Source organism: Bombyx mori, chromosome 14 (assembly GCF_030269925.1).
Source record: "Bombyx mori chromosome 14, ASM3026992v2".
Taxonomy (NCBI): domain Eukaryota; kingdom Metazoa; phylum Arthropoda; class Insecta; order Lepidoptera; family Bombycidae; genus Bombyx; species Bombyx mori.
The window spans coordinates 4,404,396-4,476,484 of NC_085120.1; the positions used below are offsets into that span (position 1 = coordinate 4,404,396).

The 72,089-nt window shown below is 36.2% G+C and overlaps 5 protein-coding genes and 1 non-coding gene across 13 annotated transcripts; 3 read left to right on the forward strand and 3 right to left on the reverse strand.

The window, feature by feature from the left end:
* Positions 1–2,132: 2,132 nt before the first annotated feature.
* On the forward strand, positions 2,133–10,358 carry LOC101744755 (torso-like protein). 2 transcript variants are annotated; one of them, XM_038015208.2, is made up of 5 exons: positions 2,133–2,628; positions 5,694–5,909; positions 6,334–6,628; positions 8,102–8,236; positions 9,940–10,358. In XM_038015208.2, exons 1-5 carry the CDS (start codon positions 2,525–2,527, stop codon positions 10,198–10,200), a joined length of 1,011 nt encoding a protein of 336 aa, XP_037871136.1. In that variant the 5' UTR covers positions 2,133–2,524; the 3' UTR covers positions 10,201–10,358. The 2 variants fall into 2 exon arrangements, with proteins under 2 accessions (XP_037871136.1, XP_062528010.1); XM_062672026.1 differs by lacking the exon at positions 2,133–2,628 and adding an exon at positions 5,458–5,617.
* Positions 10,359–11,407: 1,049 nt separating this feature from the next.
* On the reverse strand, positions 11,408–20,412 carry LOC101744898 (tetratricopeptide repeat protein 5). The gene is made up of 8 exons (XM_004927245.5): positions 20,183–20,412; positions 19,058–19,190; positions 18,333–18,553; positions 17,910–18,209; positions 16,411–16,596; positions 16,095–16,273; positions 14,670–14,814; positions 11,408–14,401 (listed from the first exon to the last, which is right to left on the reverse strand). The coding sequence occupies exons 1-8, from the start codon at positions 20,246–20,248 to the stop codon at positions 14,282–14,284; spliced, it is 1,350 nt and encodes a 449-aa protein (XP_004927302.1). The 5' UTR covers positions 20,249–20,412; the 3' UTR covers positions 11,408–14,281.
* Positions 20,413–22,751: 2,339 nt separating this feature from the next.
* LOC105841802 (uncharacterized) lies at positions 22,752–29,270 on the reverse strand. The gene is made up of 7 exons (XM_021348733.3): positions 28,987–29,270; positions 27,652–27,856; positions 26,969–27,171; positions 26,620–26,713; positions 25,818–25,946; positions 25,470–25,693; positions 22,752–24,931 (listed from the first exon to the last, which is right to left on the reverse strand). Exons 1-7 carry the CDS (start codon positions 29,157–29,159, stop codon positions 24,679–24,681), a joined length of 1,281 nt encoding a protein of 426 aa, XP_021204408.1. The 5' UTR covers positions 29,160–29,270; the 3' UTR covers positions 22,752–24,678.
* An 830-nt stretch (positions 29,271–30,100) lies between these two features.
* LOC110385415 (pickpocket protein 28) lies at positions 30,101–47,129 on the reverse strand. Of its 2 annotated transcripts, none has more exons than XM_062672020.1 (8): positions 46,889–47,129; positions 35,912–36,066; positions 34,995–35,220; positions 34,062–34,329; positions 33,273–33,338; positions 32,251–32,434; positions 30,627–30,718; positions 30,101–30,460 (listed from the first exon to the last, which is right to left on the reverse strand). In XM_062672020.1, the coding sequence occupies exons 1-8, from the start codon at positions 46,994–46,996 to the stop codon at positions 30,330–30,332; spliced, it is 1,230 nt and encodes a 409-aa protein (XP_062528004.1). In that variant the 5' UTR covers positions 46,997–47,129; the 3' UTR covers positions 30,101–30,329. The 2 variants fall into 2 exon arrangements, with proteins under 2 accessions (XP_062528004.1, XP_037871378.1); XM_038015450.2 differs by lacking the exon at positions 46,889–47,129 and adding an exon at positions 39,678–39,978.
* Mir3248 (microRNA mir-3248) lies at positions 37,558–37,671 on the forward strand. Its single transcript, NR_107533.1, is given in 1 exon segment — positions 37,558–37,671. It is a non-coding gene; the product is annotated as a microRNA mir-3248 (primary transcript).
* A 13,561-nt stretch (positions 47,130–60,690) lies between the features above and the next one.
* On the forward strand, positions 60,691–65,605 carry LOC101744084 (uncharacterized). Of its 6 annotated transcripts, none has more exons than XM_012691331.4 (4): positions 60,691–60,871; positions 61,798–61,863; positions 63,795–63,965; positions 65,328–65,605. In XM_012691331.4, exons 2-4 carry the CDS (start codon positions 61,803–61,805, stop codon positions 65,540–65,542), a joined length of 447 nt encoding a protein of 148 aa, XP_012546785.1. In that variant the 5' UTR covers positions 60,691–60,871; positions 61,798–61,802; the 3' UTR covers positions 65,543–65,605. The 6 variants fall into 6 exon arrangements, with proteins under 6 accessions (XP_012546785.1, XP_062528013.1, XP_021204413.1 ...); XM_062672029.1 differs by having other exon boundaries at positions 60,710–60,902; XM_021348738.3 differs by having other exon boundaries at positions 60,788–61,012.
* Positions 65,606–72,089: the final 6,484 nt, after the last annotated feature.

Consider the following 72,089-nt stretch of genomic DNA (forward strand, 5'->3'; position numbering starts at 1 on the left):
TCAACAGAGAAAATATTATTAATTATTTTATAAGCGGATTACCTACCTTCCTATAGTGATATTTAATTATTTATTTTGTAGAAGTTTCTTAAAACCCCTATTTAATTTTGTCAACACAGTACTGTGTAACGTATTTATTCTGCACCATATAGATTTTATCCTCTTTATCGTCAAGTATTTTTTTCCTCAATCTAATTCTTGTTAGCCTAATGGGTTATTCCAGTTACTCACGGTTTTGGTAGATGATCTCACGGAGTTCAACGTGAAAGTTTGCTAGTATTCGCTTTAGCAAGAGTCGTGTTTACTGAATCTACCACCAGATCGGAATCGCGACCCACTGAGAAGATCTGGAGATAAAATCTGTGGATTTTTTTTGGGATTAAGTTGCATGTCGAACCCTTCATCCCAATCGACGAGTTCGACGAGAAAATTGCATTCAATTGCCACAATGAATACATATAAACATTAATGTGCCCTCTCATTGCATAATTTGCATATTGCCACAATATATTTCGAAAACTCAATATTCTTACAATTAAAACTATTTTACGATTCAGTGGTGTGTTTATTATGTTAATTTTAGTTATTTTTACGTAATATATTAGAAAATTTAACGGTAGTTAGTGAAATATTCAAATGTCAACGAATAAGAGCTTAGTCGTGAGTGAGCAAGAAAACTGCTCACCATTCGAAAAGTTAAAAATAACAAAATGAAAATGAATAAAAGTATAAATCGAGTAACATTTACAAAATTACTCTGGTTTTTTTTTTATATCTGAGGTATCAAAGGTTAACCATTTTTTTTCTGTTTGAAAATCATGTCCATTGTTTTCAATTTTCAACGAGTATTTTAAAATTTGATTTGTAATTACGGTTAATCAAATACAAGCTATCAATATTATTGATGCTAAATAAAATAATGCGCAACATTATACTGACTCGTTTATGATATACAATTTTGAACATTACAACCTATATTACTTTCGACAACATAGAGTTGTTATTTGTCTCTCTCTCTGTCTCTCTCTCTCTCTCACACACACACACGATCCTATCGTTTACAGTAGTTTACACGATAGGATCGTGTGTGTGTGAGAGAGAGAGAGAGACAGAAGTATTAGATATTGAATATAATAATATGACGTGTGTTATTTGTAGGATTGTGCATGTGTGTGAGAGAGAGAGAAGTATTAGATATTGAATATAATAATATGACGTAGGTGTGTTCGAATCAAACTAAAATTTCGACATTTAAGAAGTATCTACAATTATGTATGTATGTAAATTTTTAATTATTACGATAGCCTGGATCTCGAGCACGGTCAAATATATATTGAGGTTAGAGAATCTTAAATGATGATAGTTTGATCGACGGGTATGCGACCTCTAGGACCTCCGAACTACTAATACTATAATTAACAATCAATCTGGGACGCCGCGATTAAAACTCAATTATAATTTGATATGTCATGGAAACGACAAAAGGATGGTCTTCCTTCGATTTTTTTTCTCGGCATACTGAACACACATTAAAAAAAAAAACGATTCATTAACGGTGCTTTTAGGTACCACAAGCACCGGCCACCGTCCTCGTCGAACCCGTCTCGAGCTCGCAGAGCGAATTAACCCATAAACCAGCCCACTGAGTTTCTTGCCGGATCTTCTCAGTGGGTCGCTTTTCCGATCCGGTGATAGCTTCTGCGAAGCACTGCTCTTGCTAGGGTCAGTGTACTAGTTAAGGCTACGCTGAAATAGCCTGTATTCAAAATTATCTTCAAAATGACGTTAAAACCTTTTGTCAAGTAGAGCGTGAGTTCATTGATCTGTCAACTTACGCTTCAAAAATAACAAAGCAAACAGTTTCCTCTACAGATTCTTCGTTTTTTTTTACTTTCTTATAGGAGTTTTATATCTGCACGCTAATAATCGTAAAAAGATGCCATTTTCAATACGATTTCGATTGCTAAAAATTTCAATATAAAAACGAAAATTATTAACGCATACACCGATCTTGAACCGGCCAGTGCAATAATTTAGCACGCGCTTATTTTAAAAAGCAAAACGCATAGATAACGTAATAACATCAACGCTTATTGCTATCACTAACACGTGGAACTGGTGTTAATTACATCACAAATGTTGTTTTAAACATTCAACAAAGAGCCCGTTTGCTTACGCGTTTTTTTTAATTTATTAAATAGGTAGGTACCTAATATTTCGTAACTATTAAGCATCATTCGTTTTCACGAATATAAAATATGGTATCCATGAGAATACTTTGATAATTAATTCTAAAGTAAGACTCCAAACATTTTACATAGTTTTTTGTGTACTACAAGATTGTTTACGGATAATTTTGTAGTAAAATATAATATAAGAAGCACGAAACATGATAAAACTAATCTTGTACGGGTCAAGTTCAATTGATATATTGTGTTCTATCTAGCGAAATGTTCATAAAAAATCCGTTCAGTTGCAGTGACGCGATCCATCCGAACTATCGTGATAAAATGTAGTTTACATTATGATTTTATTGTTGTTGGTTTTGTCGTTTTGTACCGCTCTGTGCATTGAAGACGACATCGGCTACGGATTGAACATTGGGAATGCCATTGATTTGTTCGCGAAGTGAGTTTTTCACATACAATATTTTCATATAAAGAGTTTTTTTGTTTTAAATCGTAATGAATACAAATTCGGTGTGAGTTTCGCTGTAGGTAAATCAGAGTTTTTTTTTTTAAAATGGTTCACGTATTTTAAATTAGTTTTTTTTTACATATTAAACAAAGATAAGAGACGATGTAGCTTGAATAGGTAAAGCGGTTAAAAGTTTGATAGCGTTGTAATTTTAATGTCGACGCTACGATTTTTTTTTATGACTATTCAATGGTAGGCTTCGGTCTATTCTAGCTACGCTTTGACTGGTAGGTGTGCGTACAGGACTCAACCTGAAAGAGTTTGCTAACACTGGCCCTAGTAAGAGCGTTGCTTCGTAGAATATACTATAGGTTTGGAATCGCTACCCACTGAGAAGTTCCGGCGGGAAAGTCAGTGTGCCGCGTCGCCGGAATTTTAAGATTTCAGGATGTTATTGAAAACTATTACTGGTGTTAGGAACTCTTGTGAGTCCGCGCGGGTAGGTACCACCGCCCTGCCTATTTCTGCCGTGAACCAGTAATGCGTTACGGTTTGAAGGGTAGGGTAGCCGTTGTAACTATACTGAGATCTTAGAACTTAAATCTCAAGGTTGGTGGCGCATTTACGTTGTAAATGTCTATGGGCTCCAGTAACCACTTAACACCAGGTGGGCTGTGAGCTCGTCCACCCAACTAAGCAATAATAAAAAAAAAACCTCATTTTAGAGATCTAAATAACCTCCACAGGCCGTAAACAACGTTGGGCACTGTCCTTGATTTTGTATGTATGTAGTTACACAATATTTAAATTCGCAATGAAATAAACTAAAAAATCATAAATTCAATATTATAATTATTATATTGGTTGGTTCCTGTTTCGTGAATCACTTTTGTTATGTAAATGAAAATATATAAAACTTTAGTAAATAACAAATGTAAAAGCATAACAAAATATTCAGTATCGTTAAAATAATTTCTTTCACTAGTAATGAGGTTGAGTAATGAGGTTGAATATCAGTATGTAACATAAATAAATAGCTAAATAGAAAATCAATAAAGGGCCATTTCTTCTATAGAAATCCAAAATTCGGTTTTAATTATTTTTCTCATTACAAGAAAAAAAGGTAATGATAAAATTAATCTAAATTGTCGAATGTCAGAAATTGAAATGTGTAAATGCGCATTAACTTTGTTTGCACTCGCTGTAAACTTATAGCCTATGATTATGAGAACCAGAGACTAATAGGTATACGTACTTACATTTTCTAAAAATGAGGCCGTTAGCGCAAAAGTGGCCTAAGCTTACCATAGTTAGGTATTATGGAGCATTGAGGTTTAAATTTTCATGAATTTAAATTTGAGTAGGCAAAAACATACAATACGGCAATAAAATATGCGCAAAAATAATTGTCTACAAAGCCATCTGTTATCTATGGGTGAAACTATGGATAGGTCGGTTTTCATCAAAATTTATTATATTTTAAGTAAATTGCAATATACATAATTATAAACATGATTATGAAAAATTGTGCGTTAGGCCAGTTTTGCGCTGACGACCTCTTAATTACGTATATAGATATGAAACCCTTAGAAAAGACTAAACAAACCTGTTCGTCACGCGAATGTTTGCCTGAAGTGGAAATCAAACCCAAGGCGGTCCTGATTATTTAAGTCAGCGTCGATTCCGAGTCATTGCGTTTTCAAATTTCATTAGATGCTGGCAGCGATAGTTAGTGTTTTCTTCCTGCCTATTCGCTGGTAGCTATTCCAGATACTCTCGGCCGGGTAATTAATGTAAACAACATTTACAACAGGCAATTTCAAAACAGCAATCATTTCTATTGACCGTCTAGACATCTGCCGGCCGTCTGGTGTAGTGGTAAGTGACATGGTCACTACACAAGGGGGTCGCGGGTTCGAATCCCGCCAAAGGAAGATATTTGTATGATAAATATAAATGTCTTTTCCAGGGTTATGGATGTATATTAAATATATGTATGTGTATAATAAAAATGTTACATTTATATCCGTTATCTGGTACTTGTAACACAAGTTCTTTACGAACTTATCACGAGACCAGTTAACGTGGCGTGGTTGTTAGTAAATATTTATTTATTTATTTATTTAATATTTATCTGAAGTAAAATGTGCTTTAAAATAGAAACGATTTCCGGTATCGACAAACTAAAAAAATGTATGTAGTGTTTTCATTTGCTGACCTAAATCCATTTGTATCAAATTAATTCTGACTATCTAACCCTAAAGTGGCGGACCTTCGATCAATAATAGTATGTATTATTGATCAAAGTGGCAGACGCTTAAAATTGTTGACGGTTTAAATGCAAAAACTCAACTCAACTTCATGTTAACTAACAAACAATGATCATACCTTCACCCACTCAAGACACTCAGTCCAGTGTGCTTAGTGCGAGTTTTTTAACGTTCTCGATAGCGTAAAAGTTAACGCAAATTTGTATGGAGTTGGAACGTTTTCCTACGTTTGCCGCTGGGGGCGCTGTTCCGTCTGCATACAAATTATAGTTAACTTTTACGCTATCGAGAACGTTAAAAAACTCGCACTAAGCATACTGCTCGATAATTGAATTTGGTTAATCTGAACATGTGTAGGAAGATCTGTACGCAGATTCCTCTGAAGGAGATTTAGGCAACCACTTGTAAGTCCATTTCTCGAAAAATACTCTGTGTTTTCTCTTTAAAATTATGTAAACAAAGTGGCGAAATGGAAATCGTAAATTCTAAAATATTAATAATACTTCATGACTTCACATGAACAAAATAATTAAAACAACATCACTGTTGAGACTGGAGCAATATTTATTTTTACAATTTCACGCGCGCTTTAGATTATAAGTTTCTTGATCTGTAACTAGTACTATTGTATTGTACGTATTTTTAGTATTTGTAAGGACAGGCGAAGACTGTGTTTTCGTTGTGAATATACATTTTGAAATTAAACAAAGGTGAGAATGTGTGGCGTTTATCTAGTTTATAATAATGAGATCATTCGAGTCGTAATCAGAATTTCAAAATCTACAGCTATGGCGATCTGTCGCAAGTCACTCAAGTCGTCTCGGCGGACTATGAAATGGAAGATGAACCCATTATCCCCTTCAGCGAGAAGAACATTCGCGTCTTCGCGAATGTGTCCAGTAGAATCGTAATGGGCGACAGCATCACCAACATAGACGTCCTGCTCTGCGAAAACTTTGAAGATCTACTCAATGTGTATTTTCAGAATTTCAAAATTGAGGGGTATGTTTTTTTTTGTCTGACTTATGCCGCTTTACAAAGACCAGATAAATTTAATCGTCGATGGACATGAATATATTTTTTTTTATTGCGAAGATGTGTGAATGAGCTCACAGTCCATCTGGTGTTAAGTGGTTACTGGAGCCCATAGACATATATTACGTAAATGCACCACCCACCTTGAGATATAAGTTCTAAGGTCTCGAGTATAGTTACAACGGCTGCCCCACCCTTCAAACCGAAACGCATTACTGCTTCACGGCAGAAATAGGCAGGGTGGTGGTACCTACCCGTGCGGACTCACAAGAGGTCCTACCACCAGTAATAAATAGTATGCAATCTAAATAGTATGTGCACTCAGCAAATCCATTTGAATGTTCATAGCTTTGGCTATTGAAAATTGAGGGATACGACCGTGTATTTACAGCACGAGCAAACCTTGGAAGGCATTCCTCGGCGATTGGATTCACGACGAGATAATGAGGACTTTCGGCATTGAATACGACATGAAATCGGACAACTGCTGCTACGTGCTGGTGAAGCTGACCAAGAAGCATCGTACCGTAGAGCTTGAAGACCTGGAAGGTATCCGGGTCAGGGCGTACATACAGAGAGCTATCGACAAGCTAGACATCAACGATCCGGCAGAAATAAGACGATTTATGAAGAGCTACGGCACCCACTATATTGAATCTTTTGTGACAGGCAATTTTATTTATCAGGTTAGTGGATATATTAATTAAATTTTCTGACCTAGTGGACTGTGTTTAATTGGTTTTTGATTGACTATGACACAAAAAAAGGGTGCATGTACTTATGTACGCGCGTAAGAAGTTATACTTTATTTTTATTAAATTTATTTCTTTTTTTTTATTTAAATTTTAATCAATTTGAAGAAAAAAAAACGATTAAACAACATCCTTAAATACGCATATTGGACATCCCTTTTCTTCACATCGCATAAATTCGAAAATTCTCGGTACCTACGGTTCGGAAAGTTCACCTGCGGCTATATTCAGACTCGCCAAGTTCCGTCGGTCGTATTTTAATGAGCGATTTAGTAGGGCAACTTCATTCTGTTAATTTTGTGTCACGGTGCACGCGCATCGTAAAATTTCACTCTCATCAATTTTTCATAATGCGCCTAAAGAAGTATAACTTCAAAAATGGTCGCTGCCGTCACAGAATATATTAAGGCATATTTTCGTCCACTGAGGCTATAGCTATTTCATAGTGCACGATAACTTATTTAAATTAATACTAATGTCTCCTATTATTAACAATATAAGGTAGTATTCGCCCAACGATCGAAATTGGACCATAAAGACGGAAAACTCAATACATTTCATTTTGTATTTTATTAGGAGGGAAACGGTAATAAAAAAAATAAAAAAATAAAACGGCGACGCGTAGACCAAATTAAAACTGCCCCTACGGCTTAATTCATAACATTATTTCAGACGTTTCGAATACTTAGAAGTTAAAGTCACTGATCAGAAGCCCACCTAATGGAAAAAAAAACGCCAAATTTAAAAGTAAAATTAATTTGTTTAAACTTAATTTCGTCTGTTTTGTAACATTTTGAAGAGAAAAAAAACAGTATTTGCATAACAATTTTATCGTTAAAATAAAGTCGTTAATCATCATCTAATTATCTGAAAACTGTATATAACTGTTTTCCTTTGCCTATTTACGTAATTTACCATAGATTTATAAAAAAAGAAGGATTCCCGTTGATATTTGTTAAGTTGATGACTTTTTGGCGGGAACGCGAGGAGTGAAGTTGTGTGATTTGTTTTATTTTGTCTATTTAGTGTTTTTTCAGGTTTGAATGTGCAATAACGGTGGTTTATTAACTGTTTAGTATCTGTAAAAGTGCACAAATGTAGGAAAATGAAACAAAGCCGCTGAACGTAAATTCACGGGATCCTCCAAAAAATCCACTGAAAAGGTCTCAGTAAATGGTGTTCATTTACTGAGATTATATTTCATCCCATATCATCTATCTATCATCTCATTTCATGCCAATTGATTAAGTTTCCATCGTTATTTTATTATTCATAAACTATAAATAATTAAAACGGCGAATTATAAAAACCTTCTTACTTGGCGCTGGCTAATGCACTAACCATGCCGCAGCCAAAAAATAAAATGAAAAAACGAAGAAGCTAAAGCTGATTTAAATTTTATTTCAGGTATTCAAATACAAACGGTCAGGCTACAACAGACTGAGGTCGTACATTAGAATAAGAAACAGTCGCCCCACTCTACCTGATAACCTCAGGTTTTATTTCTCGTCTTATTACTTGAAGCACGTCGGCGACATCAAAGTAAGTAGAACAAAACAAGGACGCATAAAACATAAACTATAGTTCTAAACAAAACTTGAAACTCTATTCACCAAATGAAAAAATTTTTTTTTTATTGCTTTTTATTGCTTAGATGGGTGGACGAGCTCATAGCCCAACTGCCCCACCCTTCAAACTGAAACGCATTACTGCTTCACAGCAGAAATAGGCAGGGTGGTGGTACCTACCCGCGCGGACTCATAAGAGGTCCTATCACTAGTAATTACGCAAATTATAATTTTGCGGGTTTTGATTATTATTACACGATGTTATTCCTTCACCGTGGAAGTCAATCGTGAACGTTTGTTGAGTACGTATTTCATTAGAAAAATTGGTACCCGCCTGAGATTCGAACACCGGTGCATCGCTCAACACGAATGCACCGGACGTCTTATCCTTTAGGCCACGACGACTTCAACTTACTTACAGTAATCCCCCCTGCAACACAGTAGAATTGTTCCGCGTTATAGGAATACGCGTTGTAAGAGTATTCTCGTAATAACGTAACGTAACAACGTAACGCAATATATAAATTCGTTATAAGAGTACAGTGTTATAGGGAGATTACTGTAAACTGATTACACGCTCACGATCGCGTAACAAATATACAAGGTATGAAGGAATAACACCCGAAACAGATACGATTAAATGGTGTTATTACCTAAACCGGAAAATATTTGGCAACATATACCTAAATAATATACACAATGAGCCTATGTGATTTGTTTCTAATTGTTTAACTGTAAGAATGGTTTGATCTTTCGTGAGACAACAAATTTCACGTCCTTGCGAATCAATCAAGTCCAATAACACTTGAATTCAGAACCTACATATACATAGGTTTAAGAAAGCTATTAAAGAACATCTGTGCAATAAAGCTTACCATAAAGTCAATTAATAGCTAGAAGATTGCACAAAGTGGGAATGAGTTGCTCGCTCCGGGCATTTCAATATTGCTATAATTGTTACGTTATAATACTCTTTGTAAAAATATTTTAAAAAAAATCGAATATTTAAAAAATATATACCTAAAAAAGAAAAAGACATGCCCGCTGAGTTTCTTGCCAGTTCTTCTCAGGACGGAGGCTAGTTTTTGTGAATTGGCGGTAGTTCTTCTTGACGTTCAACAAGTATGTACTTTCATTTATGTTGATTTTTTTTTTATTTGAGTTGATTTGAATTAGACGCCTTTAGCTCTAACGCTAGGAAGTAGGAGTAGGCTTAGGGACCCCGGTAACCGTACTCGTCGAACTCGGCAAAGAGTTCGACGTGCAATCTAACCTAAACATCAGCCCGCTGAGTTTCTCGCCGTATCTTATATAGCCTCTTAGGCTACCAGTGAATAAATAGGGGAAAAATGTATTCTAATATTATAAGATACTAGCTGAACCCGTCTGCTTCGCTGGCCATTTAAGACTTACATTATTATTTCTCACCCCCACAAAGATTCTCATCATTAACGCCCCCGCAACTGGTGTAGGGAGTCCAACGCTCATATAAATATTAGCCTATCCATTAAGTACATGTATTTTCTACATGGATACCAAGTTTCAAGTTAATCGGATGCATGGTTCAGTAGTTATAACGGAACATCCTTAAAAATCACTGTAGATTTATATATTAGTATAGATTGTTTATAATTGAGTGCACTCTAGATTTCTCTAATGTCTAATTCAATGTTCAAGGTGGCGAGCGGTAATAAAACAGTGGAGTTTTGGGCGCGGCGTAATCTCAGAGACAGCCAGTATCTGTATTCACGTCCCAGTCTACTTCGTCTGTATTACAACACGAATCTTCTTTACCAACTCAATGACATGCTAGACCACGGCGCTCTGATTGGTCTTAAACTCAAAACTTTAAGACCCATGTTCGAAGACAGTGCAATGGCCGAAAAATTCGCGGAAATCGTTGAAAACGACCTGCAGTTATGGGAAATTAATGCTTAGTGCCATAAACTTAGAATGGTTAACGCTTTGAAAGCATTATATTAGTGACGGACCAGTAGCTGCATTAAATCGTGGGTAGAATTACTGTAATATTATTTTGTTAATAAACGAATTGTTATTATGAAATGAACCCTTAAATAAAATACATAAACATGGAACTATTGTTTTGTAGCATGCGATTATACGATTACTTATACGATTATACTTATATTACTATTACATTATTATATATTATATTACATATCGACGCTTGAAAGGCAAACGTGACTAAGCGACAATAACTGCTTTGTATATAAATGATAGGCAATAACCATATTCGATGAGCAAAAAAAATATATTTCTAGGTCTATTAAAATCATTTCAATCCTACAACTACTAGCTAGATTCTACTATAGCTAGATTCGTTAAAATAAATTTTGTTTTCAGGTATTTCAACTTTAAATTAGTCTACAATTAGAAATCACGACTCAAAATATTAAAAAAATTTAATTATAACGATACAAAATATAATTTTCAACAATTATTGATTTTAAATACTAAGGACAAAATGTGGGTAACTAAGTTGACACGTGAATGTACAACGTCCGTCTATCCCTGGTGCTGAGATCAGAAAGAGGCCGTGAACGAGGCAATATGTTAGTGGTGTCCTCAACTCCCCTCTTCAACTCCGACCAGTCTGAAGTCGCTGCTGTATTACGTCAGCAGGCCACGCCCACTTCCTAGGTCTTCTTTCCTTAGACTACTGTAAAGTTCACGCATTGTCGCTTAGTCACGTTTGCCTTTCAAACGTCGATATGTATATATTATACATTATATATAATATATATAATGTATAATATATACATTATATATATTACTATTACATACGATTACTCAGAGAGTAATTGAATTTTTTGTAAGTTTATTATTATTATTATTATTTTTCCTACCTGTGCTGATAGCCTTGAGAGGCTATTTCAGCGTAACCTTAAGCAGGTGAACTCACGGGGCGCTCAAACCTGACTATTTATGTAGTTAACTGGTTGTATTACGTAAATATTTTTATATTTGGCCAACCATTAATAAAATAGGTATACGAGAATACGCACGTTTTGCGTATTTTACCGCAAAATCATATCGAAAAATCTTCAAAGTTCCATAGTGTTACAATAATATATAGATTCAAACCAATAATTTTATTTAAACGTGAAATGAAACAAACATACAATGGTTTTTATTATTTTATTATCTACGACTTACAGTTGTCATGTAAATTCTTTAATGAGCGATTTAATCGCTAATTTTCATTACAAATTCGTTATTTTAATTACAAATAGGTACTTCAGTATTCATGAAACATTCAAAGGTTTTTTTTTTATAATTTTACTATTCTTAATCACATTTAATTCAATGTGTTTTAATTATTATTAATAAAAAAACTTACACAGAGTACGTGAAATTCACGGTTTACGGAATATTTATATCGCATTGCTTTGCTTGGATGCAACCAGATCGAGTTTAAATGGTTGGAATTCGAAAAAGAGAAATTTCAATTCTATTATTGTTTAAAAGTATATTAACAGAGTTATTACATATATTTTTAAATAGCATTAATACTAATTGATTAAAAATAATTATCGTATAGGAATTAATCGGTTTTTTTTAAAGTGTTTCAATCGTGTAAATAATAATTTCACATTTTAAGCATTTGTATTATTTAGTTCACTTTCAAACGAACCAAAAATTTTATACATCACATGTCCTACTCATTAAAATAAATAGGAAAATACGGTAACACCGAATGCCTTTAGGGCGGGAATAATATTTTCAAACTTTTATAAAATATGCGATTTGGCAACATTATTGTTTAATTTTAATTTTGGAAACACTCTCTCAAAAAATATTTAAATAATATATTTAATACATGAATTACGTTTAAATATAACATCAATTATAATTAAAAGCACACGTTCACACTTTATTTCAGTCTTCGCTTAGTAACCGTACGATAGCATATCGATAACACCATATATCGATTCGATTGTATCGATTTTTCTAAACGTTCTTTTTTTTTCTCTACCAAATTCAACATAGAATTCTTTTCCGTGGTAAGGTTACCAGAACTCATACAAGTACATAGACCTCGAACGATTAACATCTTTAACAAAGATACACACTCTGGTAGGGGGTCTAACCCGGACCCCAGGGTACTGTAGCCACGGACCATTCCCACCAGGCCGAGGGCACGATCAAACCAAAGTTATAATATATTGTACAGAAGCTCAATATTCTTAGACACCAAGTGCACTTATTATCTACAAGAGGCGCCCCGCAGGTTCGCCTTAGTGAAATTTCTAAGTTAGGGAGAATGACACACGAAGCATTTTCCCGGGATACAAAGAGTTGTGTCACTCTCGGATCCATAAATAAATATCTGTATTTACAGACAGAGACAGAAAACTACAAAGTTGAAATCAGCCGACTGTCTCTTTCCAAAGGTGCGATGTGCAATATTTATCGCCGGGTACTGTACAGTCTTTGACGTTTATTTATATTATTATATATATTAACTAATCTTTTTTGCGGATAGCTAAATCTTTACTGCACAATTCGTGCTATATATTCGCTGAATTAATTAAGCATTAGAACGTTAGAACATCAATAGATCGACACCTTTATTGTTACGTCGTCCGTTCCTCGAAGGGTCATTACCAGTGGTCGGAGTAGGTAGATTGATTTTATATACTTGCGTCAACATATTACAATACGGACATGCCATTTTATTCAAAATGATAATTTTTTTAAATTGAAAAAAATTTATATTTTTAATCCTCATCGGATACAATTTCTATATTTATGAGATAATGTAACTACGTTTGAGGTCAAAGACCTTAAATCAATATACTCCGACCTCTAAGTCATTACAAGAACGGAGGGTAAAAGTAAAAAGTGTCCGCTAAGCTAATTAAGATGGCGCCACAGTAGCAAGTGGAAAGACTTAAATAACAGCACCGTAAAATATCACACCTCACTCCGTTTAAAACTGCTACATTCATATAATTTCCACTTTCTACACTAGCGCTATTTCGGCGATACTTCCAATAATAATTCACTATTCACAAGCGGACGCTTTTTCAACTTGTCCCGTGTACAAGATGGCGCTCCTTACCTCTTATAATTACAAGTTAAATAAACATTACTTTTACGTTTTGTGTCAAAGTTTATAGGACTTATATTATAGAAAAAAGTGAACGGGGAAACCATATCGAGGGGTGAAAGGCGGTTTGCTTTAAGCGACATTTATCTTTGTATTTAAAAGTGTTTTTTATTTAGTATTAAGCATACTTTCATTGTGTTTTGGTAATCAACAAAGTGTACTTACTAGTGATGCCCCGGTAGTCAAAATTCGACTATTATTTATTGAAATTATAACTTTGAACATTATTATGGTTCTATTGTCAAAGACTATTAGTTACTTCCTATAATCACAGATGTCGCCAAGACTACTCTTTAGACAAATAATAATTATGACAAACAATATTAAAGTATTCTCAATTTGACCACAGACTTTAAACAATAACAAAAGTTTGACATTAAACGAAGAGTATATATGCGTGAGTGTGTGTGTGTTTGTGTGTCAAATACACGGTAGTGTGTCATGTTTCTTTTATTGATTTAATGTATTTTTAAGCTCAAGTTAAAAAAAATATTAGCATTCTGCACTCCCTCTCTATATTCTCTAGAAGTGTGAGAAATTTCATACGCAATTTTCGTAAAAGGGCTACAATGTTTTTGCTTCACGTATTAATATATAGATTCTCTCTCTCCCCCCTCTCTCTCTAAATGGCTCTCTTATGAAATTGCAAAAATGTCGCTTAAATTAAATAGCCATTTGCCCGTCGATATAGATTCTCTCTTTCTCCCTCTATCTCCCTTTCTCTTCTCTTGTGAAATTGCCAAAAAATGTCGCTTATAATCCAACTACCCTCTCAGCTGTGGACGCTATCCTCGTATCGTATTGTTGAGTGGGAGCGGTGCGTGGTAGTGGAGGCGGCGCGGCGGACTAGAGCAGGGGGCGTCCGCCGCCGGCCGCGTGCAGCCGTCAGTGCAGCTCGTAGGTGCTGGTGACGCGCGTGCTCGCGTACTGCTCGCGGCCGACGCGCCTGCCGTTCACCAGCAGCAGCGTCGGGTTGTTGACGCGGATCGACTTGAACTCGTAGCTCTGCGAATTTCATTTATTAACCTTTTGACTGCCGTTTAGGTCACCGCTGCCCTACGCGGCGCACTGATGTAATTATGTCGATATTAAGGCGCCGGATTCTCTAGTAAGCTATGGGAAAGACGAATCCGAAGATGCTGAGATTAAATCTATTTCTAAGAGAACTAAAAGTCACTAAAAGTCAGTTCACGTTGTCATGTCTATGAGGTCCAGTAGTTACTCCGGAGCTCTCGTCTGAGCCTTTGTAAAAAAAAAAGTACTAAACACTCACGGCCAATTCGGATGCGTGTTTGTGTACGGTCAGTAGTGGTTCCGGTATAGTCACGCAGTCTCCAATGATGGCTCCCCGACCCGAGGCCCAGTTGTAGACGGTGACGCAGGCGCACTGCATGCCCTGACCAACGATTGCGAACGAACTGCGGAGGAATTACAATATCCTTAAAAAATATTTCCCCTACCTATGCTGATAGCCTTGAGAGCTATATCAGCGTTACCCTAGCGCGTAGGTGAGCTCACGGGGCTCAAGCCGGAGTGTTGCCAACACTGACCCTAGCAAGAACAGTACTTGGCAGAATCTACCACCGGTTTTTTTGTGGAAAACTTTGTTTTCCTACCTACGCGATAGCCTTGAGAGGCTATATCAGCGTAACCTTAACAATTAGGTGAGCTCACGGGGCTCAAACCGGAGTGTTGCTAACACTGGCCCTAGCAAGAGCAGTGCTTCGCAGAATCTATTACCGGTTCGGAAAGGCAACCCACTGAGAAGATCCGGCGAGAAATTCAGTGGGCTGTGTCTATGGATTAGTTTACTTGTCGAGCCCTTCGTCGCAAGCGACGGGTTCGGCGAGGCCGGTGACCGGTGCTTGAGGTATCTAAAGCACCGTTAATGGATCGGGAGGATCTGTGATGACGTGTTCATGGCGAATCGTTAGATAACCTCGAATCATGAAATAGTATCGATTATTTGGCACCTCTGGGTCTACGGAGGGACTTCGGTTCTCTATGTATTTTGTACTGTATGTTCCATGAAGACTACTATCAGGAACTATTTGAGATTATCCCCTCATCTCCTTTTTATCATCATACCGCCCGCTAGCTGAGCAGAATCCAAGTGCATTACTTAGAACCACTGCATTCTCTTCCTCCTCATTCCACGGTGTTTCCCGAGCGCTATGATCTGTCCTTGTTCAAACGAGGCTTGCGGAGAATACTTTTTTTTGCCTAGATGGGTGGACGAGCTTACAGCCCATCGGGTGTAAACTTGTTACTGGAGCCCATAGACATCTACAACGTAAATGCCGCCACCCACCTTGAGACATGAGTTCTAAGGTCTCAGTATAGTTATAACGGCTACCCCACCCTTCAAACCGAAACGCATTACTACCTTACAGCAGAAATAGGCAGGTTGGTGATACCTACCCGCGCGGACTCACAAGAGGTCCTACTACCAGTAATAAAATATTCTTTTGTTTATTGTTAAAGTCTGTGGTCAAATTCAGAATAGAAACAATATTAATCTATAGTGTATGTAGCCTTGGCGAAATCTGTTGTTATAGAGGTCTATGGTAGTTTTTGACCATAGACCCTTAATAATGTTCAAACTTACAATTTAAATTAATTATGGTCGAATTTCGACTACCAGGTGACTATGAGTAATAACTATTATATATTCTGCTGTTGAAGTGTATTTCCTTACAAAGGCACAGCATTTTCATTGTGAATGGAGCCAACGACTCTTCCTAATATGACTTTTCCTTCATTGAGTCCCTCGTGCAAATCTTCCAACCGACACAGCTCTAGGGTCACGTTGCGACGACCACCGAATGTGTGCAAACCTTCTGGGCTGTATATTCCTAGCATCTTCTCGTCTATCGACTGAAAATTAAAAAAAAAATAAAATTCTAAGGTAGGGTCAGCAGAAAAAATAATGTTTAATTTCCGAAAAAATGCCCATGTCCAGAAGTGGACGTCTGTGGGCTGATAGAATGGAATAAAAAAATACAAACACTAACCTGTACCATCTGTGTCAGTTTCTTAACTTTAATCTTTCCTTTAGTTCGTACTAATTCATTTGTTTCGTTTAAATATTGTTTTAACTTTTGGAGTTCCAACTGCGGTGGTTCCCACGGGGGATCCAAACGACACGCATATTCAAAGTTTTCTAATGCTTCATCGTATATTTCGTCATATTTCAAGGCCTGTAAAAATCAATGTTGAACTAATGGATTACAATAATAAAATACCGAACGAGAAATTTGAGCAGCTCTTGGTAGTTTTCCAATTACAGCACAAGAGCGCATTATGCGGCATAATGCTCAACGTTGAATGTTCCAACTACAGCAACGCTTCGCACAATCGAGCACTCTCAAAAGTACTGCTCTCGCGCGATACTCGCAATCGATACCGACTCAGTGACAGAAAATTGACAAGTGTTTTTTCTTTAAGTTGGCATTGATCGAAATTTTGTTTATATTATCGTTAGTAATATTATTTAATGTTGAAAAAAATTGTAAGGCTTTCGTTTCGTCGTAGTTTCTTAGAAATAATCAATGTTAATTAGAACTGTGCTAACTTAGCGCACTCTGCTGATGTATTTGAAAACTAATTCACGTTCCAATTAAGCTTCAGCATAATTCGGCATTGTGCGTCACTGAGTCGCATTATGCTCTGTATTGGAAAAGTAACTTGCTTAGCTTAATTTTAAAGTACCTGTATTTGTGTATCATTTTGCTAAACTTAAACAATTTGAATCGCGAAGACTTATGTGTCATGTGTCCACTGACATTTGTGTTTGTTCAAAATTACAAAATTTTGTAACTTTGAAGACTACTGCAGTATGCGTCCATGAACATTTTTACTTGCTAATTCATTTCAGGTCAAACTGTTTGTTATATTATTTAACAAATCGTCGCTGTCAAACCAAAATCTGCTATGTGCAAAAACTCTATTTTGAATTAACGAGTAAAAACCATTTTCGTATAAAATTTTATATGAAAGGGAATTTTTAAGAACTAAATATATCAAATGAAAGCTATAGATAAATAATAAAGCTATAGACACATAACCGTTTTTTTGGTACCGTAGATGGGGCTGTGAACTATACGAAAAGGTCAAAAAGTTCACTTTTTTTTTATAGCTTAGATGGTTGGACGAGCTCACAGCCCACCTGGTATTAAGTGGTTACTTGAACCCATAGACATCTACAACGTAAACGCGCCACCCACCTTGAGATATAAGTTCTAAGGTCTCAGTATAGTTACAACGGCTGCCCCACCCTTCAAACCGAAACGCATTACTGCTTTACGGCAGAAATGGGCAGGGTGGTGGTACCTACCCGAGCGGACTCACAAGAGGTCCTACCACCAGTAAACATAGCAGATTTTGGTTTGACAACGACGAAATGTCTCACCTTCCAAACAGGAATACTCGAAAAGCAGTCACAGCAGAAATAGACAGATTGGTAGTACCTATCCATCCATTATAATATATTTATGAAGAGAAGAGAACTCACAATAGCCTTATTGTAGTATAAATCCGGCTGCCCCTTAGCAACAGGATCAGCCCAGGCTTGCCTATATGCTGTCATGCATAATTTCAGAATTGCTGGATCTTGGGAGACCATAAAGAACTGGCATAATAAAGCATTCCCTAATACTGTCCATGAGATACCGTCTTTTGTGTCCTGAGATACAGCCTCTTTTGCAAGTTCAACACTTGTGCCAATCGCATTGGTGGAATCAGGACGTTTTCTGTCACCACCTTCTTGTCTCAAAATGATTGACAGACAACGTAGTGAGAGTCGATTCCTTTCCTGTAAAATGTATTTTTATATTTTACAAACTCATTACATTGTGTGTACCTTATTGTATATATAATTGGCTGGAACTCTCTTGCCTAAAATTCAATTAAAATCTGTAGCACATTATCTACTCACATGTTTCAAAGCAGCTTCGAAGCTGGCTTTAGCCTCTTTAACATTCATATTCTTCCAATAACATTCGCCAAGTTCATTCCAAGCATCCACCATGTGAGGATTCCACTTTACTGCTTTGCTGAGACAATGTGTAGCTCTTGCATCATATGTTGGACTAATATTATAGCAACGTCCTTTAAGGTACAAGAACTGGGCTCTCGATGCTGATGGTATTTGTGCATCTGATAAAAATAGGAAAACGTATTATCAAGAAAGCAGTATTTTTGGAGTGCTGACAGTCATATGTTAATATTCATAGAAATAATCTGTAATTGTGTTCTTACATGGCCACCTGACCATGGATAATCTGTATAAAATGAGGATCAATACTTTCAACATCTGTTTCACATTGGTCAATTGTCTTTTCCTGGTCAAATGTTGTCATTTGCTACTACTACTTCACTCTACTGAAGTGTACAATGTAGCTCTGATACTGAACGCCTATTGAAATATTAATAAAAGCTTATTGGTGGTAGGTGTATTCCGGGTCATAGAACAGACTGGGTATATAGCAATGTCCTGCCATTTCTGCAGATTCAAAAAACGATATAGCTAATACATTGTTTCAAATTGTTTGACATTTGCTTATATTATGATGTCCATGGACTCCATTTCAGGATATTACTGTTATGCATGATTACTTATACCAATAAATTAATTTAAGATATACTATTTGAAATACAAACCATCTATGGATTCAAACTTTTCTAGGAGTAGATTTTTCTTTTCCTCAACTTGCTTATTTTTTTCTGCAGCCATACTAATTGGTTGATTTTCAAAAAACAAGTTTCGAAACCTATACAATTCTTCTAGTTCTTTCTGGAAGATAAATTATTAACGTATATATTAAGTATTAACAAATTTTTTGGTATACACTTTTTCGACCCTTACTATTGATCAGATTTTCTATTACTATTTGTTGACCTATTAACCTGTTTTAGACTATCCAATTTAGCTATTGATGGTTTTTTATTAATGGTATTTACTATTTTGTTAATCTATTCTGAATCAAAGCTTCAACCACAATGAGTAAGAGTTCAGCATATTGTAGCATAAATATTTATATTTCAATCAAATATTTGTATAAATACATTCAACTATGCACTTAGTAGCTACATAAATTAATTTATTTAACTCTTTATTGCACATAAATGAAGAAGGCCAATACCTAAATTATATTTTCTTATATATCAATTTAGAAGCACTTCTAAGGTATTCTACAATTACATGTTACTGCTTTCCTAACATGAGGAGCAGCAGCTCTTTCATCTAATTTCCTGCCTATCCTTGGTCCTAGCCTTCTCTTTAATCCTTATCTTGTAAGTGGCCTGTGGGTTCTTATTGATATTACCTCTCGGTGTATTTCAGTCATAAAGCAAACATGTGATATAGAAAATGTTGTGGAACTTCAAATGAGATCTCTGTGGGTAGTAGAAAATTGAGGTACCTATATACCTTGGTCAGCATCAGATGAATCATGAGTTTCATGCACCAATATGCTATACCCAATCTTCTCTCTACCTAATTGCTGGTAGCCCAATGGGCTATTCCAACTACGCCTGGACTCGCTAGTCAGAAGCGTATCTTTAGTATTTCTTATCGATATTTATTCGAACTTATAGAAGACCATTATTATGACCATATACCATTATTATGACCTATTTACAGTTATAAGCTGTTAAACCGTGTAGTTTTCCACTAAAAACTCAAATTATTTATCATATGTGAATAGATTAAACTATTTTGTAATATTTCAGAAGTTTAAATGCATTGAAAAATAGTAAAATAAGAACAGATGTCGAGTATTGTACCGATAGATTATCCAGGACTTCTGCAACATTTTCTATTATATCAGCTTCCACTTCTGATTCCGACATTCTGACACTCAAACCTATGTAAACTTATTACTAAATTTGTTAAGTCCTGTGTGATACAGTGATAGTCCCTTTTAATTTAGAATGTATTGAACGAAATCTCAAAGACGAAATGTGAAAAAAATAAACAAAATTTTCGTTCTTCATAGATTACACCGATTTCGATTGATAATTATTTCATTGGTATAATCTGTGTACGGTTCAAAAACAATTTTATTCTTGTCAGCTGCTCCACGTGAGAAGCGAAGTGGTGTTAATTGTTATATTTCGTCAATTCTGGGGATTTAAATTATGGCTTATTAAATATTTAACGTCTATGAAAGCATACAAGTATGGGAAAATGAAATGAATGAAAAATCAGTGGACATGGCTACTCGGACATCGAAGTGTCAATTAATTATATAATTTACTGAGGGATTTACTGAGTATTTTATCTTTTCTAACAGTACATGTTAATATGACGGTCATAAGTTTCTCTTTCATTCCACTTTTCCTATGAAAGATACTTCTTCGATCTGCATTTAAGGTAAGTTCCCATTGCCTGCCTAATGGACGTTTCAAACATAAAAAAACACTGACATGCGAAAACGTCAAGTAAATGTCAAATATAACGCGAAATTCTGGAAAAGATCTGAATTTTAAAATTACGTTCATGATTTACATAACTAAAACGATACGAATAGTGCCACAATCACATTAATTACAACAAAAGATGAAAACAGGAGTAGCATACGGAATAGTCGCTAGTTCGAAAACACGTGTGAGATGTGTATTTTGTGGAGTACACATACCAAAAGCTACGAAATGTATCGAACAACACACAAATGGAGTAAAACACCGAGAGAACATAGAATTAATGAATGAAAACGCTATCGCCCTAATTAGTGATGCGTTATATTGTCGACCCTGTATGATTAACATCCCCGAGGACTATTCAATAACTAAACATATCGAGATGGAAGATCACGCAAACTGGATAGCTGCAATTGACGACCTTACTGACGGTGAGTTTATATCAATCGACTCTTATCTCTGTTCGGAGACCGACAACGTTCACTGCGAGGTCTGCAGCATGAATATCGTCTGCACGCTACAAAATATCCAAAATCATGTAAATGAGTTTAGTCACAGAGCGAACATTATGGAGAGACTCAAGCCACTTAATGCTGTATTCTGTTCTGATGACAATGAAGATGCATGGTGCAAACTATGCGACGTGTACATTGTAAACACTGTTCAGAGTATACTTGAACACATTGATGATGATGAAGAACATATACAGTTGCTGGCCAGGCTCGAAGATATTGCAGAGGTTCACAATTTAAATATTGACAGTTACTTAATGAATGAACATGAAAATAACGCTTTTTGCAATAAATGTAACATTGAAATAGTCTGTAATGTGGAAAATATTGAAGAACACATAAATTCTAATTCACATCTAAATAATATAATAGTTTATTAAGGATCTTACTGACTATTGAAATTGGAATGCTAACATTACATCAATTTTGAAATCTTTTTTTTTACTACATGACTTGAATCTTGTAAGGATAATTGTTCAATGATAATTTCTATTAGACAGTTTTGCTATCACAAAAAATTTACTTTGAAAGGAACAAAAAAATACTTTTGTTTAGAACGAATACATCTCTTTAAAAATGTCATTTGTGTATTAATTTACTGTTACTAGAATTTAAGAAGACATTTAAAATGAAAAAATATTGATTGATATCACAAATTAGTTATTGCACAATTTAACTTAGTAAGCCCATTATTACATCTAGAAACATACAGTATTATGATTTAAAAATCATCTCAAAACAAACAGAGATTATTTATAGTTTGTTCCCAAACTGTTCTAAAGCTAAAACACATCATAAACAACTATACTAGAGATATTGTTGACAAAAATACCTTCACTTCTATTTAGCTTAAGAATTGTATCCTACAATATTCAGCTGGATGCATGGAGACCACTTAAATTGGATAGTAAATTACATCACTTTTAAATGTAAGCAAACAACTGAAATCCAATTATAACCTGATTTTGATATTTACTTATATTTGTCTTTATCCTGTCATATACTATCTTACATAGCTATACCTATCTATCTAATCTGGCGAATCGTACATGAATCCTTTTATTTTGGCTGACCAATTTTTAATAGTAGGCAAAAGTGCTTTTGTAAGTTCAGTGGATGCTAATTAATTATTTTATTCAAGTTAGCATTCCTGAACATTGCCCTCAAAATTCTTTAGCAAAAACCAGATATTCTATTGTAATTCACTTGATTACTAGCTTAACACTGATCATCACCTCCAATAATTTAAGTTAATTAGTTAATTGAAATGTTGTTCTTAGCTTTGTCAGCATTGATAAAACTTTTAAAAATGTAAATGTAAAGTATTAAGGACAATCTCTTGACTGTATTGTATTACTTTAGTTAGTATTCTTATGATTTTTTTTTTAATTTTCTATTGTGAGTCAAGAAAAATGTAACAATTTATTTTTTCAAAATGTTTAATCACAATATTTTTCATAATACAACACAAAATTTAATGTTAGAAACTATTAGTCACTATCTTTATTTACGTGTTAATTGTAATTTTAATTTTAGATATAGAGTTACTGGTTGATTTACAAACATTAAAACTGAATGAAACTGATTTCGAGATAACTGATTCACACAAGATTGACTGCTAGTACCATAGGGATTAGATCTTCAAACATCACAAAAGTATTCACTATATAACTTGAAAAAAGAAAAGCCAAATATTTTGCACAACTAACCACATTACATTTTTAAAATTTTCTAAGCACATCACAAATTTTATTAGGAGACAACCTATTTAAGCATTCACATTAAGCAAATGATGTTAGTATGTAACAGTAATTTTTATTAGTCATAATTCCCATAGATCTGAATTATTTCCATAACATTTATCCTTTGCCTTTGTTCTGACAATTCATATAAACATTTTTTCAGTTACAAGAAGTTAAGAAACTTTCCATGACACAAATTTATATATTGTATTTGTTTTTATTTTATGGAAATAGCATTCGTTTTCTAAATATTATGTCCGATATACAGAAAACTTAATTAGCTAATAAGTAAACATAGTTAATAAATTTTCTAAGTTCTTAAAATGCCCAAAAATTTGTTTAAAAGAAACAGTACTAGAATGAAAAACAAAATTTAATGTCATCCTAAGCAGTTTGTAATGTATTACATAATTATGAGGCCGTCAGCGCAAAAGTGGCCTAACCCACAATTTTTTATATTCAAGCTTATATGTATATTGGAATTTATTTAAAATATAAAAAAAAATTGATGCAAAACCGGCCTATCCATAGTTTCACCCATAGATAACAGATAGCTTTGTAAACATTATTTTTGCGCGTATTGTTTTTTTGCCTACTCAAGTTTAAATTCATGAAAATTCAAACCTAATTGCCTCCATACTAACTATGGTAAGCTTAGGCCACTTTTGCGCTGACCGCCCCATATATAATTGAAACTATACATACTCAATATCCGATATGCAATGCTCAAGCAAAAATACTTATAACATGAGAGAATATGAAGAAAATGAGTTGAAAAACTGTCGAGAAGATTGATATGTTTGTACTTTGAAACAAAAGGTTAAATTCGAAACTGACAAAGCACAGTGATATAATTTTGACCTTTAGTAAGTATTTAAAAAGACGGAAATTATTAAGGAAACCGCTAAATTACCGAGATAAAACAGATTTTGTAATCCGGCCAATACGGTTTATTTAGTTGAAGATAGCGTAGGTACCTACTTTACGAAAATTCTAAATTCTGATATTTTTTTGTTTGGGCACCGATATACATTAGGTTTTTTTTTTCCTTTCACCTTTTTATAAATAACACATGTTGAAACGGCATATTATTGGATTTAAAAATAAATATATGACAAAAGAATATAAAATAACTTTTATTTCCCAAAAATTTGGATATTTACTCAAACAATTAACAAAATATTAAAACCCTATTTCTACATCTTAAGTTTGAGTAGAGGCTGTCTGGCAATGAATCGTTGAATGAATGTTACGTTGAAAAAAATGATTTTTTTATTGCCATAAGTAGAACTTTTTTTTATCCTACCTAAGCTGAGAGCCTTGAGACGCTATTTCAGGTAACCTTAACTACGAAGTGATCTCACGGGGCTCAAACCTGATGATAAATAGACCGAGCACGGCTTACCATCATTTATCGTGACCGTCACTCAAGGACGCGGTAATGCCAGGGGTACACCCAAGCCACTGCCTATTGTTGAGAACTCTCCTCAACTCATTTGAAGAAAGACATGCCATAGATCTTGGAAACGGCGTGAAGGGAGCTCATACCAAAGTCAATGGGCACATTCATTCGTCATTTATTGCATCTCAAATGATAATGATTTTATTAGTCATTAAATGGATAATCGTCTTCGTCCTCTTCGGTAATCGCAGTCAATATTTCGTTCGATCTCATTTGAGACCTTTTCGCTATGGTTCCAGAAGGCTGAATACCCTTGACATTCTCTTCTGATGGTTCTCCTTGGATTTCTCCGTTTCTTAACTTCATCCTCTCTTCATCCAAATTGATTACTTGGTTGAGATCTTCGGAGCAACACTCAATGCGACTTATACAGTTTGTTATGTGATTTTGAAGAGTGCTGTATGTAGGTATTTAAAAAGTATATTAATATACAACTATTCGTGTGAATTCATTAGATATATATGCAGTGTGACTTTATCACATAGATTAAATAATGTTATTGACTGAGAGACACTAAATATCTCTTGTTCACTTTTGTAACAAAGTGCATTATCATTATCGGCAGTAGATGAACTGAAGATTCAAAACTCAATAGCCTGAAAACTTGAGTTTCTTTGATAATACTATTTTACTGACGGTAGGGCGTCTTGTGCTAGCACCACCCTGCCTATATCTGCCGCGAAGCAGTAATGCATTTCGATTTGAATGGTAGGGCAGCCGTTGTGTTGTAAAGCGGAGACTTAGACGTCAGGTCTCAAGGTGGGTGGCGGAATTTACGTTTTTGATGAGTACGGGCTCCAATAACCACTTAAAATTAATTGGGTCGTGAGTTTGTCCACTCAATTAAGCAAAAAAAAAAAGTAAGAAGAATGAATCTAAGTCATTGGACGTTATCTTTGACTATTTTCGAAGGGGTCTTTTAAAAATACACTAACGTGATTCTGGACCGGTTTTTTCTTAATTCGTTAGTGAAATTCCTTAATCTGCCAAGTTCATCTCTCAATTTTCTATCCACGTCATCTTTGGTGAGCTCTCCGACGGGTCTCTGAGAGCGGTCAGTTATTCTGGTTTCAATAAGTCTTTCTTGTTCTAAGTTTTCTAGAAGATTCTGTTCCGTCGTCGTTAATTCCTCTTCCAAAACATTGAAGTCTTTAATGGCCTACCGATTTTAAGTTATCAATTAAAATGACGAAAATACAATTCGAATATTATTCTAAAGTGTAATATAGATAATCCTGTAGGACGTGTTAGTTAATCAGTTAGTTTGAGAGGAGCATATTTACCTCTTCTCTCTGCCAACATAGATCTTGAAATTTCAGTTGATTAGCGTGCAGTCGCCTTTTGAGAATCGAGTCCACCTTAGCGGCATAGCCCTGGGCAGCTATTGAAATTTGAATTCTCGCACCTCTAACCTGTCATAAGTCATAATTTACCAAGTTTTAATCACCAAGTATTAAGTTACACATTATAATATATATTTATTTATCTATTTCAAACCGTTTAGTTTAACATTATAGAAATAATAAATAGGAACAAAAAGCAAATTAAAGTTGATCACCAATAAACACGAGTTAAAGTATTAGAAAAACAAAAAATATATCCCAAGACTTAATGAAATATAACAATAAATTAGACCGCAAGATATAAAAATCCACGGAATAAACCCAGACTAGGCATTGGGTGGCTCAATATTTAAGAAGAAAAACAATGAACTGTTGTTAAAAAAATTGGAAAACAAGAAATCGAATAAAACTCAATACAGTTTATGTAGCTATTAAGTCGTTCCGTTGCCAACATTCCTATTAATCATCAGACCAGCTCGCATAATTATCTAATAGTTCTATGAATCAAAATAAGATTAGAAGATGCCTTAACACACTCGCATGTTTTTTTCTTTTCTTTTCCCAACCTAAGCGTTAGTAGCCTAAGGGGCTATTCCAACTACACGCGGACCGGTAGGTGAGCTCACGGACTCAACCTGAGAGAATTGTTAACAGTGGCCCTAGCAGGAGCAGTGCTTCGCAGAATCTACCCCCGGATCGGAATCGTAACACACGTAAGGTAAATAGAACGTGTCAAAATTACCTGCTGTCTTGTTATTATGGCATTTCTTAAAGATTTAAGACCAGCTTTTTTTAATGAATCACACCTGTTTTCCCAACGAGATAATGGCGAGCTTCTGAAATGCGCAACAATTGAAAATTTACAGGAAGTATATAATACGATTCAGACTGCAATCTCCATCTATAAAAATAAATTTAAAAAGAACGACTTGAAGACAAAAATGTTTCATCAATTTGCCCTAAAGTATCTAGTCTATCCTCCTATTTGCAACGAATCTATATCTACTTAAAATGATTGTAAAATTTAATATGCGTATCTGCTACTATATCATTAATTCTTTATGAGGAAAAAATGCAGCAACTTAAGATACCTCCGTTTTTTTTTCTTTCTATTCGTCAATATTGAACCAGAGTCAATGTTGGCACAAGCATCTTCTATGTCTAAAGTTTGCTGTTTCTTCAGAATATCCAATTCTATTCGCTTTTTCGTTTTCTCTACATTAATTATTTGCTTTTCTAATTCTGTTAACATCTTTTCAAATTTATTTTTTTCGTTACGTAGAAAATTTTGTTCCTAGAAAAGGGAAACTTTTGAGGAAAGGTTTCGTTTCGTGATTTAATCTATATTTTAAGGGTTAAAGTAAAAATGTATCACGTTGTTTGGAAATAGGAAGCTTCAAGGTGACTTTGCAGAAGAAATAAACATGTAGGTATTTGTTTATTGCCCTGATAGACCGAGCACAGGATTTTAGTGTAAAGTGGTTAGCAAAGTCAATAGATACCCTGATACCGCGAATCGTGGTCGAGGAATGACGTCAATTTTCTTGTATAATAATCACCCTTCAAACTGGAGCGCATTACTGCTTCACTTCAACATCATATGAAAAAACGTGCTATTCTATAGATATTATAATAATTTGTTAGGTTCATCATCACATTGATTGCAAAGTGCCCAACCAATCGAAGAGTACACGCTGGATTTGAATCGCTTCCAATTTCTCACTTGAAATGTTTGGGAAATGATCGTTCTCGCTTAGCAGGTCATTTTTTTTACCTGAATTATAGCATCTTCAACGCTATCAGCCAAAGCACCCAGTGTCGTCAGCGCACCCTGTCTGGAGTAGATGTTCAGTTCATCATCGATTCTCCGGATCACTACTCGCAGAGCGTTGTGCTCATGTTGCAGAGCCTCGATGGATTCTTCGAGACGCTTCGCTAGATCGACAAGAATCCAACGCCACGAAGATATATCTGAAATTCTGCATTCAAGTAATAAACAAATAGCTAAACCCATTCAGTTGTTAGGTCAAGTTTTGTTTGCATCATTGCTTATGGACCTGTTCAATAAGGCACAACGAAATCATTTAATAACGCTGTTAAAGATCTAAAATTCGTTTCAAAAAGGACATGTCTATAGACAGGGATATTTATTAGGTACACGTCTGTGTCTATACCAAACTGTTTTTTTTTTAAATTGCTTAGATTGGTGGACGAGCTCACGGTCCACCGGTGGGTTAAGCGTTAACACCATGGTGTTAAGCGGTTAGCGGAGCCCATAGACATTTCCAACGTAAATGCCGCCACCTACCTTGAGATATAAGTTCTAAGGTCTCGGTATAGTTACAATACCTGCCCCACCCTTCAAACCGAAACGCATTACTGCTTCACGGCAGAAATAGGCAGGGTGGTGGTACCTACCCGTGCGGTGTCACAAGAGGCCCTACCACCATTAATTACGCAAACTATGATTGACCTGCTGCTGCGAAGCGTTATTCATTATTTTTCCCACTTGTATTTCAAGGTGGGTTGTTTGGTCTACTTGAGATCAGGTGGTCGGTGTACTCGTCTTTCGACCGTCTACCGCTTCTGGATATTGGACATGCTTAGTCGTTCCCTACTGCTAACTATCCTGTTTAAATGTTGATTGAAGAAGAACGTGTCAATCAATTGAGTAATTGGCAATGAGTTCATTTACATAATGATATTTCATGAATTAACAAAACACCTTTTATAAATTATTGCCCTAGTAGAGAAGCTGCCGCTAACAGGCAGTAAGAGGCAGCCAGAGGCAGAAGTCCAATGCGCTGGTCGGATCAGATACCACTCCACTCCACTCTCAACACTTTAGTCCACGTTGCCATCCACGCAGCCGTGAATAGGCAGGAGTGGCGCAGGATAATCCAGGAGAAATTTATTAGAAAACGCCATGACTCTCAGCATTGAGGATTGTCGATGCAAGGAGAACGATGAGTGGCTACCGTCGCCCATAGACGCCAGCAATGCAAAGTGCAGAGCCAACCTTCTGCCTAGCGTTAAACCTACACACCGAAAACGCAGTAACGTGGTAGCGTGTAACTAAATTACCAAATTAAGAACATTCCAGGCCTACCTTTGCTGCAAGCTCTTCTTGAACAGATACTCGTTACTATCGTGTGCAAAGCTATTCATCATAACAAGTTCTTGCGTGTCGACCATCTGTTCAACTACGCTTTCATTCAGTTTATCGTTAAGTTGTCTCAGGCTTTCGACATTATTGCCGGCTAGCAAATCGTCAAAAGACATCTTCCGGTGCTTGAGGTTTATTTAAATAAAATTAGAAATACGTGTATGAGAATTTTTATAAACGATCTTTTAGGTTATTTGACGTCTGTCACATTAATTTTGTCATTTAATGAGTAGTTGAAAGTAGCGATTTTACTCTCTTTGTTGAATAATATTTAGTTTGTTATCGATAAAAAAGTATAACAGGTCGCGGAAAATTAATAATATTTAATGTTTCGTTGTTAATATTGCTATGCGCTAATTTCGAAGGGGTGGACGACACTACAAATGTGTAGGTACTAGAATTTCAAGCTTTTACTATTTAGGTAAAGTAAATAGGACACTATTCTGTTTTTTTTTGTACCTTTCGCGGTTGAACAAGCTTACAGTCTATCCGGTTCATCCAAATTTTTGTAATGGCACTTACTTTGCCCGCCTTTTAATAAAAATTTACGCACAGGATCTGTGTGGCTAGTGCTACTTTTTTAACGTTCTCGATAGCGTAAAAGTTAACTCCAATTTTTATGAAGTTAAAACGTTTGTCTACGTTTGCCGCTAGAGGCGCTGTTAACCAGAAAGAGCCATTATAAAGTTTTTGTCATTAATTTCGATGAGCGTTTCTTCTGCAGTCAATGGCGGATCCAGGGGGGGGGAGGTCATGGGGGTCATGACCACCCCCTGAGCTGGTTCCAGGACTTAGGTGGACCACTAATTGAATATAATGATTTTATTTATATATTTTGTCACCATACAGATTTTATTTAACTACATACCCTCAATATTTAATTAATTTAATATAATAATATAATAACTTTGTATAATGGCAAACGCTTGGGAACGGACGCATCTAAATTTGACTATGTGACCCCCTCCTGGCGCCAAAGCTGGATTCGCCCTTGTCTGCAGTCTCCGAGTATCATATTACAATATTTTATATACTTTTGAAATTTAATTGAAAAAACTTTTCGTTTTGTTTAATATTTATTAAACAATTAAATAAGCTATAATACAACGTCACTGATTATATTTGTTCACTTATTTTAAGCGTACATTGATGCTCATCGAATATACTTAAACAACTTAATTATCTATTCTAGTATCGAGTGAGTAAAAGCTCAAAAATAAAGTGGCATATATGTAAATAAACGTTAATGAATTTATTAATAAACTTTATATGAAAAGCTCGTAAACTTATTTATTTCTTTGATAATACATTTCCTTTAAAATAGTATAAGCAGGACGTAAGATTACAAAGTACACAAGTTCGGCGACACTGATGATGCTAAAGCCCAAGAATAGACTCAACAGTCCCCCAATAGCACCTGAAAATGAACATTAAATAATAAGAACCAGTATAAAAATCCAAAACTCTATCTATGAAATCTCTATAGTATGAAAAACAAGACGACTGAGTTTATTACGGTAATTTTTAAAAAAATTGCGATTTTTTGTTGTTGTTTGTTATTAAAACAGTAATCTGAAACATGCCTGCAAAGTAATAATCGTCGTATTGTGCGTGGCGGTGTTGGCCCAGGAAGAAGTCTTCGTAAAAGTGCACGTTGATCTGGGTTACTTCACTTCTGTATGTATAAAAAAAAACAATCGTGTCATTTTAAAAAAAAAAATTTTTTCCTACCTAAGCTGAGAGCCTTGAGAGGCTATATCAGCGTAACCTTAACTAGTAGGTGAGCTCACGGGGCTCAAACCTGACGACGTTGATAACACGAACCCTAGCAAGAGCCGTGCTTCGCAGAATCTACCACCGGATCGGAATTGGTGTCATCAAATGTACGCTGTTTTTATTGCACATCATCTCAATGTGAATAGTGCGAGTTTTTTTAATTCGTATGCAGTTGGTACAGCGCCCCTAGCGGCAAACGCAGGCAAACGTTCTAACTTCATACAAATTTGAGTTAACGTTTACGCGAACGAGATCGTTAAAAAACTCGCACTAAGCACACTGATAAGCTTACGAGTTCACCTGTTCCAAACATAGTATGAATGTGTTACCTTTAGACATGATATCGAGTTTTTATTGTACAGTATAGTCATACAATTCTAATCAGAACACATGACTATTACACGGTTGAAATAATATTATTAATAGACAAATAAGCAGAATTACATGTATGTGCCCGTCCTATTGTTGATACTATGACAAAACGCGTCCTGACAACTCTACGAGCAAGTATATCGAATTCCAAGACAATAAGGAATACAATAAATATAATTAGCGATGCTTACTTAGAATTAGTTAGAATGCAGCAGACAAGTGCATGCTTATTTTTAAATTTGGCAATACTCGATTTTGCATTTTACAAAATATGAATACAGAATAAGGAATCATTTCAATAATTAAGTCATTCTAGAATATTTGCCCGTAAGGACTTTATCGCAAGCAAATTTATCGAAATGTCTTATTGGCGAATATCATTATTTTTATTTAATTCGGTTTACTTAATAAAGTTAAATTTGATTATGTACTGATTTCAATAAAAAAAAATTAAGATTACTTTTACGATTTAAGCTCAGGTGTTTTTTGGGTAATTGTGGGTAATTAATAAAAAGAGTTTATTTCATTTTTTATTGCTTAGATGGGTGGACGAGTTCACAGCCCACCCGGTGTTAAGTGGTTACTGGAGCCCATAGACATCTACAACGTCAATGCGCCACTCACCTTGCGATATAAGTTCTAAGGTCTCAGTATAGTTACAATGGCTGCCCCGCCCTTCAAACCGAAACGCATTACTGCTTCATGGCAGAAATAGTCAGGGTGGTGGTACCCACCCGTGTGGACTCACGAGACGTCCTACCAACAGTAATGCATGTTGCAAAGCATGTTTCTGCCAGAAAGTGTAGTGTTCCGATTTGAGCCGTAGGACAGTACTTTAGACTCTAGTCTCGCTTATTAAGACTAAAGCATTCACATTGTTATGAACAAGACTTACTGAGACTAAGACTGCTTCACGGCAGAAATAGATATACTTATTAAGGCAAGTGGCGCAGGACCGATCGTTGTGGCGAGGCTTGGGGGATGCCTATGTCCAGCAGTGGACATCTGTGGGCTGATACAATAGAATAGAACGATTTTAAAACTAAAATTTGAACTTACTGGCCCGGAATTCCCCAATGAGGTGTACCATCGCCGTAGTCTCTAATAAGGTCTGAGTAGAACACCTGGCTGGAGTAGATCACATCATTGCAAGAAGGATGACAAGATTTGGATTGTTCCCGTTGCTCCCTCCGTGCTTCGCTGTCAGCGTAATAAGCGTAAATTAATTGTTCCTCAACTTTCCCTGTATGAAAAGGTTCACGTATTACGATCAGTGTCTAGAGAATCTAAGTTGAAACTAGTTTTAGTTATAGCATGGTTATTACCATAGTTATACCATAGTTGTAACATAGTTATAACATAGTTATAGCATGGTTATGGCATAGCTATGACATAGTTATAGCATTAGTTTTCACGAGTCCTAGAAATATCAAAAGCTACTTTTCCGATTTAAAACTCGCGGTTTCTGTGGCTACGCTCACTGACCGTAATGTATTCGAAACGTCGGATATAATATAATTAATTACCAACAAAAGGAACGCGAGCTTAACCGTAAAAGTAGTTTTAGTTAGTTTTATTTAAATCTATATATGTATATAAAAATTAATTGCTGTTCGTTAGTCTCGCTAAAACTCGAGAACGGCTGGACCGATTTAGCTAATTTTGATCTTGAATTATTTGTGGAAGTCCAGAGATAAATATGAAAATGGTCGGAATTAAATAAAAATAACAATTTTGTTTTTCCTTTGATGTGTCTCCCGACGGACGGATTCTGTTTTGTTTGTTTTAAGTTTATTTTTATAAAAGTTTAGGTCTTTTATTTATCGATTGAAGCACTACGAAATCTGCCGGATCAGCTAGTTATTAATAATTTTCACAAGATTTTTTAGCTCTATCAAATATTAATGCAATGATAGAAAAAAAACCAAAACTTTCTATTTCAACATTATTAATGGGTAAACAGTGGAAATAGCTGAACGTGAAGCTAGCAGTCCACCGTTCTCGAGTTTTAGCGAGACTAACAAACAGCAATTCATTTATATATATAATAGATTATTAATGAAGTACAAAACAGTGCTTACCGTTTACATTGGTAATGCATTGGAAATCCTCATCAGTCGAACAGACTGATTCCTGCAGACTTACTCCTGTAAAACAAGTTTAACTATGATGCCTACGTACAAAACTAAAATGTGTACCGCATTAAGTGAATCCATTAAAATCTTAGAGGCACACTTTGTTAAAACTTTTTTACTTTTTGAATAACTTTTTTTAATGTTTGTGCAGTTTTCTTGGCGATTTCAAAGATCAATTTTACTTCTACATAAAAGTGAGCATTCCAAGCAAGATATAGTACACGTATTACAAAATGAAATATTAATTGTAGGTGAAATGTTCATGGCCATATTTTACTTGCATTTGCTTTGCTTGGCCTGCTTGCTGAGAAGGTTTTTACCAGACATTGTCAATTTTCAGAATCATTTGTCATAATGATTCATAATTAGAATACAGTAGTAAGTGTTGTATATCGAAAAATAACTGATTGTGGTATCAAATGTAGCTATCATCAGTGGTAACAAGCTGCTGAATATTTCCTTTAACCTTGCCAAGGAAGGTTCTCGTAAACATCAGGCGGTACACATATACGTTTCTAAATACTAGTAGTAAAGCGTTTTGTAAGTCCACAAGGTACCACCACCCATCCTATTTTTTGCCGTGAAACAATAATGCATTTCGATTTGTAGGGTACGGTAACCGTTGTAATGTACTCTAAAATTGAGACCTACGTGTCTCAAGATGATTGACGGCATTCAAGCCGTAATGTCTATGAGCTCTTTAACCATTGAGCACCAGGTGATCTTCATACTTACTTGGCCAGTTGAAGAGTACACAGTTACACATCCTCCGAGCCTCCTTCACCAACAAATCATGCTGACAGTTACTGTCAGTGTAATATTCGTAATGCTCAAGTCTTCTCTCGTTCTGAAAGGAGCACTGCCTCTGATACGGGGCTAGTGACCTTAAAGATGAATCGGTCTTGTAGGTTATTGGCGACACTTCGATTGTGGTCATTCTGTCCATTGGGATTCTGAGTACGGTGCTGGTGTAGACGTGGTCAGCTGGAGAGCTTATCAAGACCTGAAGAGACAATTACTGATAAAGCTCTATTCATAGTTAAACGTTAGAAGGTTACGAAAAGTATAGAAATTGAGAAATTGTAGATAGAAGTCGTCGTGGCCTAAAGGATAAAACATACGGTGCATTGATATCTAGCGATGCACCGGTGTTCGAATCCCGCAGGCGGGTATGTACCAATTTTTCTAATGAAATACGTAGGTGCCTACTTAACAAATGTTCACGATTGACTTTCGCGGTGAAGGAATAGCATTGTGTAATAAAAATCAAACCCGCAAAATTATAATTTGCGTAATTACTGGTGGTAGAACCTTTTATGAGTCCGCACGGATAGGTACCACCACCCTGTCTATTTCTGCCTTGAAGCAGTAATGCGTTTCGGTTTGAAGGGCGGGGCAGCCGTTGTAACTATACTGAGACCTTAGAACCTTAGAACCTTCAAAAATATCTCAAGGTTACGTTGTCTACGGGCTCCGGTAACCGCTTAACACCAGGTGGGCTGTGACCTCGTCCACCCATCTAAGTAATAAAAAAGTGCACGCTGTAAGCTTACTTCTAAAACTGGTAATACCACTGTCACACACAAATCAGTTCGTAACTAAACATTCTTAAAGCCTTTAGGGAAAACTAATAAAAACATATTATAATAAAAATAATGCTTTACTGACCGTGAAACCCAAGCTATTTCCATCGCAAGCATATTGATGTTCGCTTGTATTTAAAAACAGTTCTACACCCAAGCCGTTAGCCTCTCCCGATGCCATTACCCTCAGTGGTTGCATATTGACGTCTGGCGGAAATGTCTTCGGATAACCGATATCTAAGCCCCACAGTAATGATTTCGCTGCCGATTGTGGATTAAAAGATTTTTGCCAAGCCAGTGTGCTGTTCGTCCTGTCAAAACATTTTAAATTGTTTTGTCTTTCAATCGAAAACGGACTCTCGGACTATCTAATGTAAAGTGGTTATCGGATGAGCTTATAGTCACTAGAAATCTAAAGTGCGTGGTTGCTAAACGGCAGAAATCGGCAGAACTGTAGAACCTACTCATGCGGGTATACAATATACCAGATCCGCAGTAAATGCCAATTGGTGATTGCAATACATTGGCTTAGCAATAGACAAATGTTTATCGTTAAAGTCTGTGGTCAAATTAAGAATAGATTAATATTGTTTGTCTTTAATATTATTTGTGTATAGTGTAGCCTTGGCGAAATCTGTGATTAAAGAAGTATTATTAAAGAATTATAGTCTTTGACGATAGAAAAGCCCACTGAGTTTCATGCCGGATCTTCTCAGTGGGTAGCGACTCCGATTCGATGGTAGATTCTGCGAAGCACTGCTCTTGCTGGGGCTAGTGTTAGCAAATTCTTTCATGTTGAGCCCGTAAGCTCACCTACCCGTCCGCGAGAAGATAGATTAGTCCCTTGGGCTACCAGCGAATAGATACGGAAAAAAGCATTCGTAGTAAACTGTTGTCAATTCTCCGTTGACTATTTTAGTGCTATTTACGGCACCCGCCGAAAGAGATGTGTTAGTGCTATTTTGGGCCAAACTAAATAGCCAAAATCTTCATAATATTTACATTCCGTTCAGGGGTAGGCTGTTGAATGCGAAACAGAGTCCGTAGTTGGTGAATATAGGCTGGAACATATCACAGCAGTTTTCGGTGTGCCATTTATTGTTATGTTGAGTTGGCCAGTTGCAGGTTTTGACGATATCCGTACAGCTGGGTGATCCCTACGAAAACCGGAAAAAATATCAAAGCTGTGTGTTGATAGATTGAATAATACATAGCTTTCGTCGATTTATTGGTAACTAGCGACCCGCCTTCGCTTCGCTTCGGAAACATTACGTTTTATTATCGACGATGTTACCCGCGGTTATTGTCGTACCGCGGGTGAAGCCGCGGGGCGATACTAGTCTAATAAAAGTAACCTTAGTTACTCCTTATATCATCAGCTACCTATCAGTGAAAATCCCGTCAAAATCGGTCAATCCGTTTCAGAGATTAGCCGGAACAAACATACAGACAGACAGACAAAAATTGTAAAAAAATGTTATTTTGGTGTAGGTACCGTATATATCTAGGGTCCGCAGACTAAAGCACATAAGTCAAAAAACTCTACTTTACAGGAATTAAAAAAAACTATTTAGAGTCTTATACATTAACAAACTTAATAATGTTTATTTGAATTATATAAGTCTATAACACTAACTTATTATTAAAATTAAATATTTTAAAGTAAATGTGATTATTTAATCTTTAGATGACTTAAGTTATAAGGAACACAATAATAGTATGAGTTAAGTGAAAAAGATCAACAATTAAGATATATATTATAATAATATAAGTCATAAATATAAATAACAACTCAATGTTTAATTAAAATTCTACTTCTTCATCGAGTTCTAAAATATCTGGATCAGTATTTCGTAAAGTTTCCAACGTGGGAAGACTTACGTAAAATTCATGGAAAATATCCGGTATTAAAGGGAGCAGCGAAATTAAATCATTTTTTTTCTCGATGGATATGGGTAATGGCTGTATAGATATTATAGGAATATGATCAGGAATACTGGACCCTCTTCTTTTATAGTTAAAGGTAGAAAAAGGCGAATCTATATTCAGGGTGTCTTTATAAGTGAGAATGCCAAATTCTTGCTCATAGCGTAGCCATCTTTTTTCCAGCCATTTAAACTGCCGCCCATCGGTATCTTTATTTCTTAAAACTAAAGCACTTTTGAGGAGGGATGAAAAGTCATAAAAGTCTGTATTTTTCATTTCAACAACCTTAAACTTTTTGCTGCTAGACCGGATCAACTGTATCCAATCATGTGGATGAAATACCTGTAATTCCGTTTTCTTCTTTTTTTTTTCTATGATGACATGATCGGTATCTTCTTCTAAATGGCTATGGCCAGGTATCATAAATTTGTGGTCAATTGTTTTGATAGCTCGATGTTTTTGCAATACCCAAGTAAACATACAACTGACATGGGAATTCCTATTTTGCCCACCGCATGTATCCGAGTAAAAAATTATATGTTTCGTATTATCAGATACGGATGTTTCTAAGTGCTTGTAAATACAAGAAGCGATTTGGTTAGCTCCCCGAGCTGCTACCGCCTCGTGCCACACATAGCAAACAGCTTTACCAGTTTTGTTGTCGTGGACAGTTAAATTGAACGTTCATAATTGCCGTTTATAAAAGGCTACAGAAGAACTTAGAGCTGGTGTTGGCAAACACTGCTGTAAATCAAATGTGTACACCTGTAACGTGTCATCATTCTTGCACATTAGCGTGTCAGCTCGTTTCATTTCATAGGCTTGATCAGCTAGCGTTTTGTGGTTATCATGTTGAAGTATGAGATCTATTTTAACAGATTCCTCTTGACATAACTGTATCTGCATCTTAAACTTGTCACAAGTGTAACAAGTATCGACACGCGGTTTTTTAAATGAAAGTCCTAATTTGTGAAATTCCTGACTATAGATTTTGATTGAAGGTGGATTATTCCGATCTTGACAAAATAACTCAAACATCTTTTGCATTGTTAAGTGAGATGGCAAATACTTCTTTGATGTAGACTTTCTCGTATAGTGACTTTCGTATGATGGAAATGACATGATATGTGTCTTAATTTCTAGGCGTTTTTCGTTTGATATCTTATGCTTAGGAATTGTTTTCCCTCGCATGTCATCAGTTTGAGTACCCCCTATGGATGATCTCCTTTTCATAGCAACTGTCTTTATAAAATTGTCACTTTCATCTAACGTTTTCATTAAACATCCTCGGCAGACAGGTTCACGTTTACCATGCACAGTAAAAAAGTATTTATATGTCTTCATTCTAAGCTTTTGCTTTTCAGGTTCAATAGCTCGTATTCTTTGCGTAGATTTATCTTTAATTTCCATTAAAGACGCCATGTATGCAGATCTTTTTGCATATGACCCCATTTGCCAATATTCTGTAAATATGGCATGCCTATCAGTTAGTGGTATACGTTCTTTACATTTCATTCTGCAAACAGGTAGCTCTTTCATAGTGCGATCTGATATACATTTTCCTTTTAATGTTTTGTATGCCTGTCCTAAGTTACGTTTTAATTTTTTTTCTCTTTTTATAGTACGTATACTCTTTTTTGGAGACACATTAAGATTAATTGAAATTTCATCACAAGTACTTGAACTTGATGTGGTTGAAAGTCTCGGTAATTCATAACATGGATCTCGTACAGAATCATCACTAGAGAAGTCAAGTACAGGATGGTATGTTAAACTACTGACTTGACCTGATGATGTCGACGGTATAGGATTGTCTGCCACTAGGTTCTCTGAGTTCAAAATCGACTGTTGATTTACATTTTCTAAAAAAGGACAAGACAATCATCTATTTATAATGATATAATATTGATATAATTACGTAATTTGCAAATCATAATTTTGAAGATATGTGAAAATATACCTTCATTGCTTTCCAGATGAGTGGATAACGCCATTTCAACTAATTTCTTGCATCTTTGAATATTCATCTTAAATAATTAAAATATTTAAGCACTCACACACAACTAACTAACACAACTAACCAACAAACTGTGCACAATCGACAACATTAGTAAATTAAAACCACTTACCGAAGTATTGTTTACGTTATAAATATTTTTAAGTAACCACTTTCTCTAAAGAAATGTTACATTTTGATGTTCTTTATAACATAAGTCAGACTTCTTACGTTAATAACTTTGTACTTATGGTGTTCCTTAGAACATAAGTCCAGTTATGTTTTTTAGTTCGTTTGATTATATTAGGATTTCTTAAGGTTGATACAGAACGCCGCTTGAATACGCCATGAAATACTTGAGTTTGATTTATGTGCTTTAGTCAGATTGTGTGTTGAGCAAAATGTAAACCGATGATGTAATAAAAAATAAACTGAAAATTTTGACTTATGTGCTTTAGTCTGCCGACCCTAGATATATTCATATGCATGTAGTAAAAAGAGGCTATTTCAATATTACAAACGGACACTCCAATTTTATTGATATGTATAGATGTATAGATTAAGAGGACCATGGCCACACTAATTCAAAATTTAATTTTGTGTTTCTCCTATTGTTAAAAAGCTCGACTTGCCACAGAAATAGGTAGAACGGTGCTTGGAACACCGTCTGCCTTCATTAATTGATCACCTACGGGGTTAGGAAGCATGGAGTTTTGGTAGAAAATTAGGTGTGGATACTGATACTACTGGAACATGATACGAAAGTGTCTCGAGAACCTTTAAAGAAAAGTAATACACCCATATACTATATGTACAGTAAGGCACGAAATAAGTCTGAAGACTTACCGGTTCACCTTCCTTCCACTGCCTCGCGCTCCCTGGGCTCAGCGTCGTTTCCGGAGGTGGGACCGTCTGTCCCTTGACTGGTACACGATGAACAATTGTCGCTGGTTCTAATGGTTACGCGTGACTTGCGTTGGATAATTTTTGTTGTTTGTAATAAAGAATGTCTGCCGCGGAACGCGTGTGCTAAGTTACTATACGACGGCGATCTCTGCCCGTAGGCTTGGAGGGGTTGCTCAGCAAGCTTCTGGTTGGCTAGCCGGCCGTCTACAGGCAAGATCGAACCTTACTGCACATAGGTTAAGATTTGTATTGTCTTGAAGATGTATTGTCTAATACTCGATACCAATAAAAATATAGAAAACGAAAAAATCTGTTTCAGTACGAAACATGCCGCTCACCTTAAAATAATGCAATTGTTTTAACACTACTTATGAAGGAATTTAAAAACTCAGTAACTCAACCACGTATGTGTGAAAATTAAAAGTAATAATAAAATAAAAGAAAAAAAAACAATGAGTAACATAATAATAATAAAAAAAAGTTAATTGATTGGAAGTGGACAAAGTTTGACTACTGCACGTTTAACGAAGGTATTACCGATTTGAACAGTTACTACGCGAGTAACATTGTCGGACCCGGGATGAAGAGCGTGTACGCGAGCCAGTCTCCAGTGTAATGGAGGAAGATTATCGTCGCGTACCACGACAATGGTGCCTTCACGTATGAGTGGTCCGCGATTGTGAAACCATTTATTGCGTTGTTGGATTTCATGTAAATACTCGCGACTCCAACGTTTCCAGAAGTGTTGAAGACACTGTTGTACCCAACGCCATCTGGTCAGTTTACTCGAAGTAGACTCCGTCAATGAGACATCTGGCAGAGCCGTTAAAGGACCTCCAATTAAAAAATGAGAAGGTGTTAAGGGTAAAGGGTCCGTAGGATCGCTACTTAACACACAGAGCGGCCGTGAATTGAGTACGGCCTCAATTTGACAAAGAAGTGTATGCATCTCATCATACGTCTGTGTTTGTGTGCCTAACACACGGTAAAAGTGATGCTTAAAACTTTTTACACCGGCTTCGAATAAGCCGCCGAAATGTAAGCGTAAGGTGGCTGAAAATGCCAAGTTATACCTTGTTCTAAAATTTTACTGTTTAACGTCGATTGTACATTATTATCACGTAAAAATTTATATAACTCTTGTAAATAGTTATTACAGCCAACAAAGTTTCTCCCGCAATCGGAATAAATATCGGTACTCATACCTCTACGTGATATAAATCGTCTTAGAGTCGCCAAAAACGCATCAGTAGATAATTCCGAAACCAACTCGAGATGCACCGCCTTAACCGACATACAAACGAAAACAGCCACATAACATTTGATTACCTTCGCGTTTCGAACTTTGTTTGCACGAACGTAAAACGGTCCAGCGAAATCAACTGCAGTCTTCAAGAATGGACGTTCGGGACGCACTCTTGAGGCGGGTAGCGGAGCCATGGCTGGCTGTAACGGAGCAGGACGTGCTCGAAAACAACGAACACAACTATGAATACGCATACGAATAATATCACGACTGGATAAGATCCAGAATCTTTGAAATAAAATGTATTGAACAGATTGAGCTCCGGCATGCAAATTTGTGATATGAGCGTTATCGATTATTAAAAAAGTTAAATGATGTTTTTTAGGTAGAATCAACTGGTGCTTAGAATCAAAATTCAAAATTGACTTGTGAAGTCGTCCTCCTACTCGTAAATTATTGTCTTTGTCAAGAAAGGGATTTAAACGTCTGAGTTTATTTGAAGGATATTTTCCCTGTGAAATATTTTTTATGTCCTCATAAAAACAAAATAACTGAACTCTGTGAATTAATTTCATTAAAGAAAACTCATACTCGGACACTGTAATAAAATCAGGATAGGATTTTTTTATTCGCTTACAATTATTGTAAAAACGAAATATTCGAGCTGTAATTCTAACGAGTTTACCTAACGTGGAAAAGCGTGATATGTATTCCACGTCCTCCGGTTGTGTTATTACTAAATTCAGCATTACTGTTAAATTACGTCTTTCCTCCGTAGTATTAGGAATGTTTTTGTTCGTGGGCCAGTAAGACGGCTCTCGGGCAAGCCACGGCGGGCCATTAAACCACATTTCATTATTTAGAAATGTTTGAGGAAGCATCCCACGAGATGGAGCATCTGCTGGGTTATCCTCAGATGGAACGTGACGCCAGCACCTTGCAGGAAGTCGTGAGAGTATCTCGCTCGTTCGATTAGACACCAAATTTTTCCATTCATGAGGTGGTGATCGAAGCCACGCTAACACAATAGAAGAATCTGACCATGCGTACATATCTTCGCAGTTCACACGATCTTTATAAATACATAGCACCCTCTCACACAGCTGAGACAATAATACCGCCGCACATAACTCTAAGCGTGGTATCGTCAAAACCGGTTTGATAGGCGCCACGCGAGTTTTTGCAATTAAAAGAAAGCATCTAACATTATGTTGTAAGTCCGTAAGACGTAGGTAAATGCTAGCAGCATATGCTTTCTCGGATGCGTCCGAAAACCCATGAATTTGGACAGCATATGTATTCGGCAAAACATAACGTGGAATTTCTAATTGCGATAAGAGTGGTAACTCATTGATAAAGGTCGACCACCGGTTTGCTATATTCACGGGCAGTGGGTCGTCCCAGCCAACTTTTGATAACCATAATAATTGTATTAAATGTTTGGCATATAAAGTGACAGGAGCGAGCCAACCCATGGGATCATAAATTTTCGCTATTTGAGATAGAATCGCACGTTTTGTTATTTTATCGGTTCCTACTTGAACAGAAAATGAAAAAACGTCAAGCTTTGGGTTCCACTGCAGACCGAGGACTTTGATTTGCATATCATTTTCCATGGAAGCGAAGGATATGTTGTCCTGCCGCTCACCGTGAAGACTTGGCGTCTGAACTGCCGCGAGTATCGCGGGCGAGTTGCTGCACCACTTTCGCAGTTCGAATCCCGCTGATTGACAAATACCAATTAATTGTTGTTGTAAAACTAAAGCACGTGACTCGTCACTTTCTCCCGTGACTACGTCATCAACAAACACTTGGTCCCTCAGGACCTCAGAGGCTAACGGGAACCGCGTCTGCTCATCGACAGCTAGTTGTCGTATCGTGCGTAATGCTAAATATGGTGAAGAACTAATGCCGAAAGTAACTGTTCGGAGTCGATAGTCGCGTACGGGTTCATTTAATGATGACCGCCATAAGATTCGTTGAAAATCGCGATCCGACTCGCGTATTAAAATGTTTCGGTACATTTGTTTTATATCTGCCGTGAAAGCAATAGAATTTAATCTAAATTTTAGTAAAACATCGACTATGTCTTGATGCAATTTAGGACCGACTAACAATATGTCATTCAAAGACTTTCCATTGGAAGTTTTGCAACCTGCATCAAAAACAACGCGCGTTCGAGTAGTAGTACTCGATTCTTTGACCACGCAGTGGTGCGGTATGTAATACGAATTATCCGGGACCAGGGATGGAGTGTTAACTAACTCCATGTGCTCAAGATCCTCGTATTCTTTTAAACACGTGTGATAGTCCATTTTTAACAAATGATTACGTTCTAAACGATATTCTAATTTATTTAATCTAGTTAAAGCTATACTCCGGGATTCACCTAACGACGGGGAATCCGGTCTAAGCGGAAGGGGAACTATGTATCGCCCGGTTTTGTCACGAGTATGTGAGCTAACAAATAACGATTCGCACAAAGTTTCATCTGGAGTGAACTCTTTCCTTTCCGGCAACGACTCCAATTCCCAAAATTTTGTTAGTTCCATGTCATCGTAGGATGAGCTAAAACTTGAATGATAAACTTGTATTCCTGTAGTAACAGGGGAAGACTTGTGATTGAAAGAAAGACTACCTAACAATAGATAACCGAAGATGCTATTTATAGCTATCGGCGAACCAGGTGGTCCCGTAATCACATTGCCTAATAATATTTGGGACAGTATGTCCGCACCTAAAAGCATTTCCACTGGTTGTGGAGTATGAAAATTGGGATCAGCTAATGTAATATTCTGTATATGAGGCCATTCCGTGAAAGGTAAAGAAACACTTGGCATATTTTGTAAAACAATCTTTGGTAAAATAAATGCTTCAACCGGAATCGAAGGCTGATCCCCATTACGAGGGGCAACGCAGAACGTTGCGAAGCCATTCGGGTATACAGGCTTACTATCACCCACACCGAACACCGGAACGTTAGAATATTTACGCGCCAAATTTAAACGCTGCGCGCAAGCCTCTGTGATAAATGTCGCCTGACTACCACTATCTACAATACATCGAACGATGTGTTTAATACGCGGAGTCACACATACATGGATGAGCGCTGTGGCTAACAAAACTGTGACCCGAACATACGATGCAGTAGACTGTGTGTGATTCACCGCGGTCATGACGTGTTGAGCGGCTACGTCAGATTGAGATGAATCGTTGCGCGAGAGAGATGCAGAGCTACTTTCTGTCATACCACTATTTACTGTAACCGACAAACGATGAGAATCAAAATGAAGCAAAGTGTGATGTCTTTTTTGACACGAGCGACACACAAAATTGGACTTGCATTGTTTCACATCATGACCGACATTTAAACAATTAAAACAAACGTTTTTATTTTGAATGAAAGAATATCTATCACGCGGAGATAAATTTAGAAATTTGCTGCATTTATTTAACGTATGCTGAGCCTCACAACATAAACATTTAATGTTCTTCGTGTTTTTATTTGTTAAGGGAACGTCATGAATGACGCTAGCGGCAAATGAACGTCGCGTACCTAAGGTGGCTTCGCTTGACTTAGAAACAACACGCGATGCATTTTGCGGTAATGTTCGAGAACTACCCCCGTGTTCGACCATTTTAATATTTGTATTTAAACTAACCGAATTTGAGTTTGAAAACTGGCATGCAGATAACTCACGTTCTAAGAAGTTTATTAACGTGTCAATGTCTGGAATATCGCACGGTTTTATTAGAGATAACTCGAACCTCTTACGTATTGAGGGTGGTATTTTACGCAGTAGAATGTTCAATAATAAAAAACTCCATTGTTTCGTAGGCAATGGCATAACTTCCAACGCTTTTATATTTTCTTGATATACGTTCAGTAAATTACGCAAAGTAAGAATGTTTCTTTCGGAACAAGGTTCGATATCGAGTATTTTGTCGATATGTTTCACTGCGATCACCCGTTTATTATCATACCGTGAAATTAAAATGTTCAAGGCCACGAAGTAATTGTCCTCAGTTATCGGTAGTGACTTTATTAAATTATACGGCTCATTTTTTAAAGTTAATAATAAATAACGGAATTTCTCCGTGTTGGTGAAGGCATCACTGTCGTGCACTAACGAACGAAATAAATCATAAAACGGGGGCCACTCGGTAGGTTCCCCGTTGAAACCCGGCATAGGCAAAGTGGGTAGTTTGGTTGCGCAACCACCGCTATGAGCATTGAACGAAGAATTTAGAATTGAAGGTCGACTCATTCGTCTACTCTCTTCATCTGATTTTTTCAAACTATTCATATGAGCAATTATGGCGTAGTAACAATCATTAAAATCACCACGAATTTTAAGCTGTTCTTCTTTATCGAAACATTTAGATTTTATAAGAACCTTTTCAATTTTCGATTGTAGCTTTGAGAACTTTCTGTGTTGAGAAGTTAGGTCTATAACACGGGATCTAAATTGCTGTTCATTAATTTGAGCAACTTGTAGTGTACGTTTGATATCGTCAAGAATTATTTCGCGTTCAAACAAATCTTGTTCGATATCCGCCATGATGGCTACGAAGCAGGGCGAGTTAATGGCGGTTATCGTGAATTTTATTTTATTACAAATAAAAAATGAATACTAACTCAAGACAACACAAGGTCACGCTAAGCAATTCGGTTCGAATGGACCAAAAAAAAAATGTGTGCGTGTACTAGTGTACACACGTAAGAAGTGAAACTTCTTTATGGCCTTATTTTTCGAAAAATGATCTACATGCAACTTTCTAGAAATTGGTTAAATAAAGTTAAATTAGATAAAGTTTAAACAAAAGGATTTTATTATCATAGACATGAATACAAAAAAGTTAAATTAGATAAAGTTTAAACAAAAGGATTTTATTATCATAGACATGAATACAAAAAAGATGGCGCGTAACGGAAAAATGTGACGCGTAACCGAAAAATGTGACGGTAAATTTTTTTCCAACGCCGATAAGGAAGTTTCACTTCAAAAATATGTACAGTAAGGAACGAAATAAGTCTGAAGACTTACCGGTTCACCTTCCTTCCACTGCCTCGCGCTCCCTGGGCTCAGCGTCGTTTCCGGAGGTGGGACCGTCTGTCCCTTGACTGGTACACGATGAACAATTGTCGCTGGTTCTAATGGTTACGCGTGACTTGCGTTGGATAATTTTTGTTGTTTGTAATAAAGAATGTCTGCCGCGGAACGCGTGTGCTAAGTTACTATACGACGGCGATCTCTGCCCGTAGGCTTGGAGGGGTTGCTCAGCAAGCTTCTGGTTGGCTAGCCGGCCGTCTACAGGCAAGATCGAACCTTACTGCACATAGGTTAAGATTTGTATTGTCTTGAAGATGTATTGTCTAATACTCGATACCAATAAAAATATAGAAAACGAAAAAATCTGTTTCAGTACGAAACACTATACTATGAGTAAATTTATATATAAAAAGGCAAAGAGGGCCACTTTTTTCTGTTTTCCACTTATTCTTATAAATTTTAGTGTTTTCTATTAATTACCTTACCTTTCTATAAGTTAAAAAACCAAAGGAAAACAATAATCTTTAAACTAAACTTAAATCTTAAAGTCAGTAACTTTATACATACTTTATAATAAAAATGAATACTTATAAAAATATTAAAAATGAGAAACTACGTTCTTTAGTTCGTTGAATTTATAAATAGGCGAATACATAATTTAAAAAAATGATTCATTTTTCATTATTATAGAATTCAAAATATCATAATTAACCATGACATAAGACCATGCATTCTATCTATTAATGAAATGAAGCTTTTAAATCAGTGATTTTAAGTAAGAATAAACAACCTTTGCAATTCTTTACATTAAAAAATGCGGTACCAGACAACTCTCAAAAACAAAAACAAACCTTTACTAAGAATCTCAGCAATTGATTCAATTGATTTTGATCAAGTCGGTGTTCCATTGTGCGTCTCTTGTTCGCCATGCGAGGACATACCAGAGAAGCGTAGAACATTTCTAAGCTGTGCACGAAAAATATTCGTTAAGTAAACATTTTGAACGCCATTTTTCTTTCATTATTTAACAAAAAAATCGTTCATTTGGTCGGTTAAGCTTTGTAAGACTGTTGTTGGAATGACAATTTTTTTTTTCTTTTTTTTTTATAAAAGTTGTTGGCATTTGACGGTCCTTTATCAGACGAGGTTTGAAAATATTTCTGCAAGGTAATCAGCGACTCAGCTGTATCCTAAGGTAATCATGCCATGAATGACGGTAACCACCTCCACTTTTAATTTATTTATTTATAGACATAATATACGTTTATAGACTCTCAATGCATACTACTAGTATATAACATATATCATGGAAGGTTTTCTTAAGGCCTATTCTTGTGTATGGCGGCGAAACATCGGCGGCAACCAAAAGGAACGTGCATACCATTCAAGTTGCTGAAATGAAGATGCTGAGGTGGATGTGCGGCGTGACTAGGCTCGATAAAATCCGCCACGAGTACGTGCGTGGAAGCCTCAGTGTACAGGACATCACCGACAAGATGCAGGAGAGTAGGCTGAGATGGTATGGTCACGTAAAAAGGAAGCCACCTGACTACCTCGGAAATGTGGCACTACTGCTCGATCTCCCCGGTCGGAGATCTAGAGGTAGACCCAAGACGAAGTGAAAGACAAGACCCAAGACAAGACAAGGTGTAGTGCTGAAGGACAAAAGGGAATGCAATGTTGCTGACGAGGATGTCGAAAACAGAGCGAAGTGGAGAACTAAAGTGAGGAAAGCTGACCCCACCACCATGTGGGATAGTAGCTGGCAAGAGAGAGATGGAAGGTTTTCTGGTATAGTATCATTAAAGTCTATATAGTGCGCGAATTGCCTTAATAAATCGGTTGAGTGCAAATATTTATCGAGTCTAAAGAAATGTAAAACGCTGGAAATAGCATAAATTGATAGAATCACAATGACTTTTATACTTTAATCATCAACCTTACTTTAGAATAGTATTGTGTCTTTAAATGCTTAAGGTACTACTCACCCATTAAGTTTGGTCACATTAAAAGAAGAAAGTTTTACGTGCAAATGTGGGCATATGACCACTGTAGGAAACGGCACGGCCCAGATCGGAGTCGGTACAGAATCAATAACGTTTACGAATGGAGTCGAAGTCCATTTGCAGAACAATTTGATTATGTTCACGGCGCATATTGCGATACTGATCACCATTATTATGATCCAGGTAGCCTTCTCCTTTCTTCCGAACGAAGGCTCGAAGATGTACCTATGAAAATGTCTTCTGCATATAAAGATATTTTTGAAGATTATGCATTGCGCAAATAGCGCAGGTTTTTATTTACCACAATGTGATTTATTGTCTTATTCATCTATATTATACAAGAACTTTCTGCTGTAAGAACTTTTAACATTAATTTGTGTGATCGTTAACGAAAAAAGCCGCGAATACATAACACTAATTCATGAATTTTGGGCGAGGCCTTATTACAAATAGCATTTTTTTCTAAATTCACAGATTATTGACTATAAGAAATTTTCAAGAATATTATTATAATATATATTATATAAATACTAGCCGTACTCGCCCGCTTCGCTGGGCATTTAAAATTAGCATTATTATTTATTGTCATTATTATTAGGGAGTCCAACACTCATAAAAATATTAGCCTATCCATTAAGTACATGTATTTTCTACATGGATACCAAGTTTCACGTCAATCGAATGCATGGTTCAGTAGTTATAACGGAACATCCGCACAAACCACTGTAGATTTATACCTAGTCAGGTCATAAATTCTGTCACATGTTTAATGTAAAATAATTGAAACAAGTTTATTCATTATGTAACCATTCATATACCAAAATGAACTTAACAAAACATAGATTCTTATGACACTAAAGTTTATTCAAAATGACCTCCGTGATTTTGAATACAGGCCTTCAATCTGCGCGGCCAGTCGTCTATCGCAGCACGAACGAGGTCCATGTCAATATCGGCGGCTGCAATCAAGGATGTCTTGAGTGACTCCAAATTGGGATGAGGCTTTGAGCACGCCTTTTCCTCCAAGTGTTGCCATATCTTGTAATCTAACGGATTCAAATCTGGACTGGAGGAGGGCCAGTCTTCGTGCCGGATGAAGTCGATTTCACGCGCCGCCAGCCAGTCTTGTGTGCTCTTCGCTCTATGAGCTGGCGCCGAATCTTGTTGGAATACCCAGTGCCTGTTATTGAACATGGTATGAGAAACAGGTTCCACAAGGTTCGTCAGGACTGTATTTTGATACACAACTGCATTCGTTTTTACACCTTTCTCACAAAAATGTACCTCTGTTAAGCCCCAATAAGAAACTCCCAACCATACCATGAGCGAGGATGGAAAATGACCTCATTGGACACGCGGAATACGGTTGCTCGCTTCTTCACTACTGTGTGCGTACAACTTATCATTTTGTTTGTTGTAGCTCTCTTCTACGGTAAAAAATTTTTCATTCGAAAAAAGAATTTCCCGATATTTTTTTCCCGCGTACCGCTTCAACAAAGCGCGGCATCTCTTCAGTCTCAGGTCCATTAGACGAGCATTCAAACGATGTCCTGTTTTTCTTCGATATGCCCGAAGCCCTAAGTCTTCATTTAACACCCTTTTCACCGTGGTTCAGCTTAACCCCATCTGAAGGGCCAACGGTTTCTGCTTACGTTTGGGATTTCTTTGAACTCGCGCCTTCACAGCTTTTATCACTGCTGGAGTCCTAACAGACTGAGGGCGACCACTTCTTGACCTGTCATCTACACTAGAGTCTTCATTGTATCGTTTGATGGTACGATAAACGAATCTTTTGGTTATATTCAAATATTTCAGTATGTTAAATATTTGAATTGGCGCGTAACCGCAACGATGCAACGCAATAACTGCAACACGGTCTTCTTTAAGCGTCCACTCCATATTTAAAAATGAGTAAAATTCTAAAAGTTATACATTTTTATTTTCATGAACAATTCGAAATTCGAATTCAATAAACTTTTTTGTGGCCAGCGTTCTAAAAGAAAAGTTTTTACTGTGTGACAATACTTATGACCTGACTAGTTATATTAGTTTAAATGAACTTATTGCTTTAATAACTTTTGATATCGACGCTTGAAAGGCAATCCTGACTAAGCGACAAAAGTAGGCAAAATGAGTTAGATACACCATTGGAATCGTCTCATTTTTCTGCGTCGTTTAGTATAGGTTTCAACACTCTGTGACGTGTTTTATGTCGCTTAGATATGGTGTGATTTTCATAAAAATGCAGAGTTTTTTCCTACCAAACGACAAAAAAAAAGTTATTTTAGAGACATCCTGCATTTAGGACATTTTAATAATAAGGTATCATTTACTTAGTCAGTTATTCATGTTTTTAAATTTTCATTTGTTTGTATTTATTTATTTTTACTTGTTATGAAATTTTTCTTTCAAACCACTTAGTAGATTTTACCTATACAAAGTAGTCGTAATTGATACAGTTATACAATTTAACTTGAAACAAAATGGAATAATATTGAATCTTAGATAGTTTTACTTGTTTAACATAATACCCCTTTCCATCCGTAAATATTTGTACATGACAACATTTCTAATAACTACGTCGCCTAGATAATTTTACTTGATTAATTTCAATGGTTACTTTTGGCGCTTAGTTATGTTTACCCGTAAACAAAATATATTTTTTTGTCGCTAAGGAACTGCGCGAGTTTAAATACGTCGCGTGGGTATGCGCAACTAGTCGCGTACCACGTTTTGGCGGGCTGGTAAAAGGTGACATTCGTAAGCTGGGCGTCGCTTAGTAAAGTCGTTTGTCACATTATTTTGCATTTTGTTCCCATGAGGGAGATGTGAACCACCAAATAAGACCAAATAAATGACTATAGATTCCGTAAAAAGATTTATCAAAAGTTTACAAAGTCGTCGTGGCCTAAAGGATAAGGCGTCCGGTGCATTCGTATGTAGGGATGCACTGGTGTTCGAATCCCGCAGGCGGGTACCAATTTTTGGAATGAAATACGTACTTAACAAATGTTCACGATTGACTTGCTCGGTCATCGTAAATTAACCCACAGACACAGCCCACTGAGTTTCTCGCCGGATTTTCTCAGTGGATCGCGTTTCCGATCCGGTGGTAGATTCTGCGAAGCACTGCTCTTGCTAGGGCCAGTGTTAGCAACATCGTCAGGTTTGAGTCCCGTGAGTTCACCTACTAGTTAAAGTTACGCTGATACATCTTGTGAGTCTGCACGGGTAGGTACCATCACCCTGCCGTGATTTTTGCCGTGAAGCAGTAATGGGTTTCGGTTTGAAGGGTGGGGCAGCCGTTGTAACTATACTGAAAACTGAGAACTCATATCTCAAGGTGGGTGGTGGCATTTACGTTGTAGATGTCTATGGGCTTCAGTTACTACTTAACACCAGCTAGGCTGTGAGCTCTTGATCTGAGCACTAAAAATAAAAAAATACCAGCGGTATCTTCGCATTACTATCGTCAAGATTCGAGCAAAGTTTACCTTTCTGAAGAAATTAGAAATATCTACAACTTATACAAACTATACAAAAAGCACAACATGGATCAGGGCATGGATATTGTAAGCGAGAGAATTTTTCGTAAAATATTCCAAGATAATTTCAACATCGCATTTCATGTACCTAAAAAAGTCAAGGGTCTTCACTACGAAAAAAATGAAAAATCCTGAAAAACTAAAGTGAAAAGTAATAACATGAAATAGAAAAAGAAGAAAGCTACACCCGTTTTAGAGCCCACAAAAATATACACCGAGATGATCCGTCATCTCATATGCTAGTTTCGGAAAAAGTACTCAACACGCCTTTTGCACAATCTATGCTTTTGTATTATGCTCGTAGTAGGAAACTAGCCGTATGTAATTTTTGTGTTTATGAAAGTTACTACTGGGATGTTTTTTGTTACTACTGGGATGAAAGTAATGGCAAGCGTGGCGCCAATGAGATTGCAACTATTTTACATAAATATATTCAGTCCATTGATGCTAGAAGAAACGTTACGCAATTACTTCTCTATTGCGACTGTTGTCCAGGCCAAAACCGGAACCATACGGTATTAGCAATGTTGCATTCATCATTACAGGAGTGCAAATATATCGATATTATTCAAATAAACTTTCTATTGACGGGGCACACTTACATGTCGATACCATGCTATTGTAGAGAATCGATCAAAAAATACCACTGTTTACGCATCATCACAATGGTTTACAGTATTTTCAACAGCTAGGCAAGATTCATCGCCTTTTCAGGTGGAAAGACTGAGCTATGAAGATTTTTATAAATGGGATAGTATTAGTGATAAGTACTTCAAAGGCAAGATCCGTGTTATGACTTTCCAAAAATACAAGCAAAGCGTTAAATACAAAACATCTATGAATGCTTCTGCATCATCTTTTGATGTCGAAGTTCAGCCTAAAATCAAGTTATCACTGACATCTTGTTATAGGTCTCAGTTACCCATATCAAAAGCCAAATATGATGATTTGCTCAAACTTTGCACTGACAAAGTCATTCCTAATTGTCTTAAACAAGAGTTTCTGAGCATTCCACGTGCACGACATTGTACGATATTGAAGATTGTGATCGATTAACAAAAAATAACAAGATCTCATGTCGCATATCTATCGTATGCCTTTGGAGAGTGATTAAATTACAATAGTGTTGTTAAGTTTGGTTATGTTTAATAGCAGAATACAATTTATTATTGTTTTTGTTGTTGATTTACTCTGAAAACTAGAGCTTTTATGAGTTTTAATAATTCTCTATTGTTTTTAAGACTGATGAGGCAATAACTAGATTTTGGTATTATATTGGAATACACTACAATGTGTTATGGTTTATTTATTTAATATTGTATAAAATATAATAGTAATAGCGTGATTTTGTTACAAAAAAATATATCCCTATTGTCTCTTACAATAAATGTTTATTCATAAATGTCTCGCTCTTTTGGTTTCGCTCTTTTGCATGATTTATCAAAGTAATTTATTACATTTTAGTTCAATTCTTTACACTTTCTACATGCATAAAAAAATGGAATAGTATTTAGATACATTTACTCGATTTGTTGTGAACTATGGGATCACTTTAGTCCAATATACCCAAAACGAAACTGTAAGCTGTGCGAATTTGTCTAACTTTACATGTTACTGAAAATCTTTCAACGATAGCTCATATTGTTTTACATGTTACTCCAAATCTTTCAATGCTGGCTTAGATAATTTTACTTGTGACGAGAAACCTTTTAAATAAAATTCAGATAATTTTACCTGTTTATCAAATTATGGACAATATATATAAGCGACAATAACTGCTATATACACAAATGATAGGCAATAGCCTTTAAGTATATTCAATGGGCAAAAAAAACTATATCTAGGTCTATTAAAATAATTTCAATCCTACAGTTAGATTCGTTAAAATACTTTTTTTTCTAAATATTTCAACTTTAAATTGCTCTACTGTAAAGTTCACGCATTGTCGCTTAGTCATGTTTGCCTTTCAAGCGTCGATATTTACTATTTAATGATATATTATTATATAAATTCACAGATTATTGACTATTAGAAATTTCAAAGAATTTCAAATTATACGGCTATTATGTAATGCAATTAAGACTTCAACCTCATGTCTCAAAGTACATAGGTCGTGGTACTTTAAGTAAGATCACTAACTTGACTCCGTGCAGCGATCCCTCATAGAAGAACTGCTTAACACCTCTAAAGATCTCACTGAACCATTTCTGAAGAAACGATTTATCTGCTGAATTCGCAGTGTTGATTAATATCTCGTCGATTTTCCTTCGTTTGTTCACAGCTTCCGGACTTATATACTTGTAATCTTTCATATAAAATTCGCCGAAGTACAAAGTGTTTGAAATATCTTTCTTCGATGTAACTTGAACATTGTTTGTTGACATTTTGGGCTTATTAATATTTTTAATGCGTACAATTAGGATTCTTTATGTATTGTTATCCCTTGTCTTTACACTATTGAAGTTCATAGTTCACTATGAAGTCGACCATAGTGTAGATGAAGCGTTGAGTTTTTATTGCAAGTTCAGAACAATTAGCCGCAGCACTCCGTAGAATTGTTAATAAATTCCTAACTATGTTAATACAAATAGGGCACGTACTGCGATATGTTGCAGTAAAAACATACTTTATTTATTTATTTTATTAGGCTCACAATACACATCAAAAGCTAAAGATACATAGAAAACACAAATAAAAAGAAACAAAATCTGGCTTGCAACATAAGTTATGTGCGCACGACAAAACAAGAAATATAGTGCTGAATTTGTATAACAACGTTCCTTACAATTATGACAAAATAACACAATAACAAAAACGAATCTAACGAATAATGTAAGAAAAAAACACAATATAATACATTAAACAATTACATTAACTTACCTATTACTAACGTGGAGGATGCCCTTGAACATTTTTCTAAAAAAAAATATACAATTTCATTTATAAAGACGTAAAACTAATATGAAATTTATATGCGCGTTAAAACAGAGTTGGAACGAAAAGAAGTAAAATGAATATCAAATGTAAAAATGAATGAAAAAGGTCTTGATAAATAAACGTTATACGGGTGAATCCAGGAGTGTAGAGCAGTCAATTCAAGCCTAATAAACGACACATTAAGTGCAGTTTATTTTAGTAGACAATTATGTGGATGCACTTAGCAGTATTGGTAGTGTGGCATTCGATTCATTACTATTGTTTTTTATTTATTTTTATTGCTTAGATGGGTGGACGACTGAATACGAAAAATTGACGCAAAAACCTAATCTGGAAACCTGGAATATATTTATTTTGATAAGAAACTCATCTCAACTTCATATTCACAAAACTATTTGACAATTCTAACTTTTCCGATTGGAAAAGCCAACTGTATCGAAGCTAGCAGATTGAAAAGTTAGGCCACTATATTTTTCAATTCGCCGTAATATACACATATCTACGAAGAGTGACTTTTTATTTATTTATACTTTCTAAGGTAAGGTTTGTTTTAAACCTCAATTATACTAGTCAAACCCAACCTACTTTACTGACCGATCTTTGATTTGATGCTAATACAAGCGCTCCCAAACTTCTCAGGATCACCCATCACCCGCTGGGTTAATCTGAAGATTTCCTGATTCATAGAAATGGTCCAGCCGTTTCGGAGTATATTGGGAACAAGCACACATCGACTTTTATACAATATAGCTGACCTGGCAGACTTCGTAGTGCCTCAATCGATAAAAGACCTAAACTTTTGTATAAAATAAACTTAAAACAAACAAAAGGAATCCTTTCGACGGGGGACAAATCAAAGGAAAAACAAAACTGTTATTTTTATTTAATTCCGAGCATTTTCCTATTTATCTACCTTTTAAATCTTCTCTGGACTTCCACAAATAATTCAAGACCAAGATTAGCGAAATCGGTCCAGCCGTTCTCGAGTCTTAACGAGACTAACGAACAGCAATTAATTTTTATATATATATATATAGATTATAGACCATGAGCTATTAACTTGGTAATATAATATTATTAATCAATACACATTACATATTGTATATTATTTCTATAAAATTTTAATTATATGTATACGGTAAGAACACATCAGTTTGTGAATCTAATAAATTTTGGTAAAATACTTCGCCAAATTACTTCTATACTAATTCATTACAGACTATACAGTGATGTTTAATTTCTGAATATCCAGTCGACTATTTTAAATACTTTACAGCGATTTCGGAAATAATATGTAGGTTTGTTTTTTAACATAGCGACTTTGAAAATCAATATCAATTGCTTTTGTTATAAACGGGATTGATTCTGCTCGAATGCTTAAATTTAAATCAAGTTATCAGTTTCTTAAATCGAATTCGACGGAAGAAATAAAAATCGAATGTCCGTCAAGAGTTTTCGTTTTTAATTAACCTGTCCCATCTAAAGAGTTTTAATCTTCAAAGCCAAACGAATTCAATTTGGATCATTGGACGATGTTTCGTAACGACTACAAATTAAGCTTTGTAAAGTTTGTAAATTATTAAGACTGGAAGACACTTTATTTCATTTTTGTTTAACTTAAAAAGTATAGGGGTAATTATTTTATTCGGGTAAATGAGCAGATGAAGGCTACGCGATACGTAAAATTAAGCGCACTATCCGCTTTGAGGAACTAAGTAACAATTAAAGAAACATCAAAGAAATTAACGTATCTAACTTAGAATTATCTCCTGCTGGAAACGCAATTTTTACATATTTATATTTTACATTTAATTTTTTTTAGTATATTTAGTATATATTTATATATTATATGCATGGACCCCTCTCAGGTAAAGGCCTCCTCCAAAGATTTCCATTTTGTTTTGTCTCTGGCGACATATTTAATTAAATCCAGTGTAGTCCAGCAACTTTTCTAATATCATCCTCCCAACGCGTGTACGGTCTACCGACGCGCCTCTTGCCCTGTGGACCGTCCCATGCAGCTACTTTAGATGTCCACCTCCCATCCCCGAGTCGTGCTACGTGGCCATCCCACTTAAATTTCAATCTTTGTGCATATTTGAGAGCGTCCACTGTTTTGGTTATGCTTCTTATCTTTGTATGACGGAAACGCACATACGAGATAGAAACTGCACGTGTAAAATATTATTAACATATTATTATTGGACTCGGGTCGGAATTAATGTGTTATGTAATTTCAAACAAATCGATAGTGAAAAGGGGGCTTCATGAATTGGTCGTGTTGTAACTATCTGTTAACGAAATTTTATAAATCACGTGGAAGTCGTCTCAAGTTGCTTCAGAAAGAAAAACTGATAACAAAATGTCCAATAGCAAACAACATAACTGTAGAGATTGTTTGTTATCAGTTTTTCTTTTTTTTAATTGATTTTTTATACGCAATTTAATTGGCAACGACATCGGCGTCTTTAGAATTACGAAATTCAAATTCGATTGGCCCAAATCGGCCTCATGAACAAAAACCTGAGATGATTTTTGACTTTTTATTTGTGTTTCAGTATTTTTCTAATTACTTACAACTCTTTCTCTTCTTTCTTTCTAATTCTTTTAACTAATTACTGTTCTAAAAATACGGTATGGGCAATCTAAATTTACCTATCTGCTATGATATGTAGACTCATAATTCACCGCAGGGCCAATGTCCTGAAGCCTAACAAAGGTCGGGATCGAATATCGCAAGTAAAGGATTGTGTTAAATAACAAACAGAATCTAAGTATTTTGACCTATCTATATGTTCTTTAGAAATATCACTTTGAAAACAAAGCTTGCATGTTCAAATCGGGGTTTTTTAACGCTTGGACTGGTGGACGAGCTCACCTGCTGATAAGTGGGTACCAAGTACCGTACGTAAAGAACAAGTTACCAGGTTATAGTAATTACGAAAATTCTAATTTTGCGAGTTTGATTTTTATTACACAATGCTATTCCTTCACCGTGGCAGTCAATCGTGAACGTTTGTTAAGTACGTATTTCATTAGAAAAAATTGGTACCTTGCCTACGGGATTCGAATATCATCATATCGCTTGATACGAATTCACTGGACGTCTTATCCTTTAGGCCACGACTTCACAAAACCTTAGGAACCCCGAACCAGAAAGATAGCGAGCGTCTTAAGATTGGTCATTAGTTTTGATTCGAAAATATTTTGATTAAATCAAGACTGTGAACGTGTTTTTCTTTACGGGTTCGAATCCCGCCAAGGGAGGATATTTGTATGATAAATATAAAATGTCTTTACGAACTTAGCACAGAACCAGTTAACGTGGCGTGTATTGTTAGTAAATATTTATTTATATTTATTTATTTATATTATTCTAGTGAAATATAACTATAAACGTGTAATAATTTTACGAGTATACCAGTATATCGGCTGTCTATCGTTTTGTTTACGGGATTGAGTCGGTGTGTAAGTGACTTGAATACAAAATTCACTTATATTCCCGGAATAAAGTATTGGCTAAACGTGATACAACATTGGCGCCAGTTTCGGTGAAAATGGATGATGATGTATCATAACTTTCAAGTCGGGTAAAATTTTAATCTATCACAGCCCACCTGGTGTTAAGTGATTACTGGACTCCATAAACATCTAAAAAGTAAATTGCGCCAACCACCTTGAGATATGAGTTCTAAAGTCTTAGTATACCTAGTTTCAACGGCTGCCCTACCCATCAAAACGAAACCAATTACTGCTTCACGGCAGAAATAGGCACGGTGGTGGTACCTACCCATGCGAACTCACAAGAGGTCCTACCACCAGTAAAGATTCTATAATTGGTATCATTGAAGGTTGCCGACTGATTCCAACTTCACAGCCCGTGATCTTAAGTCGTTATTGAAGACCTTAAACAGCTTTTTGGTGGTACGACATCTTTACTGGTGGTAAGAACGTCACGCGATACGACTATTCAATATCATTCCCATTAAAACGATATTAATTAGTGTTTCTTGTATTTATGTTTCTATCAACTAAAATAATGATGTAAATTAATATAAAAAATATATATATTTATTGTGCTCTACATATTAATTTTATGTAAACGATGAGTTTAATAATCACCGTTCGAAATACATTCTTAACGCAACGAAATAAGATCTTATTTATCATGTTCATAGTCTTATCACGAGTTAATGTTTGTACTTTAAATATGTGGAATGCTGAGGTTTCAAGGGTCAGTTCTGGCCACATACGTTCATTCACATTTATCAAAATCGGCCATTATTGTTTATACTAGACATCAAGAATTTGATCCTTTTCTTTGACTAACAATAATTCACTGTCCTTGGAGATTTATCCATAACAGAATACCTAAATGATGTATAAAGTAAATAATGGCAAGTATGACTAGACTAGACTAGAAAAATAGTACGGTAAATTATTTAATAAGTAAGTAAGTAAGTAAGTAATGAGATGAAAAGAACAAATGTCATATTAAAGTTCACTATTTTGGTACAAGGGACTTTTTAACATTTTGTATACAGTTTTTTTTTTTATTGCCCTTGTAGGCAGACGAGCATACGGCCCACCTGATGGTGAGTGGTTAGCGTCGCCCATGGACTTCAGCAATGCCAGGGGCAGAGCCAAGCCGCTGCCTACCGCTAAACAGTGTCCTTAGTGCGAGTTTTTAACGTTTTCGATAGCGTAAAAGTTTCGGAGTTGGAACGTTTGCATACGTTTGCCGCTCCGGATTCTGTCCCAACTGCATACAAATTTGAGTTAACTTTTACGCTATCTTAACCCCTGCCCTGAGTCGCAGGGAGCTTCTGCCCGGGTAGTAGGTTTCACCCCGAGGCCGGTTCTGTGCCCCGGTAAGGGGCTACGATGACCCTGTTCGTTCGTTTACGCTATCGAGAACGTTAAAAAACTTGCACTACGCACACAGTTTATAGTAAACTAGCGACCCGCCCTCACTTTGCTTCGGAAACTGTAATTTATTATTGATTTCCCCACTATTTAATGAATGTTATTATACATATAAACCTTCCTCTTCAATCACTCTATCTATTAAAAAAACCGCATCAAAATCCGTTGCGTAGTTTTAAAGATTTAAGCATACATAGGAACAGAGAAAGCGACTTTGTTTTATACTATGTAGTAGTAAGTGAATAAAAGTTTAGTGTAAAAGTTAACAACTTCAGCTATGAACATATCAATTAAATAATGCTTGATCCAATTCTCATTGTATCTTCAGTCGTTCAAAATGCTCAAGATTGTTCAGTCACACTATACAGTACTTAATAGTTCTTAGTCGTAACTAATGCCACAGCGCTAGTAATTCAGAGAAGCACCAATAAAATTTATTAGTTTGATATTTCTTTTTTTTTTATTGCTTAGGTGGGTGCACGAGCTCACAGCCCACCTGGTGTTAAGTGGTTACTGGAGCCCATAGACATCTACAACGTAAATGCGCCACCACCTCGTGATATAAGTTCTAAGGTCTCAGTATAGTTACAACGGCTACCCCACCATTCGAACTGAAACGCATTACTGCTTCACGGCGGAAATAGGCAGGGTGGTGGTACCTACCCGTGCGGACTCCCAAGAGGTCCTACTACCAGCGATTACGCAAATTATAATTTTGCGGGTTTGATTTTTATTACACGATGTTAATCCTTCACCGTGGAAGTCAATCGTGAACATTTGTTGAGTACGTATTTCATTAGAAAAATTGGTACCCGCCTGCGGGATTCGAACAGCGGTGCATCGCTACACACGAATGCACCGGACGTCTTATCCTTTAGGCCGTGATGACTACATTTCTAATATTAATGATGCATCGATGCACGAAGACAATATTATTGTCCCAATAAAACACAATCAAGTCAACAGTTAAATGCGATTGTGTCATATCCATTACGGAAAAATACGAAACAAATACTTAGTTAGTTAAATCATGTTTAGGAAAACGATTTTCATCGTTTAAGAAATTTTAACTTTCATCAAACTTAGTTTACTGCAAATGTTTTAATATGCTGGTATTGAGCGCGAACACATTAAGTACTTATGAATACCAATTTACTTCAATACTCGTGTAATTGAATTTGGAGTTGCATGAAAGCCTTAAAAATTAATTTTCCATCTTTTTTTCCTATCTAAGCTTATAGTCTTGAGAGGCTATGTCAGTGTTACCGGGCGAGTAGGTGAGCTCACGGGGCTCAAACCGAGAGTGTTGCTAACGCTGGCCTTAGCAGAGCAGTGCTTCGCAGTCTACCACCGGATCGGAAACGCGACCCATTGTGCAGATGCCGCATTTTTTTTCAAGAAGAAAAGTGGAATATATTAGGTACCACTATTAAAAGTTATTAGTGAATTCAGTGAGTCATTGTTTTCGGGATTATAATTGAGTTATCTCTATCTAACCGTATTGTGTCTAAGTATCGCTGACAGAAACAAAACAGTAAATACACGTATATGCCTTATACTTGTAGGTATATTTTACTTCATTTGTACTCGACTACGGATGATATGCACTAGTTGATTTTGTTAAAATTAATTTGTTTTAAAAACACTATTAAATAAATCGATTCTTGATTAATTAAAAACGAAAAATTAATTTTATTATCTCATTTGAAATTGAGGTTGGTTTTGAAGTGTGCGTGTTGGTAATTTGGTACAGTTTTATTATTGTGAGCGACAAAGAAAAATCTATGTGACTATTTTTATTGAATAGGAAGTTTTTTGGACTTTGCGAAGTATAATATCTTTTTTCGGATTACAATTGACATTATTATTTATCTCAAGCGACTTTTTTTTACATTCATTCATTTAGCTATTTTTATTTAAGTTAACACTTAGTTCACAATATAGTCATGTATGGAATATTTAAAACATTTCATAGTTTATTTTATGTATATGGTTGTAATCGCCAGTGTTACAAACTAATTGAAATATTTATCGTAACAAATTTAAAAGGGTTTTAAAAAAAAGTCCATTAAATTATCTTTAGTTCGACACGGCTCTAGCAAATATTATTTATGTTTGTCCGTGTACTTTATCGGACAAAGAAAAGACTTTGGGTTTCATAATATAATAAAAAGCATCCGTTCATCCCTAAAATAGGGCAACTTACAATATTTAACATCAAAAGCTTAACGCGTTTCTATTTCTCCTCGCGGTTCTGCTGCGTAACATCCTGATATTTAACCTAAGATAACATTCAAAACGATTGTAGAAATAATTGAAATTGATTGATTTTCTTTTTATTTCCAGTTAAGATGTTTCAAAAAAGCCGTTTAAGCATCGCGTTTCTGACGCTAATATCGCTTTTTCACAAATGTAAGTAGAACGCTTATTAATTTAATATAATAAAAATTTATAGGTTATCTTTTAGGTTAGAATACGGGTCATGATGATTCTGCAGCTAAACACGCAATTTCAATCGACAATTAATTGTTTACCTATATTATCAGAAGCTTAAGTTGTATGAAAAAGCAAACGAAAAGCAATATTATTTTGTGAAACTGTAGATATTTTTTTAATTAAAAAAACTTGAGACATGAGTTCAAACCGAAACGCATTACTTCGCTCACGCTTCACAGTAAATTGTCCACTGAGTTGTCGCCGGATCTTCTCAGTGGTTTTTTTATTGCTCTTGTAGGCAGACGAGCATACGGCCCACCTCATGGTGAGTGGTTACCGTCGCCCATGGACTTCAGCAATGCCAGGGGCAGAGCAAAGCCGCTGCCTACCGTAAATCGTATCGCGTTTCGGGTTGGGTGGTAGATACAGCGAAGCACTGCTCTTGCTAGGGCCAGTGTTAGCAACACCTCCGGCTTGAGCCCCGAGAGCTCACCCACACGCTAGGGTAACGCTGGTACAACCTCTTAAAGTAGGAAAAAAACCCAAAAATATAGACGGAGTGGTGGTACCTATCCGTGAGGGCTCACAAGACGCTCTACCCTACCAGCAATATATGATTATTTGTTTTTGGTTACTTATTATTCAGTAAAGCGGCAATGTAATTTGAGAATAGCTTGCCCTTTCCCTCGAGACCTTAAATCCTCAACATTGGCAAATTCAATTTGTGTTAAATTACGTGCAATGTAAATCTTTACCGATAATTTGTATAGCATTTTGTGTGCATTGTAATGAATCAAGCTGTGTGATTTGAACAAAATATGTTATATGCTAGTTTTTAAATTTTTGTTTCCCAAAACAGTAATACTATTTCTTTTTTAACACACAACCTCCCTCCTACCCCAGGGTGGGGACCCTTCTATTCGTTCCTTAGTCAAAATAACTAATAAGTAATAAATAAAAAGTAAAATAAAAAATTATATTATGTATAGTAAGTATTTTTTAATTTGAATATGAGTGACGCGCCACTTATGTCTAAACTACGTCATACCTTTTCTAATTGTTCTCTTAAAAAATATATTATTATTATTATTGTTTTTAGTTCTTAAACTTGGCAAGCTGCTGAAACAAACCTCGATAATTTATCAAGCATGCATATGTAATGTCATAAAACAGAAATTACCAGAGATGTTCAAACAGCGGCTTTGTGCAAAAACTTATAGTGCATTTATTTCCATATTGCATATTCTCTTAATTCTTGGAGCGGTGGTGTTGCAAATAAATTGTTATCTATCAATCATTAATCCATTTTCGATGACAGAAAGCACAAAATTCTTTAAGCATTATATTATATTACTAGTAATAGAATCTCTTGAGAGTCCGCGCGGGTAGGTACCATCACCCCGGGTATTTCACAGCCCACCTGGTCGTTAAGTGATTACTGGAGCCCATAGACATCTACAACGTAAATGTGCCACCCATCTTGAGATATAAGTTCTAAGATCTCAGTATAGTTACAACGGCTGCCCCACCCTTCAAACCGAAACGCATTACTGCTTTACGGCAGAAATAGGCAGGGTGGTACCTACCCGTGCGGACTCATAAGAGGTCCTACCACCAGTATGAAATCCTCCTTGCATCGACAATCCTCAATGGTGAGAGTCATGGCCTCCTCTAATAACTTTTTCATGGATTATCCTGCGCCACTCCTGCCTATTCACGGCTGCATGGATGGCAACGTGGACTAAAGTCTCACAAGAGGTCCTACCACCAGCACCCACAAGAGGTCCTACCACCAGTACTCATAAGAGGTCCTACCACCAGTAATATTATCAACTGCAATCAACTGTAATAATCATAATCTCTAATTCAGAGCTACTTAATGACATATATTTTCTTAATAATTACAGCCACTGCAATAAAATGCTTCAACTGTAATAGCGCCAATAACTCAGCTTGTCTGGACGTTAACGATATCGATCCTGAAATGCGAGGAATCATTATACCGGTGGTCCACTGCGAAACAGCGATACCTAATCCGGTTGCTCAAAACTTTTTCTGCAGGAAGATCGTCCAAACCAGTAAGTCGTTTTTCTTTAAAAATTTGTTTTGGAACGAAGTTTCTTACGGTAGGCTTGGAGGAGATAGGGATTTTGCTGCGCGACCGAACCGAAAAAAATGTGTTAGTAAAAACCGTAAGAAAAAGTCCGTGGAATAAGGACTTGTTTTCCGCACAACGATATTTCACAGCGCGATTTTTTTCTCGTAATTCTTAAATTTTTTTTTATTTGGACCTTCGTTCCTATCCGGTGTCCCACGACACCACACATCTTTTTTGTTTAAAAGACGTAGTATTAGTTCTTTCAACTGCAACATGCCAACACCTATCGTCCCTAAAGCGTAAAACACGTCCGGCAAACCTACACTTTTTATTTCCACAGCCGGCTGAACGAACTCACGCCCCCCTCAGTTTGTGACCGGAGACCACATTGATTCAAAATATTTATATTAATTACTAGCTGACCTGGCAGACTTCGTAGTGCCTCAATCGATAAATAAAAGACCTTAACTTTTGTATAAAATAAACTTAAAACAAACAAAAGGAATCCGTCCGACGGGAGACGCATCAAAGGAAAAACAAAATTGATATTTTTATTTAATTCCGAACATTTTCATATTTATCTACCTTTTATACCTTCTCTGGACTTCCACAGACCAAAATTAGCCAAATCGATCCAGCCGTTCTCGAGTTTTAGCGAGACTAACGAACAGCAATTCATTTTTATATACATAGAAGAAGATTAGCTTGGTGACTTGTGAACGACTCTGTGACTTGGCGTTTCCCTTAGCCTTACTGACATCTGTGAGCAACCATGACTACTCACCATCAGGTGGGCCGTATGCTCGGCTACCTGCAAGGTCAATAAACTAAATCACTTTTAGTACCCTAGAGGCTTGAGGACCAACGGAGGTGCCTTGAAAATAATGCGTTCACTCTGACCGAAATTCGCGTTGTTTTTGATGGGTGTGGCTTAGTTTAAATGAACTCCGAACAGTTTGCCTACCGAGAGGGTCGATGACGATGTTGCCGACCCGTATAAGAGCCTTTTTTATTTTATTGCTTACGGATTACTTATGGATGGACAAGCTAACGGCATACCTGTTGTAAAATGGTTACCGGAATCCTCAGACATCGACAACGAAAATGCTGTTACCCACCTTGAGACATGATTTTTAGGTCTCATTTTTATAGTACCACTGTTGCCCCACCCTACAAGCCGAAATGCAGTACTGCTTCGCGGCAGAAATACGCAAGGCAGTGGCACCTACCCTTGCGGACTCTCAAGGCGCCCTACCACCAGTATTAACAGTTACAAGAGTACCGTGTTGTAAGGGGGATAGCTATAATTCTCTTAAAACAAAGCTACGTATTTGATTTCCAGTTTATCATCCTCATCACGACTCCGAGATCCGCGTGACCAGGAACTGCGCCTGGGTCCCCGGTGATAAGGAGTGCTACACCGTTTACAACAGCGACCATGCGGAGATAGTGTGTCAGTGCTTCGCAGACTACTGCAACAGTGCAGACAGTACCGATCCCACGTCCGGGACGATACTGTTCCTGGCTTTAGCAGCTTGCCTATATTTCTATCGTTAGAAACGTACAATGAATTCAGTAGGTTCAGACGTTTGAAATGAATGTTTATAAATGTAATTTGAAGATGGTTGTTTTTTTTTATTTCTAACTAGCTGAACCGGCAAACTTCGTAGTGCCTCAATCGATAAATAAAAGACCTAAACTTTTGTATAAAATAAACTTAAAACAAACAAAAGGTATCGGTCCGACGGAGGACACATGAAAGGAAAAACAAAATTGTTATTTTTATTTAATTCCGAGCAATTTCATATTTATCTACCTTTTAAACCTTCTCTGGACTTCCACAAATAATTCAAGACCAAAATTAGCCAAATCGGTCCAGCCGTTCTCGAGTTTTAGCGAGACTAACGAACAGCAATTCATTTTTATATATAGAGATGATTTATTCATTAAAAAGTTTGATAAGTAATTTGCAGAGAATATACTTAAATCGAGGGCTGAAAAGCTATGTGGTTTAAGGGACCTTTCACTTAATACGCGGCATTTATCTTTCTTTGTAATTAAAGCTGCGTTTTATTTGATATTAACATCAACAATTCGATATATTTTTAATTGAACTTCAATAAATTGAATAGCCGAGGAAAATTTTTTGTTAAGATATTTTTTCCAAATTTCATTCTTTAAATGACCCTCCCGTAAAGTTGTACAAATGTCGCTTCAATAAAATACCCTTTCACCTCTTGATATGTGCATATATCTGTACACACCTACCTGCAAATAGCACGTTTTTACGACAAAAAATAATAATAATAATAATAAATTTTATATCAGAATTAAATTCCATATGAAGTGTTAGTAATACAGAATCTTAAAAAGCAGTACATTTTATTTATTTTACATTGACCATGGCTGGTCTTGAGCCAACATGGACTTCATTCCAGTGCCTCAGTATAGGGCAGCATTAGCGACTCCCTATTGCGGCGTCTAAAGTTTTTTTATTAATTATATTTATTTAAGGTTACGTGAGATGTGTGTAGGTACTATGTATTTTTACTCTATGATTTATTTATTATCTTTGTGAGTCACACGCGTGCAACAGCCATTGCAATATCAATAAAATTTCCCACTCATTCACAACATAGGTGGGCTGCATTTGGGTATCCTTGTGCCTTAGCTTATTTTGAAGATTTCGTTTTAGCCGGTAGTGTTATATTGTATACTAACGATCCGCCCGCGCTTTGCTTCGGGAACTGTTATTTATTAATGATCTTTTTTTTAATAAAGGAATTTGGCTCTAACGCCTTTGGCATTCATTTTGCCAATGTCCCAGTATGCATAAAAATGACAAAAAATTTTACTAAATACAAATAAATTTAATCAGTTTTTCCATACGATTATTGATCTTATTAAATTTTATATCTTCATCTTTCATGATATCGTGCACTCGGTTGTTTATAGTCATAATTATTCAAATATTATATATAAATATTGAATAATATTAGGCTCGTTTTGATATATTTAGTCGTCGTGGCCTAAAGGATAAGACGTCCGGTGCATTCGTGTGTAGCGATGCACCGGTGTTCGAATCCCGCAGGCGGGTACCAATTTTTCTAATGAAATACGTACTCAACAAATGTTCACGATTGACTTCCACGGTGAAGGAATAACATCGTGTAATAAAAATCAAACCCGCAAAATTATAATTTGCGTAATCACTTGGGAGTCCGCACAGGTAGGTATCACCACCCCGCCTATTTCCGCCGTGAAGCAGTAATGCGTTTCGGTTCGAAGGGTGGGGTAGCCGCTGTAACTATATTGAGACCTTAGAACTTATATCTCGAGGTGGGTGGCGCGTTTACGTTGTAGATGTCTATGGGCTCCAGTGACCACTTAACACCAGGTGGGCTGTGAGCTCGTCCACCCATCTAAGCAATAAAAATAAATAAAAAATATACCGTTTTAATTTTGGTCGCATCCACGTTTTCGCCAACCCTATTTTTTCGGACGCAGTGAAGCGCGTTATAATTTTACAAAGTAATGTGCAAATACAGTGTCGTGTTAGGGCTACCTCTGTGCAGCTTTGTTGCTCACACAACACGACGTTATAACAAAAACATTCGGTTTTCAGGCACGTCCCGTTCGCAGTTATTATATTCCACGGGCTTCCTCTGTTTGTTTACGGTCAGTCATTACACGCGCTTCATCACGTACTGTTCAGGGTCAAGGTCACTGGAAATATTATTAAAACAATATTTATGTAATTCGTTTTTTATAAAAATATCTGCCTGATTGCTTGTGGTGTCGTGTTGGGCCATGAAATTCCCTAGAATAGCGATTCATTGTACTAGTTGTACAAACGACCTCACAGCCCCCCTGATGCTACCTGGTCACCAGAACCCTTAGACATAGAGCTTACACTGGTGGTAGGACCTCTATGAGTCCGCGCGGGAAGGTACCACCACCCTGCCTATTTCTGCCGTGAATCAGTAATGCGTTTCGGTTTGAAGGATGGGGCAGCCGTTATAACTATACTTGAGACTTTAGAACATATATCTCAAGGTGGGTGGCGCATTTACGTTTTAGATGTCTATGGGCTCCAGTAACCACTTAACACCAGGTGGGCTGTGAGCTCGTCTACCCATCTAACAATAAAAAAAAAACTCAGTGTACGATGTCAAAGATATTATTCCTCCGTGATTGTAGCACTCGTTTCCGGGTCAAAATATCGCCTTCCTGCTAACATTTCCTAGTAGCAACATTCCGCAGGCAGTAGGTAGTTGATTGGGGGAGGTGAAGGACCTCGGCCCTTCTCTTCTCCCCTTCTTCCTCTCAGGAGGCGCCGGAGTTCGCATAACCCGGTCCGTTACCCTCGACCGGGTATACGTAAATGGATTCCCCAGCGTTGATTTTAATAAAACTATAAATATTTACATATTTTTTTGTTTCATTATACGATTGCACTGTTGCGTTGACATTGATCTTCTAACTGCCCGACACTAGCCAAATTGTGTTTCCAAGATGAATCAAATGCGAACATTTAAAACCTACAGACAGAATTTATTCTCCTCTATCTCGAGCAATGAAATCGATGCTTCAATTGTATATATCAAGCTTTATTAATATTAGTTTCTTTGTATACAGAAGTAATACAGTAGACGCTAAAAATAAGACATCAAAGGGGATTGCCCACTCTCCATAGTGTGCTAGGCCCAAGATGGACATCAAATATTACTATAAAAATGTACTGATTCAAATTCTTAAATGTATTGGATATCTAAAAAATATATTGAAATTGACGCCACTATTATAAAAAATATGTATAATAAAAATAAAAACTCGTTTTGAGGTTAATTTTCTATATAAATAAGTGTCGGATTGTGAGATACTTCAAGAACTTTTCTTTTCTTAATGTTTAAGATGTTCCTAATGTATTTTTATCCAATAGGGTATAAAAACACACTTAATTCTTTAAATATCTATATTTTCTTCATCTTCATACACAATTAGTATCATCTAAAAATAGCAAAGGAGAGCATATACACGGTTTTAAAAAAAATACTTGTCATGTTTAATAATGATACCAATCCTAGTACCTATTCTTTATATTTATTGCTTAGGTGGATGGACGGCCTCACAGCCCACCTGGCGTTAAGTGGTTACCGGAGCCCATAGACTTGAGATGTGAGTTCTAAGATCTCAGTATAGTTACAACGGCTGCCCCACCCTTCAAACCGAAACGCATTATTGCTTCACGACAGAAATAGGCAGGGTGGTGGTACCTACCCGTGCGGACTCACAACAGGTTCTACCACCAGTAAAAAAGTGTTAGTAGAAGTGCCAATAATAGAAATACTAGTATAGTAGTAATACTAGCCAGTATTAGAAATACTAGTATTAGTAATACTAGTATTAGTAATTAGTAAGAATACTAGTACTAGTGTCAAACGAAAATGCTTCTTCAGTAGTGAAATTTATGTGGACACAAGATGTCATCTGGAAAGTAGGTATCCGCATTTTTAATTTGCCGTCCAGCGCTCGAGGCGGGATAATCCCTCGACATCTCGTTACTTCAAACAATAAAATATTTATGTAATGAGAGACATTAAAACTTGTTTAAACGGGATTGCTGTTTGCGGAGCTTTCGTGTTCCATTTTCTAGTTATCGTTTAATTAAACATAATGTAATGTTTTAAACATAATTCAAAAGAAGGTAGGACATGTAATAACGCTCTGGAAGGGCCGTGAGGGGAAGATCAATCCAGACCCGGATAGTGTGTGAGAAAAAATATTTAGGAACGTGATATCGACTGAATGACTCTCTCTCTCTGGAAATAGCTGTAGTATGATATTTGGGAGTCTCGTCCCGCGATGGGAGCCGAACCTGTTCTTTATAAACCAACTCTTTAAATATTAGTCAACCGATTTAATATGTGATAAGGTAGATTTCTGAAATACTTAAATTGTATATGTTTCAAAGGTATTTTAAGTATCTTTTATATGTAAATTGCTTATTCTTATTTATGTGTAAAGAAGCAAAATTTAATTTTAATTTTTATTTAATTTTTATTTATTTTTTATTTTTAATAATTATTATTATATTATAATACTTTGTATTAATTGTATGTATATTTACGTAGATATGTATGTGTATATGTATGTGTACATATATGTATATGTATATCACTAGAATTGTACACCGCGCGTAGTTCGTTTCCAAATGATTCTTGTCCACCTGATGGTTGTCTGGAAGAGATCGCTCTTAGCGATAAGACTGCCAATTGTACTTTTTTGTTTTTAATGTATCGCACTGTTTATTTGTTTTTTGGTGTACAATAAAGAATACTCTCTCTCTCTCTCTCTCTCTCTATCTTTGTCCAGGCTGAAATGTTTCGCTCTGTAAGGACTCCCAATATTAAACATACCACATTTGACTTTTACCCTCCAAATGCGTCGGGTACTGAACGCCATTCAAAATGTCAAATCCAAGAATTCCAGTACCCTTGAGAGTTAATAAGGCTACTCCTTGGAATTACTCCATTATATTACATGGTGTCATTGTTCCAGAAGAAACGCTTCCGTAAATGTCGTGTGGTACACATATTCAAATGTCATTAACGACTGGTGGTAGGGCGTCTTGTGAGCCATATCCTCCGCCGGTAGCCCCACAGCCTCGTGTACGCAGTAATGCATTTCTATTTAATGGGTAAGTTAGCCGTTGTACTATGAAACCGACACCTCGTATCTCAAAATAGGATCCTGATGAGACAAAGATGTAAACATTTTAAAGTCGTTTATTTTAAAATTGAAACAGAGAAATAAACGAGGTCTTTCTCAACAGAAGTGAAAAGAAATAAATAGAAAAAAAAAATATTTAGAAGAGCAAGTCTGTACTTTCGGGGGTTGATGACGATGCGACACTTCCGGAGCCACTGTCCTAAATTGGTAGCCGCAACTGGAAGTTTGTTGGGGATGAACGGTAAAACGAACGGATCTACAAAAATCGTATCGTATGATGACCACGAGACTGTCTGGCCAGTGTTTCCACAATGAGGGGAAATTCCTCCGTCTATAGGGGGAGAAAAGAGAGAAGACATTAAAAGGGGAAATTGCGGGAAATCATGGGTAAAACCTAGCTTAAAATATTGCGGTAAATTTCGGAACGGTTTTTTTATCGACTCTACCATGGACTAGCGTGTTGTTGTTTAAAAGAAACAGTGACAACACGTGTAGGTAGCGTATACTTACCATTATTTCCATTCTGTTTAAGGCCTTAAATATTATTCTGTGCTAAAATGTATGTGCTGATTGCGTAAACTGACTTGGAATAAGAGGTGAGTATACAGCCCCAAATTTTATAGATTTCTGATGAGGCTATAAATAACATATGAATCGTTTAATTATACTTTATTCATGCTTAGCATATTTTTTTTAGATTCGCTTGTAGTTGCATTGGACTGTACGAACTTAACGTGTGGTATTTCTAGTTGATTTTTCATTAGTTGTACAAAAGTTGTTCCCGTTCTTTTCAAGCCAGATTTTACACACAGGATTGATGCAACCATTTCGTAAATAATATTATCATGGTATAGTATTATCAGAGGCGTGGGCAGGCTATAGAAGAAAATCGATAAAGACTCTTTTGTAGTTACTACACTAGGGCCAAAAGTAAAAACTACAGCAGAAAAAATTTTGAGGGGAAAAAAGCCCTGAGAAGGAGAAATTTGAATTGAGACGTGGGGAAAGGAAATCATTAAAGTGGAAACACTGTGTCTGGCACTTCCTTGTTGAACAGTTTTTAAGTTAAGCCATTGTCTCAGACTTTGCCGAACGCCTTCGCGATTTCGAGGAAGAGGGCTGCCATGGGGTACTTCCCCGTACGGGCAGCCCTTGATCTGTTCAGCCTTATTAAGATGGATAACCACCGTTTTGTAAACGATTAACATTTCATTTTCGTAGCTTCAAACAATTACATTCTTTTCTTCTTCTTAAAATGGCTCTGTTGTGAGAAATACGAGTATATTAAGTCTGCAGTAAATCTAAACTCAGTTGATATATTTTGATGTAACTATACTTTTTTGGCAGTTTAGTTTTGCAGTATTTTCGTCTA

Coding starts and splice junctions, on each gene's coding strand:
- LOC101744755 (XM_038015208.2), top strand. CDS start 2,525: ATGATTTTATTGTTGTTGGTTTTGTCGTTTTGTACCGCTCTGTGCATT. Junction 5,910..6,333: donor CAGAATTTCAAAATTGAGGG/GTATGTTTTTTT, acceptor GTGTATTTACAG/CACGAGCAAACCTTGGAAGG. Junction 8,237..9,939: donor AGCACGTCGGCGACATCAAA/GTAAGTAGAACA, acceptor TCAATGTTCAAG/GTGGCGAGCGGTAATAAAAC.
- LOC101744898 (XM_004927245.5), bottom strand. CDS start 20,248: ATGTCGGAATCAGAAGTGGAAGCTGATATAATAGAAAATGTTGCAGAA. Junction 16,597..17,909: donor TATACTACAATAAGGCTATT/GTGAGTTCTCTT, acceptor TGATTTTTACAG/GCCTTGAAATATGACGAAAT. Junction 16,274..16,410: donor AACTGACACAGATGGTACAG/GTTAGTGTTTGT, acceptor TTTAATTTTCAG/TCGATAGACGAGAAGATGCT.
- LOC105841802 (XM_021348733.3), bottom strand. CDS start 29,159: ATGTCTTTTGACGATTTGCTAGCCGGCAATAATGTCGAAAGCCTGAGA. Junction 26,714..26,968: donor AGAAAGAAAAAAAAACGGAG/GTATCTTAAGTT, acceptor TGCGCATTTCAG/AAGCTCGCCATTATCTCGTT. Junction 24,932..25,469: donor AAAAACCGGTCCAGAATCAC/GTTAGTGTATTT, acceptor ACCTACATACAG/CACTCTTCAAAATCACATAA.
- LOC110385415 (XM_062672020.1), bottom strand. CDS start 46,996: ATGTTCTACGCTTCTCTGGTATGTCCTCGCATGGCGAACAAGAGACGC. Junction 34,330..34,994: donor GAAATAGCTTGGGTTTCACG/GTCAGTAAAGCA, acceptor TTGTCTCTTCAG/GTCTTGATAAGCTCTCCAGC. Junction 30,461..30,626: donor CGACGATTATTACTTTGCAG/GCATGTTTCAGA, acceptor GTTCATTTTCAG/GTGCTATTGGGGGACTGTTG.
- LOC101744084 (XM_021348738.3), top strand. Junction 61,864..63,794: donor AATATCGCTTTTTCACAAAT/GTAAGTAGAACG, acceptor TAATAATTACAG/CCACTGCAATAAAATGCTTC. Junction 63,966..65,327: donor CAGGAAGATCGTCCAAACCA/GTAAGTCGTTTT, acceptor TTTGATTTCCAG/TTTATCATCCTCATCACGAC.